Below are 72,089 nucleotides of genomic sequence, written 5' to 3' on the forward strand. Positions count from 1 at the left end.
GACTTGCGAGGCCTCTAGATACCCCGTGCGCACGTGCCCTTTGACCCTGTGCACATGGGACCCCATGCCCATGGTACACCTCAGTGCGCACGGGCTAAGCCGCCAGCTCTCTGGATACCCCGTGCGCATGGCCTCCACTTATCCCGTGCACACGGGGCTGCCTGCGTGCAGCTGCTGGACTTTGCCCATGTATTACCATTTCGCCCCCACTTACCCCCTCATGCCTTGGACCTATATATACCCTCCTTCCTCCTCCATTTAGGGATAGCTAAGATTAGATCAAGATACTAGAGCTTAGCTCATGTATCTCCCATTGTGAGATTCCTCTTGAGAGAGAAGACTCCATTGGAGCGCAAGACCTCCACTTGCGGAGAAGGAATCCCCAAGTGAATCATCAAGACACATCTCCCCTAGAGATTTGGATGAACTATCCTTGTATCTTTATTTCCCTTATTATTCTTGAATCTTGACGCATCCCATGTATTGCTTGTGATTTGAGGAGTACTTGGTGTGGATCTTGTCCATTAGAGTGTTCTTCTTGTGTTTTCCCCTTGTGTTCTTGGTGTTCTTCCTCAAATCCACCTCCAATTCGTGAACATCGGGCCACCTAGGGTTTTACCCTACATCACATGTACTCTTGGCATTGGCAATTTCTTCTCTTGGTAGAACATGTCTATATGTCTTACGTTTTAGTTTGGATTGGCCTGATAGAGACATTGAGTGGACACTAATACACCGACATTGTTGGAAGAAAAGCAACCAGAACCCTCGATTGGATCTGTCTAACCATCTCTTGCAATTTGAGACTACAAGAGTACAAGATTCTGCAATAGGAGAGCTCCTCATGCCTTCCAAGCTTATCATATCAAATCCACTAGAATGCCCTCCATGAAGATTTCATCTCTCAGATTGCATCACTTATGAATCCTTTTCCGCTCTTTTATGAATCAAAGTTTTCTCTGTGCTCTTATGAACCAAGATAGACCGAGATATCAAATGCCTCCCATGAAGATGTTGTACTAGTTGGTACCGTGCCGAATGGCACGTATAGTCTATTTCATCTCAGGACTTACCACCTCATTCATATGCACATCTCCATATTAAATTCAATTGAAGTTATAAATCTTTGAGCAATTATTCAATTCAGTTCTAATGTCTTGAGTTTGGACACGAAAGTAGGAGAATGATGGTCAGTGACTTTGCATACCGTTGAAGCAGGTTATCGAGAGCTTGAAATGTAGGATCAAACTAAGCGAGTATTTCTGAGTATCTCTACGAATTAAGTAAATAATTGCCATAACTTTTGTACAAAGGATACTACATTGTTAACGGATCTCTAGGTTCACTAGTCCAAACTTGTAGTGGTGTTCATGTTTTTTGGGCATCCTGGAAGCCATCCAGTAAGAGTACGTGACCCAAATCGAAGTGCCATAATTCAGCCCCCTTGTGAAATTTAGTACGTATCCTGGATGTTGCCCTATTGGCCATGAGGTGGTCATCATCAGGTAACATAACAAGCTTTCACCAGGATCCAAAGTATTAGACAGACTCAAGAATATGTCTGAATGATTAGAAAGAATCAAATACTCCCTCCGCCTCAAAATAAGTATCTCAACCTTAATACAACTTTGTATTAAAACTAGTACAAAGTTAAGACACTTATTTTGAAACGGATGGAGTACAAGTTAGAAGATCAGCCGTTACTGTTGCTGAAGAGAGCGTGTTTTCCTGGGCCTCCTTTTAATTACGAACACTACTACTCTCTCTGTTCCTAAATATTTGTCTTTTAGAGATACAAATGGACTACCACATACAAATATATATAGACATATTTTAGAGTGTAGATTCACTCATTTTGCTCCGTATATAGTCACTTGTTGAAATCTCTAAAAAAGACAAATATTTAGGAACGGAGAAAGTAAGCAACAGCGGTGCATGCACCAAGACAGTCACACCAAGTTCCACAAGTATAGCTGGCTTTCCGTGTGAAACGCGCAGACAAAGCTGGTGGATATGATGCACTTGGTTAATTACCTCAACTCCACGGCAGTTTCAGCTACAACCTGAGCCTCAGCTGAATTTTTCAGCGCGAAATGGTAAGCTAAGATCTTACCATCTCGTGGACAGACTGTATTACGACAAAGCTACCAGAGTACCTTTCATTGACTACTCGTCTCTTACCTAGCAATGTTGGCGCTGAGAGTGGATTTAAGATTTCTTGTATCGAACTATAGACTATGTGGTGATGTGCTACTCTTCTGATGGCTTTATTTATAAAATCAGACTCTACAATTTTCTTTTTAAAAAAAAGAAAGAATGGATTTAAGGTGCTTGTCCGCCAAAACAACTTTCCACCCTGGTGCTCCCTTGTGTCACATGCCCTTTCCTAGAGCATCTACAGTCGGATATATCAAATCCAACACCCGATACGTCTGCACACGTGCCATGGACAAGTCAATCCTCAAATCACTGCGTCTACAGTCACGTACCTCATATGTGGTACAACGTATATGATCAACGAAATTACGAAATATAGACAAACGGACATAGAACGAACAATATAAACATGAAGTTAACCCGGACCAAAAGACAATGTTTAAACATCATAGCTCAACCGACCAACGGACATAGATCTAGACTAAAATTACTAGGGGGGGGGAGGGGGGGTCATTGGAGCTGTTGGACAAGGAGTCGATGTAGCTGGCCCTACTTCAGATGGCGCGGTTATGTGGCTTCGCCAGCTTGCCAGCTTCTGCTGCCACTTCACACTTCGATTGCTCGATACTGAGCGGGAGCGCCTTGGCGTTCTTCCCACGAAGCCGGCGGGCATCCGTCTCTGCCTCATGAGCAGGAAGCGAAGAATAGCCGCGAGGAGCTGCTCCTCCGCATCGGGCTTAGGCAATCAGCGTCAGCGGCAGGAGGAAGATGTGGCCGTTTTTGACGCCGCCACCCTCTCCCTAGCATGTTGCCTCTCACGGCGCGTGGCTCCAATTCCAGCATTCGCGGCACCGGCACGAGCGCCCACATATCGGCGGTGCGGGCATGAGCGTCCACATATGATCACGAAGAGCAGCCACCGGAATCAATTGATGTCATACTAGGGATTGGGGGGGCGCCTCCTGAGAGGAACTTGGTGCGGTGCTAGGTGGTTGGCGCCACTTCCACTCTCCTATTTATAGTAAAACAATCATAAGTTACCACACAACAATGTAATCTGACTTCCTCCTCTGTGTGATTGGGCGTACTAATCTTGCTGTATTATTTGTTAACGTCTGTGTGCAGTCCAAATGAGCGCCAGTTGCTAAAAAAGGAATACACTTAACAGAACTGCAGTAGCAAAGTGTTCAGCCATAAAACATAGCTAGCAGAGCAAGCTAGCGGGTCTATATTAACAGAAGTACATGAGTCGTCCAGCGGTTGAAATCAAAAATGAACATCTTCCAAAAGGTGGGTGATCTCCAAAAGAGAGGCAGAGTCTGTCGGAACGCAGGCATATCAAGTCTTACAGAGAGACTAAACACGACACATGGATCATATGTATAGTCGGCAGCTGCGGCCGACGGTGGTGCGTCTAGAGACAATGCACAGTGAGAGAGGCGGCTTGCACTTGAAATGAAGGCGCATGTGTCACCTAACAAAGTACCTGTGAGGGTAAGCTTACATCAACATTTATGAAGCAACAAAACTTTGAAGTGTATTTTTCACTTCTGATTTAGAAAAAAAAAACTAATCCCATGATGCTTTGTTTATAATATTTGCAAGAGATCGAAGCTTGGAACTGGATCATATGATCCTAACAGGATAGGTCCATTCTATTTCATCGTTTTCCCAATATTTGCTCGCTTACTGACAACAAAATATTTAGATAAGAAACTGTATGTGCTAGCAAGTGTTGCTTCCTGTCAGTTGAGGTGCAGTTCTAGTTACACAACACATAATGAATTTGAGTTATTAATGGCAAAGAACCTACAAATAACCTACACGAAGTCAATGGTTATCCCCAGATCAATTACAGAGGCTAAAACTTTCAACCGAGAGCCATTGTAATTAAAATGAACTTGTTTTTCTTTTGTCTACAGAACTTGAAGAAACTGACCACACAATAGAGGAGAAGGCATCTGCAAGGAATGGCTCTATCTACAAGTGAATCAAGTAGTGAGCTACACGCAGAAATAACAGTGTCATCTAGCATCAATTTTTGGGGCTGGAGTGTATTAACTATGACAGACCACTTCAGAAATAATTCTCCACTCCTATCTATATGACCTACTCAGTTTAAGGAAAAGAGCATTGAGATTGGATCAATATTAGTTCTATGTAAATATAAAAATCTAGCAAAGTCCTTGGTGGTTTGTACATGTTATTAAATGGTACCATGGCATGTGGGTTCAAGGTACACATAATTTATAAATGGTTATAACAAGATTCTAACCTTGACTCTAATTTGTAAATGTTTGTACATGGTAGCACAACAGATTAGGATCAGGCCTCTTATTATTGAAGGTAGGTGTGAGACAGATCTGATTTTCTCCTTATATTACACCATTCCTTGCAGTTTGAGGGAATTGCATGTCTCCAGTAAAGCAAATTAAGCATATACTACTAAGAAACTAAAGAGTCCATGGTGGCATTCAGAATAATAAGAAAAATATAATGAAGAACAAAACTTACTAACCCGAAAGCAGCCACATATGGTAAAACTGTTCCATATCGAATGCTCAAAAAATAAATAATCATCTTATTAGCTATGGAGTTCAACAATTGTAAATATAGTTCATTTTAGTAATGTAATGCCCAGAAAAAAGAAACACCAGCACTGTCCAAACCCATCATTTCATCTTCTCATTTTCAATGTAAAAGCATGGACTGCACAAACTGTTGTCTAAATCCAGCACTCATTGCACAAGAAAATTAAGAACATGGAGAGATAGGAGAAGATGTAACCAGTGCATGGTCCATCTCAACCCTCGATGAAGAACCATCAAGCATACTTGAACAACCAAGAAACAACCGAAGCCGTGTTCAATGGAAGCTCGAGGTAGGAATCATTTAAGATCTGCACCATATGTGATATTAAATGTGTATATCCACAAGGATATAAGCACCGGCAACAAAAGAGGAATGAATTGAGAGTACTTGCTTTCAAGATTTTCTGTTTTAACACCACTCGTCGATTGAGCCATGAAACATTGACCAAAACTTGCTCAACTGCGCCTACAAGCACAACACGCACAGCACACAACACAACATAGTATGCTCTACCTAGTTTATAGAGTATATAACCACAATTACTAAAACCCATCCAAATAGTATTGTGTCAAGTTGATCTGAGAAGGTGGTTAAATAGACTAACATGTCTGTGTACCATTTTTTCATTTCTAATTTTAGCACAAGTCAATTCGTCATGATACAATGGATACACACACACACATAGTATGCTCTACCTAGTTTCAGTCATCCAAAACTGAACCAAAACGTGACGCACACACACAGTTTGCTCTAGTTTCAGCCATGGCATCTAAGACAGGAGTTTAACCAAAACGAGATGTGTACAAACTGAAATAGAGTATAACCAAAACGTACAAACTGCACTTGATGTTCAGATCTAGGGGTAGATGGGGGAGAGGAGAAACTCACCACATTGGTGTTGGGTGGAAGGTAAAGAGGGATGTTGGCCTGCTCCTCTGGCCACTCTACCTGCAGAGACGAGAGAGGCGGGGTCAGTGAGAGAAGAGATGGCAGATGAGAGGAGATAAGATCATTTCAACAAACAGATCAAATACACGGCCGCCTGGATCCAGATCCGCCCTCTTCCTCTGTCCACCGCCTCATCCCCACGACATCTCTCCTTCCTCGATCTAAATCCAAATCCAACACACACACAAAGAGAAAATGGATTTCATTGTGGGCGCGGGAGGAACGTCCATGAGGCGGAGCCACACGTGGGCGGGACGAGCCACCGCAGGCCGCCAGAGCCTCGCCGGCGACGAAGGGGACGCCGCGCCCGAAACCCTAGCCATGGCTGAGGGTCGGCAGCGAGCGCGGGAGGCCGGATCTGGAGGGATGGGAGGAAGGAGCAGAGCAAGGGGAGGTCGTCAGTCTGCCACCTGCCATCGGGACTCGCCGGAATCGGCCGGCGTGAGTGGCGGTGGGGGCGAGGAGTCGCGGGGCAAGAGAGGGCTCGCGAGAGAGATGGAGTGACAATTTTGATCTCGGGACGAAACCATTTCTGAAATGGGTGCGAAACTATTTCACTCCCCTGACCCTTTTGTGTAGCGCCCGTCACGCCGGCGCCACACCCTACTGTGCAGCGCCTAGCGCGGCGGCGTTACACTCCTGTCCACCATGGCAGCCGCTGGGCCCGCACCCAGCAGTGCAGCGCCTCCGAGCTAGGCGCCACACATGGAATGTGCAGCGCCTAGCCGCCAGGCGCCACACACATGTGTGGCGCCTAGTACATGTGTGGCGCCTAGCACTGTGACTTATCCAGCCACTTGGCTGGCCCCCCTCCCCCACCCCCCCCCCCCACACACACACCACACACTCTCCCACTCTCTCCCCGAGCTTTGCCCCCTCTCCCACTCTCTCCCCCTCTCAAATCCTCTCCCAAATCTTGCAAATTTGAAGAATTTGTCCGTGGATTTCGAAGTCAAACCCTCCCTCAAGGTAATATTCTCCGATCCCCTTGTTTTGATCCAAGCAAAGTTCTCCCATTGCTCATTTGTTGCTAGTTTGGGGAAACCCTAGTTTTGTTTGGATCTAGAGATTTGCATGGAGATGTGAGATGTTTGTTTGCCAATTTCTATGATTAGGCTTTGTTAGTATGCTAGGGTTATTCTTATGGGTGTTCTTATGTTGGTGCTAAGGTTAGGTTTAGGGCTAGGGTTATGGTTATGGTTATGGTTATGGTTAGGGTTAGGGTTAAGGTTAGGGTTAGGGTTGTTGTTTGATATATATATTAGGGTTTGTATTCCGTATTAATCCTTGGATTAGTACTCATGGAAGCAATGTTACCTTGTGTTCTTTGAATGCTTATAGGGATGGGAAGAACATGTGTGTTTGTTCATCATGGGGACAATGACGCCTTTTTGAAAGGCAATATAGAACCGGACCCGGATGAGCTTGACATGGTGTTTGATAGTAGTCCTAACTATGCGGAGCTCTTGCAACAAGTTAGGAAAGATTTGAATTGGATGGACCCTAGTGATATCATTGAGTTGGAGGGAAGGCATAATGTTGGTTTTGGAATGCACATCCGTTGGAAGACAATGCGTGTCAACTCGGAGCAACGTTGGGTTGCATAAAAGGAGACGGTGGCCGAATCACTAGACAAGGCTCTTGAGTTATTTGCAACGAAGAAGGTTGATTCAAGTTTGCATTTGGACTTGAACCGGGACCCCTCCCCTTTGGTTGCTAGTAGCCCCCACCCTTGAAGCGAGATGAAATTGTTGAACCTCTTTTGACCCAAGAAGTGAGGCCAACATTGAGCCCGTTTACAAACAACCAAGATGAAGCTTTGCAAGAGGACAATGATGAGTATGCGGACGATGATAATGAAGTTGATCTCCATGACAATAATGTGGGTGATCTCGACAAATATCATTTGCAAGAGACAATGGACCATTCCATCCCTTTTTCCCGTGCATATGCATCGGACTCGGATGACGATGGTCCCGATGAACAAGTTGATGCGGAGGGGTTCACGGTGAAGGAGGCCGAAGCTTTCGAGAAGGTATTTGGTCGGGATCATCGGACTACATTGTTCAAGGATGTTAGTCTCGCGGATGAAGCCGTGGTAGATGGTGGCCAATGTGTACCTCTTGGGGTTAGGCCAAGCTCTCACCGTGATTTGGTAGACGACAAGAACCGGATTGCTAAAGGTTCTAAGTTCGACACCTTGTTGGAATTGAAGATGTGGCTCGACAACTACTCGGTTACGCATTATCGTCCACACAAGGTGGTGAACTCGGACGTCAATGTGCGCTACACGGTTGCATGTGCATGTGAAGATGAAATATGTCCATAGATTGTGCGCGCAAGACCATGGAAAGGAGGTCCAACTTGGCATGTAGTGAGTTGTGTGCCAACTCACATGTGCCAAGGCAAAAGGGTGGATGGCAAGATTGTGTCCCAAGACCACAAACAACTCACGTCCGAGTTCATCGCGTACAGGCTCTCCAACTCAATATCCACACTTCCAACAATGAGCGTCCAACATGTCATTGATCTTGTGAAAGCCATCTTTCATTACAAGGTGAAATATGGCAAGGCATGGAAGGCGAAGCAAGCCGCATTTAAGATGTTGTATGGTACATGGGAGGAAGCATACAATCGAATCCCTAGGTTGTTGTTAGCCATGGCCGCGACAAACCCGGGCATGGTTTATGTGGTCGAGCCTCATGGGCACCAAACAACGGTTCATGAAGGAAGGAAAGTCAGAGTATTTGGCCGTGCTTTTTGGGCGTTCGAGCAATGTGTGAGGGCTTTCGAACATTGTAGGCCGGTCATCGCAATTGATGGCACGTTCTTGACCGGACAATACAAGGGCACCTTGTTGGTTGTGATATCAAGTGATGCCAATAACCGGGTGTTGCCATTGGCATTTGCTTTGGTTGAGGTGGAAAACAATGACAACTGGGAGTGGTTTCTGCATCTTTTGAGGACGAAGGTGTTACCCGCTCAAAGGGAAATTTGTGTCATATCGGATCGGAATCAAGGAATTCTTAACGCGGTGGAGATTGACATTCCCGGGCATGCTCCGTTGCACCATCGATGGTGCATGAGGCACTTTTGTTCGAACTTCTATAGGGCATGTGGCCTTAAGGAGTTGGCCGATGATCTTCAAGATTGTTGTCTCACTTTCTCCGATAAGCGCTTCGCCACTTTGTACAACAAATTGCTCGCACACAAAATACTTGATCCCGGGGGTCAAGACTTTCTCAATAGGCACATTCAATACCGGAACAAGTGGGAACGTGCTTTTGATGAAGATGGCCGGAGATACGGTCAAATGACAAGAAATATGGCCGAATGCTTCAATAGGGTACTCAAAGGTGCACGTGGATTACCCGTGACGGCAATAGTTCAATACACATTTGACAAGGTGAATGCGTACTTTGTAAAGTACTCGATGGAAACCGATGCACAGATAGCGGGTGAGAACCCACGGAAGTACAAGTACAAGTTCCCACCCAAAGTTGATGAATGGTTGGTATTTCAATCACGGAAGGCGGACTCAGAAGAAGCTATATTATATGACAATGAAGAGTGGAAGTACGAAGTGAAAGAGCCAGGAGGAACCACAAACGATGGCCGGCAACATGGAGGTCGGGCTTTCAAGGTGTTGTTAACACAATGTGATTGCACTTGCGGGAGGCCATTGTTGCTTCATCTCCCATGCTCACACTTGTATACCGCCGGTCGCGTTAGGAATGTGGACATCAATCACCCACGCACCGTGAGGGAGTCGGAGTTCTCAATCATGACGGTCAAGAAAACATGGGCTCCCCGCTTTCACCCATACTTTGACCAATCACAATGGCCGGAGTATCATGGAGTTCAACTATGGCCGGATCCGGAGTTGAAGGTTGTTAAACGGGGTAGACGTAAGACAAAGCGTCTTAGAGGCGACATGGACGGATGGGGCCATGGTGGCCGCCGCGAAGGGGGCAACGACCAATTCCAAGAGCCTCGTGAGAGCTCCCGTTGTGGGGAGTGCAAAGGTCATGGCCACAACAAAAGAAAATGTACGAAACCAAGGAAAAGGTCCAAGAAAAATGATGCAAGCACAAGCCAACAAAGAGCTACACAAGGGAGCCAACCAAGTGGTAGCCAACCTAGTGGTAGCCAACAAGTGCCAAGCCAACCAAGTGGTAGCCAACCTAGTGGTAGCCAACAAGTGCCAAGGCAACCAAGTGGTAGCCAACAAGTGCCAAGCCAACCAAGTGTTAGCCAAAGAGGATCTAGGCAACAAAGAGGTCGGCAACTAGGACTTACAAGAGGCCGTGGTGGTGGTAGAGCTCATGGTGGTGGTCTAGGCCGTGGTGGTGGTAGAGCTCATCGTGGTGGTAATGGCCGTGGTGATGGTCTAGGCCTTGGTGATGGTCTTGGCCTTGGTGGTGGACTTGGCCGCGGTGATGGACAAGGGCAAGTTCGTTATAGAGGAATGTTTGGATACCTAGATGGACCGTTTCCGTATGTTCCTCACTAACTATAATGTATCATATGTTCTTGTTTTTCATATGTTCTTCTTTTTCATATGTGCTTCCATTTGTTCTTATTATCCTTACTAACCATTATGTTTCACTCATTGTAGGTATGGCGGCTTCCCAACCCAACAAACCAACGATGAAGGAGGATGGCGAAGATGAGATGGCGGGATGATGGGAGAAGGCTGCGAAGAAGCTTAGAGAGGAGGATGCAGCCAAGCTAAAGAAGAAGAAGGAAGAGGAGCTTGAGAAGGAGAGGAAGGCAAAAGAGAGAGCGTTAAATGCGATGCGCGCTAGGGAGCAAGCGTTGGTGAGGAAATGTGAGGAGGCACAGAAGAAGCGTCAAAAGGATTTTGAAGAAAGAACCATGAAGCTTTGGGCAATTGCAGCTGAAAAAGAAGAGAGGGATAATCAGATATTCATGGAGAGGATGGTTAAGGAGGCTCACCTCATAAGAAAAAGGGAGGAGGAAGAGGAAGAAGAGAGGAGGAAGAAGAAGGGAAAGGGGCCTTGCTCTACGCAATAGAGCTATGTCATCCTCTTCGATTTGGTTGTGAACTACTATGTCTCCTCCTCGATTTGGTTGTGAACTACTATGTGTCGTGAACTACTATGTCTCCTCCTCGATTTGGTTGTAAGAACTAATATGTGTCGTGAACTACTATGTCTCCTCCTCGATTTGGTTGTAAGAACTAATATGTGTCGTGAACTACTATGTCTCCTCCTCGATTTGGTTGTAAGAACTACTATGTGTCGTGAAGTACTATGTGTTATGAACTACTATGTGTCGTGAAGTACTTCGTGCATATGTTCTCTTCACAGTTGTTTGCTTGCTACGTATCAATCCTACTTCACATCATCTTACTATGTTTGCGTATGCCAAAAAATTCACTAAGTCCAAGTGCAGCGCCTACCACGAGGGCGTTGCACTGTACAGTTTGGCGCCTCCAAGCTAGGCGCTGCACAGGTCTGTAGCTATCCAGAGAGCAACCGAATGTATGACAAGTTACAGACATGTGCAGCGCCTAGCCTGGAGGCGCCACACTGTACAGTGCAGCGGCTACACACTAGGCGTTGCACTGTACAGTGTGGCGCCTCCTGGCTAGGCGCTGCACAAGTCTGTAGCTATCCAGAGAGCAACAGAAGGTAGGCCTCCAGTTTGGGCCAAAAATTTCGCTAAGTGTTTGTGCAGCGCCTAGCCAGGGGGCGCCACACTGTACAGTGCAACGCCCAGCAGCTAGGCGCTGCACTATAGAGTGTGGCGCCTCCGAGCTAGGCGCTGCACAAGTCTGTAGCTATCCAGAGAGCAACAGAAGGTAGGCATCCAGTTTGGGCCAAAAATTTCGCTAAGTGTTTGTGCAGCGCCTAGCCAGAGGGCGCCACACTGTACAGTGCAATGCCAAGCAGGTAGGCGCTGCACTGTAGAGTGTGGCGCCTCCAAGCTAGGCGCCGCACAAGTCTGTAGCTATCCAGAGAGCAACAGAAGGTAGGCCTCCAGTTTGGGCCAAAAATTTCGCTAAGTGTTTGTGCAGCGCCTAGCCAGTGGGCGCCGCACTGTGCAGTGCAACGCCTAGCAGCTAGGCGCCGCACTGTAGAGTGTGGCGCCTCCCAGCTAGGCGCTGCAAATGTCTGTAGCTATCCAGAGAGCAACAGAAGGTAGGCATCCAGTTTGGGTCAAAAATTTCGCTAAGTGTTTGTGCAGCGCCTAGCTAGGGGGCGCCACACTGTACAGTGCAACGCCAAGCAGGTAGGCGTTGCACTGTAGAGTGTGGCGCCTCCAAGCTAGGCGTTGCACAAGTCTGTAGCTATCCAGAGAGCAACAGAAGGTAGGCCTCCAGTTTGGGCCAAAAATTTCGCTAACTGTTTGTGCAGCGCCTAGCCAGTGGGCGCCACACTGTGCAGTGCAACGCCTAGCAGCTAGGCGCCGCACTGTAGAGTGTGGCGCCTCCCAGCTAGGCGCTGCAAATGTCTGTAGCTATCCAGAGAGCAACAGAAGGTAGGCCTCCAGTGAATGACAAAAAAACACTAACTGTTGGAGCAGCACCTAGCCTGGGGGCACCACACTGTACAGTGCAACGCCCAGAAGCTAGGCGCTGCACAGTAGAGTGTGACGCCTCCTTGCAAGGCGCCGCACAAACACTTAGTGTTTTTTTGTCATTCAGACTGGGTCATTTTCAGCCACGGTTCAACATTTCGTATAATAAACATTAAGGTTCAAAAAGTGTTCAACAAAGACATCATTTCTTAGAAAGGACCATCACAATAAGTTCAAGTTTAACATAGAGCTACCACCACTCCAAGTTCAACGACATAACAAATTCCACATTACTAAGAGCTACCACCACTCTAAGTTCAACATTATAAATAAAGGATGATGACTAGTGCTTTCCGCGCTTGCTGGCTCCTCCCCCCTCTTGACGCTTATCTTCTTCACCTTCCTAGGAAGAGGAACCCGCTCCGGCTCCGGCTCCGGTTCCTCCACGTAATCTACATCGTCATCCAAATAGTCATCCAAAGCCGCCATCCGCGAGGTGCCGACCGTCCTTTTGCCTCTTTGGCCTCTTTGGGTGAAGTCTTCAGGTGTGTACTTGTTGATTCCCTTCCTAGGCTTCAACTCGTATGCAGACCGAGCCTGGTACGTCCCCACGGTCATATCATCAGCAACCTATGCATCAACAGAAGATATGGAAAGACTATGTGTGAGGATATAGTTAGCAATGCATCAACAAATGGATATACATCGTCATGCCATACCTCTTGGGTGACCACACCCACATCCTCATCCTCCAAAGGTTCACCATGGCCCTGCCCCGAAGCGGGATCTAATGGTGTCGCCGACCTAGACCGTTCTGGTGATACATACTCGGGGTCACGACAACCGAAAAGGTTTGATAGCCGCCTTAACTTTTGGCCCTGGTGCTGCAACATGTACAAGTGATCACTGAGTTCATCATTGGAGCTGAAGGGATCACCGAGTTGCCTTTCCTGACTAATGCGTTGTACTGGTGCTGGGCTACCTCATCAAAAACGGTGGGTTCTTTCAGAATCTCCTCAGCATACGCCGACTTGCATACCTCCACGCGGGTACTTGCAAGAAACCATGTGAGATAGTTGTTGAACGCGATCGGGCAGTGCTCACGAAGCTGGGCTCGTTTTCCAGCCCTTGCTTGCTCCACACTAAAAGCGAACTGCACGACATACTTCCTGTGATGGTTGGCCCAATCCTTGATCTTCCGCTGCTTTTTCCTATCCAACCTGCAAGTTAGAAACAGAATATTAGCATCATCGAAACCGTCGAGAAGCTGATAAGTGCTCAAGGTTAATTATATCTTACGCGTGTAGCAACTTATCTGTGTCCTCCCACTCCGGCGGGTGTGGCTGGAACAAACCAAACTGGCGGAACACCCGATGTGGCAGGTGAAGCTCAACCGCCCAGTTGCATATCAGTGGGCACCGCATATGCCAGAGATCCCTATCCCTAGTGCACATCGGATTCAGCCTGAACTCCATAGGGTTACCAAAACTCTCTACTTTTCCATACAGCTCCCATTCCACCTGCAAAATGGGATTGAATGCAAAATTGATATCGAGTTACGCTACAAGCATGATAATCACTTAGGCAATGTCGGTTCACCTGCTCAGGCATGATCACGTCCAGCTCACTCTTGTACAACTTGTACCTGACCGAGGGATCATCCATCGTCTCATTTAACACATCCCACTTGTAAGCCCAAGTGGGGAGCCGTAGTGGGTCGTCTTTGTCGTCCCAATCCTCGTACTTCACGGTCTTCGATCGTCCAACCGGCAAACGCTCCCCGCTCCATATGGAAAGTGCGAGCTGACAACCACCAATACCTCCAGTGTGCCTACAACAGGCTTCGTCCGACTGCACATAAAAGAGAACATGATCAAATTTGCCGCAAGAGCGCATTGATAATGTATCAATGAAGTGAAAAGGAAACAACTTCATACCTGTCGATACAAGTAAGCCAGTGTCGCCGAACCCCAACTCCATTTGCCATCGAAGACGGTCAACGCCTTCAGCCACATCCATGGAGCATTCTTGCCTGTGCCATCAGCAAACATAGTCCTGGATATCACGTACCACATGTAGACACGAGCATATGTCTTCACCATGTCCTCATTAGCATCCTCAGGGCAAGTACTGAAGTTCGATGATATCCACGTGAAAGTAGCGCCGGCTGCGACTCTTTCCTTCTTCTTGTCTTCTGCTTCTGGTTCCCGAGGCTCCGGAGGAACCATACCAATAAGGGCATGCATCTGCGCGCGCCACCCATCAGAATCAGTGTTCATACATAAAGGATTCCCGTCGATAGGAAGACCGGTGATCATAGCAATATCCTGGAGCGTCACGGTCATCTCCCCGGTCCGAAGATGGAAAGTGTGTGTCTCCGGCCTCCAATGATCAATAAGCGCGGTGAGTGCTGCAGCATTGTTGGGTGGCGTCGACCGGCGGACCAATTGAATGAAAGGGAGAAGTCCTGCCTCCCTTACATATGGTGTGTACCGCTCATCATAGCGCATCCATCCAAGGGTGACCCCGTGAGACCGAAGCTTCAGAGGTGCAAGCTCCTACAAACAAACAAATCATAACATTACATATGGGGCATTTGTGTTTAAAAAATATGAAATTCATAACACCGGCCACTTTCAATATTACCCGCTGCTCCACTGACATAGCGTACGACCGGTGTTGTTTGTCCCAATGATCATCGAGAAGCCAAACCATCCTAACAATTTCAACAAAGCATTCTTGTCAACACGATTATCTTTTCAATTCAAAAAAACTAAAGTAGGCCTACTAGATGCAACCATATCAATCTATGTATCCAACCATATCAAATCAAACAAAACTAATAAACTAGGATTCCACAAATAACTAAGCCTACTTCATACAAATAACTTCATACAAATAACTTTTCCATAAACTAGGCCTACTTCATACAAATAACTTCATACAAATAACTTTTCCATAAACTAAACTAGGGTTCCACAAATCAAACAAACAAGGGTTGTAATACATGCAAAGTTCTAATACATGCAAGATTCAAATCTAATCAAATCAAACAAGGATTCCCCAAATCTTCAAAATATCATATTTTCTATGGATAAAAAGAAGGGGGTCGGAGGAGAGTACCTTCTAGGATCGATTGGTGAAGAAATGCATGGACCAAATCGTCGGATCTGAAGGATTTGGGAGAGGGGATTGAGAGGGGGAGTGGAGAGGGCCGCCGCCCTGTTCTGTTCTGTAACTAGCAATGGGGTGGGTGGGGGAGGAGAGGGCCGGCGCGGCTGGATCTAAGTCACAGTGCAGCGCCCGACGGCTAGGCGCTGCACATTCCATGTGTGGCGCCTAGCTCGGAGGCGCTGCACTGCTAGGTGCGGGCCCAGGGGCTGCCACGGTGGACAGGTGTGCAACGCCCCCGCGCTAGGCGCTGCACAGTAGGGTGTGGCGCCGGCGTGGCGGGCGCTACACAAAAGGGTCAGGGGAGTGAAATAGTTTCGCACCCAGTTCATTCTATGAATTGATTTCGTCCCGAGGTCAAAATTGTCAAATTTGCCTGTGGGGGGTGGGGGCTGGGAGCTGGCCAATCTCTTTCTCTGTTTCTTCTCAACAAAACGAACTTTTTTGTCTGATAGCTAGTCCGACGTGGACGTCGCGAGAGGGCGCATATTGCGCGATGTTAATGGGTTTTATTATGGTAAGCACATCTAAGTGATGGTCGGCACCAAAATATCATTACTAGCATAAACAATGTGCCTTTTCAATTATTCTCGGAGCAACTCCACCGTTGGTACCCATTTCGTCCGCCGCCGTCCGTTTGGGTCTGGGCAGACAAAAGTGGAGGCCCAACGCACCGACCCATTCGTAAAACGCGTCCGTGCGAATCCATTTGCGACAGAAATGCTTCGGCACGGACGCGAAGCGGACGCCCCCAACGCACGCTCGGACTAAAGAAGGCCGACCGTTGTCGCTGACGCGTGGGCCCACGATGGGCGATCGTCATTAATAAAGCTGATCGTGGTAGTTGGGCGACCGTCAGGTGGGGACGCGGCGGACACCGAGAGGCGCGCGAAGCGTCCGCTTCGCGGCCGCGCCGACGCATTTCTGCCACAAATTTGGGCCGCAAATGGATCCGTGCGGACACGAAGTGGACATGTTTTGCGAATGGGTCGGCGCATTGGGCCTCCACTTTTGTCCGTGCCGACCCAAACGGACGGCGGCGGACGAAATGGGTACCTGCGTTGGAGTTGCTCTAAAGTCCGCAAAGGGTAGCACCTTCAAATTTTAAATTGTGAAAAAGTATTTCAAGCTACAGTGGGTGCATGTGTCAAATGTGAAACGCTCTAAGCTAGCAAACGTTATTGCCTAATTAATTAACCAGAAGCTGGCCAATATCGCCGAACTGTAGTGCTTTTGTTTACTACTACTTCCTCCGTTCCCAAATACAAATCTTTTTAGATATTTTAATAAAGGACTACATAGAGAGCAAACTGAGTAAATCTATACTTTAAAATATGTTTATATACATCCACATGTCGCAGTCCATTTGAAACCTCTAAAAAGACTTATATTTAGCAACGGAGGGAGTATATCATTGATGGCACGCGTTGCCGTGCCGTCTCTATAAAATATTTGGGAATAACGTAAATATAACGAGACATTTAAATTGTAAGTTAAAATGACATGAATTTATAAGGCATCATGGCTTGCTTTATTGAACATCATTCCTTCTATTTATCCCTAGAATCATTTTCTTGTTACATTGTCCACTAGTTTAGCCAACAACAAAAATTAAGGGGTTCATAGACACGGTTACAAAAATTGTTATGATCAATATCAAAGCACAACCTAGCTAAACTCTTTGGACAATGGCCAAACTCCGCTCCACCTTTTCCTTGTTGAAGTGATTTGTTAGTCATTTAAGAGTTGAGCACCTTCTTTTGGTGTTTTTCCGGTTTTGATCTCAAAACTAGATGGTTATTAGAGGAACAATTTTTTAACTCCTTTAAGCTCAATATGGTTGCCTTGTGACCATGAGGTCACGGGTTCAAGTCCTGCAAACAGCCTCTTGCAGAAATGTAGGGAAAGGCTGCATACTATAGACCCAAAGTGGTCGGGCCCTTCCTCGGACCCTGCGCAAGCGGGAGCTATGTGCACCGGGCTGCCCTTCTTGCCTTCGTGATGAATGAGGTCACAAGGGATATACAAGGAGATATCCCATGGTGTATGCTCTTTGCGGATGATGTGGTGCTAGTTGACGATCGTCGGACGGGGATAAATAGGAAGTTAGAGTTATGAATACAAACCTTGGAATCGAAAGGGTTTAAGCTTAGTAGAACTAAAACCGAGTACATGATGTGCGATTTCAGTACTACTAGGTGTGAGTAGGAGGAGGTTAGCCTTGATGGGCAGGTGGTGCCTCAGAAGGACACCTTTCGATATTTGGAGTCAATTCTGCAGGAGGATGGGGGTATTGATGAAGATGTCACCCATTGAATCAAAGCCGGATGGATGAAGTGGCGCCAAGCTTCTGGCATTCTGTGACAAGAGAGTGCCACAAAAGCTAAAAGGCATGTTCTACGGGACTGCGGTTTGACCCACAATGTTGTATGGTGCAGAGTATAGGCCGACTAAAAGGCGACATGTTCAACAGTTAGGTGTGAAGGAGATGCATATGTTGAGGTGGATGTGTGGCCACACGAGAAAGGAACGAGTCCGGAATGATGATATACGAGATAGAGTTGAGGTAGCACTTATTGAAGAGAAGCTTGTCCAACATAAGCTCCAGTGCATAGTGTCAAAAGAGGTCGGGGTAGACCGAATTTGACATGGGAGGAGTCCGTTAAGAGGGACCTAAAGAATTGGAGTATCACCAAAGAGCTACATATGGACAAGGGTGCGTGGAAGCTTGCTATCCATATGCCAGAGCCATGAGTTGGTTGCGAGATCTTATGGGTTTCACCTCTAGGCTACCCCAACTTGTTTGGGACTAAAAGCTTTGTTGTTGTTGTTAAGCTCAATATGGTGGCAGTGGTGTATACAGAGAAAACAGAAGTGCGGCATGAATCTATTAGAAGGGTATAGATATGGTAAAATTATGCACAAAGAGCAATAAAGATCTTACATATGGAAAGAGGAGAAATATATTGTACTTCTGGTAAAAGAAAAACTGATGTTGTGTTTTATCAGTAGATAAAACTATATACATGGAAAGTAACTGGTAGAATTGATTGTGCAACAGTAGGGCCTATAATTTGCCAAAGGCCATAGAGAAGTTACCAGGGTTTTTAAGGAGCAAACATCATATTTTATTATGAACCATATGCAAAATGAACATTAGCCATGTTCAAAAAACTTATGGAAATATGAATCACACATACTTCTACGAAGGCACAACAGTGAACAGGTCATATAATAAATATTTTTCTGTGTGCTGCTTTTATGAACAGTGGGCAAACAGGTAGGAATGTCCCTTTGAAACGAGATGGCAAAACAATGCAGGTTTAGATAATCATCGTATAAATATTACTATCTTAGGACTTAATTAGGAATATGACGTATATATGGTCTAGTACATAGATATTTTTTAAGATGTATACACAGCTGGAGTTGTACATATTTAAGGATAGCTTCCTTGAACTTTGGATCTACTGAAGCCATCAGTTTATTTGCAGATATATTTTCAAGCTGATAGTTGGACAGTGAGCATTACATATGATATATATTTTAAATGGGAAAATATGCTAGTAATGGTAATTATTTAGCATGGCGCAGATAATATTTTATCTTCATAGGGTAGGGGCCAGTCAAGTATAGTAATTGTTCTCTCCGGTCAGTATGAGACCAAGAAACAAATATACAATCGGTACATATCAGAACTATTAAGAGTAGAAAAGACAAAAGCTAGGAATGTGTAGTATTTCTGTTCCATCAGTAGGAAAGAAACTAAATGAGAACAGAATAGTGCTCTTCTCTTATCAGACAAATGGAGATCATGACTGATTAATTATAGATCATGAATCATACAGCATACAATGGTCATATACAGATGCACACTGCAACACATTTCAATTACAGGAAACTCACAGCAAAGGTTATTATGAGTTAGTGCAGAATTCAAGTAGCACCACCTTTGCACACTAAAGTTTGGAGTATAAGCTTACGTGAATGCATTACTGTAGCATGTGTTTATGCCTGGAAAGTGCTTGTTATTACATGTACACAAACATAATAGCAGCCTTATCAAGTGATAAATTCTAATCAACGTATTATTTAGTAAGACTGAAAAGTGAATTAAGAATAATAAGTGAAATTTACTCAAGTGCTTAGAAACCATCTTGCAGAAACTGAAGAATTGGGCTCAAGCTCTAGAAATATACCAGGGAGTTGCATGCAGGTTGGTGACTTCACTTCTGAAGCGATCATGTGGTGATGTCCGAACTATTAACTGCTCAATAAGTTACTCTTTTAAGACGGAGTTAGTCACAGCACACATAAATAAAAGTTAGTCACATCAATGCCATGCTAAATCTCAACCAAAGGGCAAAGCAAACCTTCAAAGTCTCTAGGTTTCCCATCAAGTTTAGGCTCTCCTTCCTCAAAAAATGAGACCTCCAAAGAATATCAAATGACACTGTCAAATCAAACATCTAGCCAGTGTGGTAGAATGTGTCGCAATGCATACATGACACCATGATAAATAAATTATAAACTCAACGGATCTATTTAAAGGTCTCTTAACCACCTGTGACTTGTTAGTACTGTAGCATCATAGCAAGCCAATTCTAAACAGGCCCAGCTTTTCAGGTCTCAAATAACTTAAGGCAATTAGGTGATCACAACGAACTGATTTGTTTTGAAGTTCAGTTAACATCTTGATGGAAACACCATGATATAAATAGACAATGTTTGGATTATATTTGCATGAAGAGATGAGGTAAAACAGTCCCACGTCTGAACTAATTACCTGACAGCAGCCGTTACGGATTTGTCAAGTGAAGAACTCCCCACAAACAAAAATATGAGCACCAACCTCGAAGATTTGCTCGAATCAGTCAGTTGACCAAAAAAAGGATTTCACCACCTATAAGAGCTGAGATTTGAATAACATTAGAACACAAAATCGTTGGATGGAAGGGGGGATTGTAGGCTTAAAAAAATGATGATAGAGGGCAACATATCCGAGAAATGTAGCTACTCGAATTTCTGCTGCCAGAGTAAAAAGACTCAAGAGAATTAAGCGACGAAGCATACATATACAGGTGCATGAACTCAAGCAGCAGCAGGTTGGGAAAACAGTAACATATATACCTTCATTAATCCCCTCCGGTGAGTGGCACACATCAGCTTCTTCCAGGAACTAACAATTCATCAATTCCTTGGACCTAGGGGGATGAGCTTCAGTCCACTGTTTCATCAATTCAGTCGACTGTTTCATCAATTCCCTGCAAAGATCAAGTGTCGCCGCATGCATCAATGAGATCTGACCCCCTAGCCCGCGTGGCCTTGCTCCGCCACAGATCATTGGTGGCGCACGTTGCCACGCCCGACTATTTGGAATTTTATTAAATATAGAATACATGGCTCATGGACCTTAATTAAATTTGCATCTATGACCTACATATTTGTTAGTAATAGAAGAGATATGAAATCTAATTGATTTGCAAGGAATTATAGGGATAGTATGGCAGGACATGGTTTTTTCTTCGCTCTAATGGGCTTTAGTTGGTGTGAGGTTGGTGTGTGTGAGGACATTCGACAGATGAAAGGGTAGATAACTAAAATATTATGAGGAAAGTATGCTTCATATTTGGGACTGTAGATTATACATGATGGTTCAAAAATTACTGGAGGCATTGTTCCTAGCAGTAGAAGATAGTGCGGAAAATAATGGGACAACTTAGATGGGCCAACTATTAAAATTCATGGGTAGGGAATTTTCAGGTTCGGTTACTTTTCCTACATAGAAAGTGTTCTCGTTATGAGTAAAAGTTTATTGAACATTGCTTTTATTTATGCCACATAATACAGATTCATCTAGTAAATTTGTGTAATGGGGCAACTTAGATTATATAGTATGCTTTGTAATATCAACTTCCACATAGGCGACTATAAGATGGTATGGATCATTTGACATTATGCTGATTTCTTGTGCAGACAATAAGATTCCTAGAAGACGGCAGTAGAGCTTCCATCACACAAACACAATAAGATAAATCTACGAAGTATGTTAATTCTTTGGGCATACCTTTCATATGACAATATCAACTTGTAAGGAGCTAACCAAGGAAATCCTACAGGCATCAGCAGCTGGAGATGACTCTTCGTGATGTAGGTTTCCATCCATGGGTGGCACTGTACATTGAGTAACTTCAGTAAACATGCTGCAAAGTAGCAAATGATGTAATATTCTAAGATACGTGGGCAAAAGCTACATGTTCACGAGTGAATGCATGCAGGTAGTTTCATCAAATTTGCCACAAGTCGTGATTTCCTAAACACTCACAATATAGTTAGGGGGTCATAGCCCATATAGGTCTTGCACATACGTTGGTTCACAACAGAACAGGTTTGGACAACATGAGTTCGCGGCACCAAGTCCATGTCCCTAAATCAAACGATTCAAACCAACTTAGCCCAAAAGCTACATGAATTGCAACAACAGAAATTGATTGAATTGTAACCATTATTGATCAATAGAAACTGGCACTTCTCACGGCCTGGCCCTGACCGATACTACTAGGAAGCTTGCAATTGGAGATGGAACCTGCTGCATCCCATCTCCTGAGGCAAGAAGAGATTATATAATTCCTGATGATGCTATGCCAGGAGACTCCGGTTGGTCTGTTTTCGTCTCAAACGAGGTGCAGCAACAAAGAGAGGCACAGGACGTACGCCTGACCACCTTGTTTGAAACAAACACAGACCAACCAGAGACTCCAGGGCGCGGAGGGAGAGGAATAGGGAGTCGCCGCGACTGCTGTAGGTCACGGTGGACGACATGGGGGCCGGTGGGTTTGGACGGGATCGGCGGCGTTGATCCGGCGGTCTGGAAGTGGGGCATCTACGCAGCGGTAGGGGATCTTGGGCGCACGGATTTGCAGTGGGAGGGGAGAAGACGACGGCGAGCGGGGAGTCGGGGAGCATGGCGGCGGTGGCGGTGGCGGTGGCAGTGGCTGATGGATAAGTCTGTGTACTAGGGTGGTTGTGGGGCTGCAGCACATGGTGCTTGTGGCAGTTAGGATAGAGTTCCTCATCATAAAGGACTGGCAATTAGGATAGCATCTTAGACTGATATCTTAGCAGCATCTCAGCATATGCTTGGCTGGCTAGCAGCCTATAAGTATATATCCCCAACCCCTTAGGTTGGCATGACATTGTGTGAGAAATAAACCAACGAAAATTGTCCCAATTCTCCTAGTGTCATCCACAACTATCAATGCTCAGGTTCAAAGGTCTAACAAGTGGTATCAGAGCCTCGTTATCTTGTACCCTGAGCATTTCCTGTGAGCAGCCTAAGTCGGTAGCAGCAGCTGCTCCGTCTGCCTCTGGTTATCTTCCTTCCTCCGGACTGTCGAGCAACAGTTCGTCTTCAACAGCCTCCTCTTCACGCAACAGCCCCCTTGCAGCGAGCCATGTCTGCAGGTCGCTCTCAGCACACGGCTACCTCGAGCATACGGCGCCGGCAGGAGGCCGAGCGCGCCGTGGCAGAGGAGCGTGAGCGAGCAGCTGTAGCAACAGCTGCTGCGGCAGCAAGGGTGTCGAGGCTGGCTGCAGCGGAGCTGGCAGCGGCCAGAGCGGAGGTAGAAGCAGCCAGGGCGGAGGTAGAAGCAGCAGCAGCAGACGCATCACGTGAGGCTACGCCGGATGCCAAGGTACTCCGCGGCGGCTCCGGCAGCTCCAACAGCTCCGCGCCTGCGGACGACGGCGCTGACGCAGACCGCGCCAAAGTGGCGCAAGAGCGGACGACGCAGTGGGCAGCCGAGCACGCCCGCGCTCCAGGTGGAGGTGCGCACCGCGACGGCGGCTGCAACGACCAGGACCGCGGCCTCTACGAGGTTCGGACTGTGGTCAGGGATGTTGGTCCCAGTGCTGGGTGGCCTAACCTCACTAAAACCAACTACGTCGAGTGGTCCGGGATCATGAAGATCAGGCTCCAGGTGCGGCGCATGTGGGAGGCAGTCCAGGACAGCAACGTCGACCATCAAGAGGACCGACGGGCGCTGGACGCCCTCATCGCCGCAGTCCCGCCCGAGATGCAGTTCTCGCTTTCCAGCAAGCGGACTGCCAAGGAAGCTTGGGACGCCATCGCCGCGGCACGCATCGGCAGCGACCGTGCTCGCAAGTCCACTCTGCAGGCACTTCGTAAGGGGTGGGAGAGCCTGGGTTTCAAGCCAGGTGAGGACGTTGATGACTTTGCTCTCCGTCTCAACACTCTGCTGCATAAGTTGGTGAAGTTTGGCGATGCCACCTACACCGAGGAGAGAGCTGTCGAGAAGCTTTTTCGGTGCATCCCCGAGAAGTACAAGCAGATGGCTCGGTCGATCGAGTCTTTGCTGGACCTCTCCACGATGACAATCGAGGAGGCGATAGGTCGCCTCAAGGTCGTCGACACTGACGAGCCACAGCCTTCCTCAGGGCCCATCACCACCGGCGTGAAGCTGCTCCTAACTCGGGAGCCGTGGGATGCCACCCTTGGTGACAGGAAGAAGGGGGAGCCTTCTTCCACGGCGGGCGGCCGCAAGCTTGGCAAGCAGCGTAAGACGCGAAGAGACTCCCCGGGCAGGGCACAAGGACGTGCCGAAGGTGACGCCTGGGGAGGCGCCAAGGACGGCGCCGCTGGCAAGCCCAAGCCGGCACAAGACAACAGTTGCCACAACTGTGGCCGGTTTGGCCATTGGGCCAATGAGTGTCGGCAACCACGACAAGGCCAGGCTCACGTCGCACAGGCGAAGGAGGAGGAGACGGCTCTATTCATGGCGCATGCAAGCATCGAGCTATCTTCAGCGACACCGGTCGCAAAAGCTCTCATCCACCTCGACGAGCCAAAAGCACACGCTCTTCTCGGCGATGGCTCCGGGAAGGACAAGACTACGGGGTGGTGCCTCGACACCGGCGCCACCCACCACATGACCGGTCGAAGGGAATTCTTCGCCGAGCTCGACTCCGATGCGCGAGGCTCCGTCAAGTTTGGGGATGCCTGCGCTGTGGAAATTAAGGGCGTCGGCTCCGTCATCTTCACCACCAAGACGGGAGAGCACCGGCTGCTCACCGGTGTCTACTACATCCCCGCGCTAAGGAACTCCATCATCAGCTTGGGACAGCTGGATGAGAACGGCTCACGCGTGCTGATTGAGCATGGGGTCCTACGCATCTGGGATCGCCAGGGTCGCCTTCTCGCCAAGGTACCGAGAGGTGAAAATCGACTTTACGTCCTTGATGTGCAGGTGGCACAACCGGTCTGTCTCGCTGTCCGTCCGGACGACGAGGCGTGGCAATGGCATGAGCGCTTTGGGCACCTTCATTTTGAGGCCCTGAAGCGTCTAAGTGCCAAGGAGATGGTACGAGGCCTGCCATGCCTCGACCATGTGGAGCAGTTCTGCGACATCTGCGTACTGACGAAGCAGAGACGACTCCCCTTTCCCCAACAGGCGAGTTTTCGGGCCAAGGAGAAGCTGGAGCTCGTGCACGGAGACTTGTGCGGCCCGGTGACGCCAGCCACACGAGGAGGTCGACGCTACTTCCTGCTGCTCGTCGACGATCTCTCTCGCTACATGTGGGCGATGATTCTCGGCAGCAAGGGAGAAGCGACGGACGCCATCAGGCGCGCGCAGGTTGGTGTGGAGGCGGAGAGCGGCCGCAAATTGCGCGTGTTGCGCACTGACAACGGTGGCTGAATTCGCGCCGTACTGCGCCGATGAGGGCATCCAGCGCCACTACTCCGCACCGTACAGCCCGCAGCAAAACGGAGTCGTCGAGCGGCGCAACCAGACGGTAGTGGGGATGGCTCGGGCTCTCCTCAAGCAGAGAGGGATGCCGGCTGTTTTCTGGGAAGAGGCGGTGCTGACGACCGTCTACATCCTCAACCGCTCGCCTACTAAGGCACTCGACAGCAGGACACCGTACGAGGCCTGGCATGGGCGGAAGCCGGCGGTCTCCCATTTGTGGGTCTTTGGCTGTTTTGCGTTCGTTAAGGAGCTCGGCCACATCGGCAAGCTCGATGACAGGAGCACTCCGGGAGTCTTCATCGGCTACGCGGAGGGCTCAAAGGCGTACCGCATCCTCGACCCAAAGACACAGCGTGTGCGCACGGCGCGAGACGTCGTGTTCAACGAAGGGCGAGGGTGGCAATGGGACAAGACGGTGGACGACGGCTCGACGCTGACGTATGACGACTTCATTGTCGAGTACGCCCACTTCAAGGAAGTCGGGGGAGCAAGCAGCTCCTCTTCGCCGGGCACGTCTACCCCGGTCCCCAAAACTACATCGACTCCGGTGCCTGCTACGCCGACGGCACCACAACTGGCGACGCCGCATACTCCAGCCCCGGCAGTCACCACTCCGGGTTCGTCTTCATCAGCACCAGCTCACGCAGAGCACAACCCGATGAAGTTCGCTTCCCCGCTCACTCACGACGAGGAGCGTGTCGACGCGTATTATGGAGGCGAACAGCTGCGGTATCGCACGATGGATGATCTACTCGGCGACCAGCCGGTGCCGGGACTGATGCCACGTGACCTGGAGGCGCAACTACAACTCGCGTGTGAGGACGGCGAACCACGGTCCTTTGCAGAGGCCGAGAGAGATGCCGCATGGCGCGCCGCGATGCAGTTGGAGATGGATGTGGTCGAGCAAAACCGCACCTGGGAGCTCGCTGACCTCCCTCGTGGTCACCACGCAATCACCCTTAAGTGGGTGTTCAAGCTGAAGAGGGATGGAGCCGGCGCCATCATCAAGCACAAGGCTCGCCTGGTGGCCCGAGGCTTCTTGCAGCAGGAAGGAGTCGACTTCGACGACGCCTTCGCTCCCGTGGCATGGATGGAGTCCGTGCGACTTCTCCTTGCGCTGGCTGCCCAGGAGGGTTGGCGTGTCCATCACATGGATGTCAAGTCGGCATTCCTCAACGGCGACTTGAAGGAGGAAGTCTACGTGCATCAGCCACAGGGATTTGCGATTCCCGGCCAGGAGGGCAAGGTACTCCGACTGCGCAAGGCACCTAGGGCGTGGAACGCCAAGCTGGACTCCACGCTAAAGAAGATGGGCTTCGAGCAAAGCCCGCATGAGGCTGCCGTCTACCGATGGGGCAGTGGAGGAAATGCCCTGCTGGTGGGCGTCTATGTTGACGACTTGGTGATCACCGGCACCAAAGATGCAGAGGTGGCGGCGTTCAAGGAAAACATGAAGGCCACCTTCCAGATGAGTGATCTGGGCTCCTCTCCTTCTATCTAGGGATTGAGGTGCACCAGGTGTTGGGGAACGTAGTAATTTCAAAAAAATTCCTACGCACACGCAAGATCATGGTGATGCATAGCAACGAGAGGGGAGAGTGTTTTCCACGTACCCTCGTAGACCGAAAGCGGAAGCGTTAGCACAACGCGGTTGATGTAGTCGTACGTCTTCACGATCCGACCGATCAAGTACCGAACGCACGGCACCTCCGAGTTCAGCACACGTTCAGCCCGATGACGTCCCTCGAACTCCGATCCAGCCGAGTGTTGAGGGAGAGTTTCGTCAGCACGACGGCGTGGTGACGATGATGATGTTCTACCGACGCAGGGCTTCGCCTAAGCACTGCTACATATTATCGAGGTGGACTATGGTGGAGGGGGGCACCGCACACGGCTAAAAGATCAAATCAATTGTTGTGTCTTTGGGGTGCACCCCTGCCCCCGTATATAAAGGAGCAAGGGGGGGGGGAGGTGCGGCCGGCCAGGAGGAGGCGCGCCAGGAGGAGTCCTACTCCCACCGGGAGTAGGACTCCCTCACTTCCTTGTTGGATTAGGAAAAGGGGGAAAAGAGGAGGGAGAGAGGAAGGAAAGGGGGGGCGCCGCCCCCCTCTCCTTGTCCTATTCGGACTAGAGGGGGAGGGGCGCGCGGCCCTGCCCTAGCCGCCTCTCCTCTTCTCCACTAAGGCCCACTATGGCCCATTAAGCCCCCGGGGGGGTCCGGTAACCCCTCGGTACTCCGGTAAAATCCCGATTTCACCCGGAACATTTCCGATATCCAAATATAGGCTTCCAATATATCAATCTTCAGGTCTCGACCATTTCGAGACTCCTCGTCATGTCCGTGATCACATCGGGGACTCCGAACAATCTTCGGTAAATCAAAACTCATAAACTCATAATATAACCATCATTGAAACTTTAAGCGTGCGGACCCTACGGGTTCGAGAACTATGTAGACATGACCGAGACACGTCTCCGGTCAATAACCAATAGCGGAACCTGGATGCTCATATTGGCTCCCACATATTCTACAAAGATCTTTATCGGTCAGACCGCATAACAACATACATTGTTCCCTTTGTCATCTGTCTGTTACTTGCCCGAGATTCGATCGTCGGTATCTCAATACCTAGTTCAATCTCGTTACCGGCAAGTCTCTTTACTCGTTCTGTAATACATCATCCCGCAACTAACTCATTAGTTGCAATGCTTGCAAGGCTTAAGTGATGTGCATTACCGAGTGGGCCCAGAGATACCTCTCCGACAATCGGAGTGACAAATCCTAATCTCGAAATACGCCAACCCAACAAGTACCTTTGGAGACACCTGTAGATCACCTTTATAATCACCTAGTTACGTTGTGACGTTTGGTAGCACACAAAGTGTTCCTCCGGTAAACGGGAGTTGCATAATCTCATAGTCATAGGAACATGTATAAGTCATGAAGAAAGCAATAGCAACATACTAAACGATCGAGTGCTAAGCTAACGGAATGGGTCAAGTTAATCACATCATTCTCCTAATGATGTGATCCCGTTAATCAAATGACAACCCATGTCTATGGCTAGGAAACATAACCATCTTTGATCAACGAGCTAGTCAAGTAGAGGCATACTAGTGACACTCTGTATGTCTATGTATTCACACAAGTATTATGTTTCCGGTTAATACAATTCTAGCATGAATAATAAACATTTACCATGATATAAGGAAATAAACAATAACTTTATTATTGCCTCTAGGGCATATTTCCTTCAATCTCCCACTTGCACTAGAGTCAATAATCTAGATTACACAGTAATGATTCTAACACCCATGGAGCCTTTGTGCTGATCATGTTTTGCTCGTGGAAGAGGCTTAGTCAACGGGTCTGCAACATTTAGATCCGTATGTATCTTGCAAATTTCTATGTCTCCCATCTAGACTAAATCCCGGATGGAATTGAAGCGTCTCTTGATGTGCTTGGTTCTCTTGTGAAATCTGGATTCCTTCGCCAAGGCAATTGCATCAGTATTGTCACAAAAGATTTTCATTGGACCCGATGCACTAGGTATGACACCTAGATCAGATATGAACTCCTTCATCCAGACTCCTTCATTTGTTGCTTCCGAAGCAGCTATGTACCCCGCTTCACACGTAGATCCCGCCACGACGCTTTGTTTAGAACTGCACCAACTGACAGCTCCACCGTTCAATGTAAACACGTATCCGGTTTGCGATTTAGAATCATCCGGATCAATGTCAAAGCTTGCATCAACGTAACCATTTACGACTAGCTCTTTGTCACCTCCATAAACGAGAAACATATCCTTAGTCCTTTTCAGGTATTTCAGGATGTTCTTGACCGCTGTCCAGTGATCCACTCCTGGATTACTTTGGTACCTCCCTGCCAAACTTATAGCAAGGCACACATCAGGTCTGGTACACAACATTACATGCATGATAGAGCCTATGGTTGAAGCCTAGGGAACATCTTTCATCTTCTCTCTATCTTCTACAGTGGTCAGGCATTGAGTCTTACTCAACTTCACACCTTGTAACACAGGCAAGAACCCTTTCTTTGCTTGATCCATCTTGAACTTCTTCAAAACTTTGTCAAGGTATGTGCTTTGTGAAAGTCCAATTAAGCGTCTTGATCTATCTCTATAGATCTTGATACCCAATATATAAGCAGCTTCACCGAGGTCTTTCATTGAAAAACTCTTATTCAAGTATCCCTTTATGCTATCCAGAAATTCTATATCATTTCCAATCAGCAATATGTCATCCACATATAATATCAGAAATGCTACAGAGCTCCCACTCACTTTCTTGTAAATACAGGCTTCTCCAAAAGTCTGTACAAAACCAAATGCTTTGATCACACTATCAAAGCGTTTATTCCAACTCCGAGAGGCTTGTACCAGTCCATAATGGATCGCTGGAGCTTGCACACTTTGTTAGCTCCCTTTGGATCGACAAAACCTTCTGGTTGCATCATATACAACTCTTCTTCCAGAAATCCATTCAGGAATGCAGTTTTGACATCCATTTGCCAAATTTCATAATCATAAAATGCGGCAATTGCTAACATGATTCGGACAGACTTAAGCATCGCTACGGGTGAGAAAGTCTCATCGTAGTCAATCCCTTGAACTTGTCGAAAACCTTTTGCAACAAGTCGAGCTTTATAGACAGTAACATTACTGTCAGCGTCAGTCTTCTTCTTGAAGATCCATTTATTCTCAATGGCTTGCCGATCATCGGGCAAGTCAACCAAAGTCCACACTTTGTTCTCATACATGGATCCCATCTCAGATTTCATGGCCTCAAGCCATTTTGCGGAATCTGGGCTCACCATCGCTTCTTCATAGTTCGTAGGTTCGTCATGGTCTAGTAACATAACCTCCAGAACAGGATTACCGTACCACTCTGGTGCGGATCTTACTCTGGTTGACCTACGAGGTTCAGTAACAACTTGATCCGAAGTTCCATGATCATCATCATTAACTTCCTCACTAATTGGTATAGACGTCACATGAACCGGTTTCTGTGATGAACTACTTTCCAATAAGGGAGCAGGTACGGTTACCTCATCAAGTTCTACCTTCCTCCCACTCACTTCTTTCGAGAGAAACTCCTTCTCTAGAAAGGATCCATTCTTAGCAACGAATGTCTTGCCTTCGGATCTGTGATAGAAGGAGTACCCAACAGTCTCCTTTGGGTATCCTATGAAGACACATTTCTCCGATTTGGGTTCGAGCTTATCAGGTTGAAGCTTTTTCACATAAGCATCGCAACCCCAAACTTTAAGAAACGACAACTTTGGTTTCTTGCCAAACCACAGCTCATAAGGCGTCGTCTCAAAGGATTTCGATGGTGCCCTATTTAACGTGAACGCGGCCGTCTCTAAAGCATAACCCCAAAATGATAGCGGTAAATCAGTAAGAGACATCATAGATCGCACCATATCTAGTAAAGTACGATTACGACGTTCGGACACACCGTTACGCTGTGGTGTTCCGGGTGCCGTGAGTTGCGAAACTATTCCGCATTGTTTCAAATGTAGACCAAACTCCTAACTCAAATATTCTCCTCCACGATCAGATCGTAGAAACTTTATTTTCTTGTTACGATGATTTTCAACTTCACTCTGAAATTCTTTGAACTTTTCAAATGTTTCAGACTTATGTTTCATTAAGTAGATATGCCCATATCTACTTAAATCATCTGTGAAGGTGAGAAAATAACGATACCCGCCGCGAGCCTCAACATTCATCGGACCACATACATCTGTATGTATGATTTCCAACAAATCCGTTGCTCGCTCCATAGTTCCGGAGAACGGCGTTTTAGTCATCTTGCCCATGTGGCATGGTTCGCAAGTACCAAGTGATTCATAATCAAGTGATTCCAAAAGTCCATCAGTATGGAGTTTCTTCATGCGCTTTACACCAATATGACCCAAACGACAGTGCCACAAATAAGTTGCACTATCATTATCAACTCTGCATCTTTTGGCTTCAATATTATGAATATGTGTATCACTACTATCGAGATTCATCAAAAATAGACCACTCTTCAAGGGTGCATGACCATAAAAGATATTACTCATATAAATAGAACAACCATTATTCTCTGATTTAAATGAATAACCGTCTCGCATCAAACAAGATCCAGATATAATGTTGATGCTCAACGCTGGCACCAAATAACAATTATTTAGGTCTAATACTAATCCCGAAGGTAGCTGTAGAGGTAGCGTGCTGACGGCGATCACATCGACTTTGGAACCGTTTCCCACGCGCATCGTCACCTCGTCCTTGTCCAGTGTTCGCTTAATCCGTAGTCCCTGTTTTGAGTTGCAAATATTAGCAACATAAATAGTATCAAATACCCAGGTGCTACTGCGAGCTCTGGTAAGGTACACATCAAATAACATGTATATCACATATACCTTTGTTCACCTTGCCATCCTTCTTATCCGCCAAATACTTGGGGCAGTTCCGCTTCCAGTGACCAGTCTGCTTGCAGTAGAAGCACTCAGTCTCAGGCTTAGGTCCAGACTTGGATTTCTTCTCTTGAGCAGCAACTTGCTTGCTGTTCTTCTTGAAGTTCCCCTTCTTCTTCCCTTTGCCCTTTTTCTTGAAACTGGTGGTCTTATTGACCATCAACACTTGATGCTCCTTCTTGATTTCTAGCTCCGCAGCCTTTAGCATTGCGAAGAGCTCGGGAATCGTCTTATCCATCCCTTGCATGTTATAGTTCATCACGAAGCTCTTGTAGCTTGGTGGCAGTGATTGAAGAATTCTGTCAATGACACTATCATCCGGAAGATTAACTCCCAGTTGAATCAAGTGATTGCAGTACCCAGACATCTTGAGTATATGCTCACCGACAGAACTGTTCTCCTCCATCTTGCAGCTGTAGAACTTATTGGAGACTTCATATCTCTCAATCCGGGCATTCTTTTGAAATATTAACTTCAACTCCTGGAACATCTCATATGCTCCATGACGTTCAAAACGTCGTTGAAGTCCCGGTTCTAAGTCGTAAAGCATGGCACACTGAACTATTGAGTAGTCATCAACACGTGACTGCCAGGCATTCACAATGTCTGCAGTTGCTGGCGCAGGTGGTACACCTAGCGGTGCTTCCAGGACATAACTCTTCTGTGCAGCAATGAGGATAATCCTCAAGTTATGGACCCAGTCCTTGTAATTGCTACCATCATCTTTCAACTTTGCTTTCTCAAGGAATGCATTAAAATTCAACGGAACAACAACACGGGCCATCTATCTACAATCAACATAGACAAGCAAGATACTATCAGGTACTAAGTTCATGATAAATTTAAGTTCAATTAATCATATTACTTAAGAACTCCCACTTAGATAGACATCCCTCTAATCCTCTAAGTGATCACGTGATCCATATCAACTAAACCATAACCGATCATCACGTGAAATGGAGTAGCTTTCAATGGTGAACATCACTATGTTGATCATATCTACTATATGATTCACGCTCGACCTTTCGGTCTCAGTGTTCTGAGGCCATATCTGCATATGCTAGGCTCGTCAAGTTTAACCTGAGTATTCTGCGTGTGCAAAACTGGCTTACACCCGTTGTAGATGGACGTAGAGCTTATCACACCCGATCATCACGTGGTGTCTGGGCACGAGGAACTTTGGAAATGGTGCATACTCAGGGAGAACACTTTTATCTTGAAATTTAGTGAGAGATCATCTTATAATGCCACCGTCAATCAAAACAAGATAAGATGCATAAAAGATAAACATCACATGCAATCAATATAAGTGATATGATATGGCCATCATCATCTTGTGCTTGTGATCTCCATCTCCGAAGCACCGTCATGATCACCATCGTCACCGGCGCGACACCTTGATCTCCATCGTAGCATAGTTGTCGTCTCGCCAATCTTATGCTTCTATGACTATCGCTACCGCTTAGTGATAAAGTAAAGCATTACAGGGCGATTGCATTGCATACAATAAAGCGACAACCATATGACTCCTGCCAGTTGACGATAACTCGGTTACAAAACATGATCATCTCATACAATAAAATTTAGCATCATGTCTTGACCATATCACATCACAACATGCCCTGCAAAAACAAGTTAGACGTCCTCTACTTTGTTGTTGCAAATTTTACGTGGCTGCTACGGGCTTAGCAAGAATCGTTCTTACCTACGCATCAAAACCACAATGATAGTTTGTCAAGTTGGTGCTGTTTTAACCTTCGCAAGGACCGGGCGTAGCCACACTCGGTTCAACTAAAGTTGGAGAAACTGACACCCGCTAGCCACCTGTGTGCAAAGCATGTCGGTAGAACCAGTCTCGCGTAAGCGTACGCGTAATGTCGGTCCGGGCCGCTTCATCCAACAATACCGCCGAACCAAAGTATGACATGCTGGTAAGCAGTATGACTTATATCGCCCACAACTCATTTGTGTTCTACTCGTTCATATGTCATCTACGCATAAAACCAGGCTCGGATGCCACTGTTGGGGAACGTAGTAATTTCAAAAAATTTCCTACGCACACGCAAGATCATGGTGATGCATAGCAACGAGAGGGGAGAGTGTTGTTGTGACGCCCCCGATTTGACCGTACACTAATCATGCACGCAAACGTGTACGATCAAGATCAGGGACTCACGGGAAGATATCACAACACAACTCTAAAACATAAATAAGTCATACAAGCATCATAATACAAGCCAGGGGCCTCGAGGGCTCGAATACAATTGCTCGATCATAGACGAGTCAGCGGAAGCAAAAATATCTGAGTACATACATAAGTTAAACAAGTTTGCCTTAAGAAGGCTAGCACAAAAGTAGCAACGATCGAAAAGCCAAGGCCTCCTGCCTGGGACCTCCTAACTACTCCTCGAAGCCGAACTCCATGTAGTATCATCCTCGGGATCTCTAGCTCCTGGACTCCAGCATCTGGTTGCGACAACCAGGTATAGAAAGGTGAAAAGAGGGAGAAAAGCAACCGTGAGTACTCATCCAAAGTACTCGCAAGCAAGGAGCTACACTACATATGCATGGGTATATGTGTAAAGGACCATATCGGTGGACTGAACTGCAGAATGCCAGAATAAGAGGGGGATAGCTAATCCTGTCGAAGACTACGCTTCTGGCCACCTCCATCTTGCAGCATGTAGAAGAGAGTAGATGGTAAGTTCACCAAGTAGCATCACATAGCATAATCCTACTCGGCGATCCCCTCCTCGTCGCCCTGTTAGAGAGCGATCACCGGGTTATATCTGGCACTTGGAAGGGTGTGTTTTATTAAGTATCCGGTTCTAGTTGTCATAAGGTCAAGGTACAACTCCGGGTCGTCCTTTTACCGAGGGACACGACTATTCGAATAGATAAACTTCCCTGCAGGGGTGCACCACATAACCCAACACGCTCGATCCCATTTGGCCGGACACACTTTTTTGGGTCATGCCCGGCCGCGGAAGATCAACACGTCGCAGCCCCACCTAGGCTCAACAGAGAGGTCAACACGCCGGTCTAAATCCTATGCGTGCGGGGGTCTGGGCCCATCGCCCATTGCACACCTGCACGTTGCGTACGCGGCCGGAAGCAGACCTAGCCTAGCAGGCGTTCCAGTCCAATCCGGCGCGCGCCGCTCCGTCGCTGACGTCAAGAAGAGCTTCGGCTGATACCACGACGTCGAGTGCCCATAACTATTCCCGCGTAGTTGGTTAGTGCGTATAGACCAAATGGCCAGACTCAGATCAAATACCAAGATCTCGTTAAGCGTGTTAAGTATCCGCGAACGCCGACCAGGGCCAGGCCCACCTCTCTCCTAGGTGGTCTCAACCTGCCCTGTCGCTCCGCCACAAAGTAACAGTCGGGGGCCGTCAGGAACCCAGGCCCACCTCTACCGGGATGGAGCCACCTGTCCTTTCAGCCCCCTCACCAGAATCACTTGCGGGTACTCAACGAGCCGACCCGACTTTAGTCACCACATGTGTCATGTATATAAAGTATATAGTATATACCCGTGATCACCTCCCGAAGCGATCACGGCCCAGTAGTATAGCATGGCAGACGGGCAAGAGTGTAGGGGCACTGATGGAACACCAGTATCCTATACTAAGCAGTAGGATGGCAGGTAAAGGTAACAACAGTAGTAGCAAGGACAGGCTATGCATCAGGATAGGATTAACGGAAAGCAGTAACATGCTACACTACTCTAATGCAAGCAGTATAGAGAAGAATAGGCGATATCTGGTGATCAAGGGGGGGGGGCTTGCCTGGTTGCTCTGGCAAGTAGGAGGGGTCGTCTTCGATGTAGTCGAACACACGAACATCGGCAGCGGTCTCGAAGTCTACCAGAAAGAAATAACGGAGGGGGAACACAATAAATAACAGAGCAATCAAATGTAACACAAAGCAAGACGCGACGATACATTGTGCTAGGGGTGACCTAACGTAGGGATAGGTGATACCGGCGAAAGGGGAAACATCCGGGAAAATATCCCCGGTGTTTCGCGTTTTTGGACAGATGAACCGGAGGTGAAATGTTGCAGGTTCGTTATGCTAGGGATGCGTGGCTGGCAAACAGGTCGCGTATTCGGATTCGTCTCGTCGTTCTGAGCAACTTTCATGTACAAAGTATTTTCATCCGAGTTACGGATTATTTTATATGATTTTTATAAGTTTAAATAATTTTCTAAATTTCCAGGATTTATTTTAATTCAAAAATAAAAGAGAAATTGCTAAATGTACCCAGCCCTGTGTACACAGCAATTTACACAGGGGCTGACATGTGGGCCAGGGGGACCCAGTTGACCAGTCAATGTTTGACTGGTCAACAGGGGGTGGGGCCCCCGTGTCATTGACAGATTAGGCTAAACAGGGTTTAGTTAAGTTAACTAGTGATTAGGTTATTCTAATTATGATTAATTAAGTTAATTAATTCTTTAATTAATTAATTAATATTTTTATTATTGTTATTTTTTCAATTCTTTTTTTTATTAAAAATGTTCTGGGCAATGGGCCCCGTTTGTCATAGGCCCTAGGGGCTTAGCGGGTTTGGCCGCTAGCGGGTGCGGGCTGGCGGTACTGGAGAGGGTGCCCGAACGGGCACGAGCGCTCGACGCGGCCAGCGGGCGCGGGGGCTGCGGCCACGGCGAGGCCGCCGGCAAGGGCTAGCGGGGAGGGAGAGGCCGCAGGAGGCGGCAGTGGCCGGGCCATGGCGGGTCAGCGTCGGTGCGCAGGAGCAGAGGCAGGGGTGGACGGGCGGGGTCGTGGCGGAGTGGCATGACAGCGGGGAACGAGCACGGTCGCCGGAGGCAGCAACAGTCGGCCGCGGGCACGCGATGGAGGCAGCAGAGGAGGCTGCGGTGGTGCGGGCCACGGCAGGTGCGAGCGCTCCGGGGAGGAGCAGCACGGCGGGTGCGGCTTGGCGCGGCTGCGGGCGCATGCGACGGCACACCAGGCGGCCGCGGTGAGCACGGTCGGCGCGCGTACGGGGCGGTGGTCAAGGGCGTGCGCCCGTGCGGTGGTCGGATCGACGACGGAGTGCAGGGGGAGCAGGAGGCCGGTGGCCTCACCAGCGTTGAAGAGAAGCGGGGCGGCGAGGCGTGAGGAGGCCGGTCGTGGAGGAGGACGAAGACGAGCGGTCCGGCGATGCGGCGTCGGGGAGGCAGGGTGTCTTCGGGGCGAGATGGCGCCGGCGATTCGACGACGACGACGGTGCACAGCGGCGGGGAGGCGATGGCGTCGGTGAAGGAAGGGCATCGGGCTCGTTGCCCCTTCCCGATCCATATTGGGTCGGGGAAGAGGTGCGAGAGGGGAGGCGAGGCGGCGACGGAGGGGAGGAGATCCGGCGACGGGCCTTAACGCCGGCGACGGGGAGGACGGCGGGCAGCGGCGCAACGATGGGGGCGATCCCTCCGATCCATTCTGGGGCAAAGGAGGGGAGATGTGGATCGAGGGAGAGAGAGGCGTGGGAATCATGGGGAGGGGAGTGGGGCGACCGGTAGCTAGGGTTACGGGTGAGGGGGTTATGGAGGGGCGGCTGGGCCGGCCTGACTAGGCCAAGGCCCAGTTGGGCCGAGGGGGGGAAGGGTCCCCTTTTTCCCCCATTTATTTTTTTGTCTTTTGTTTTATTTCTTTTCTTTTCTTTTTAGTTTTATAAAAATTTCCACTAGTATCTAAATTTGTATTTATAAATAAACTACTGTCAGATTAATTCCTAGCCCATAATAAGATAGTTTTAATATGTTATAAAATTAGGCATTTATTTAATTGTTTTCACTACGGGTTCATAATTTTAGTGCACTTAAATATTTTATAAATATGTGGATTCTCCACCATAATTAACTATGCAATATTTGTCACCTCTAGAACATTTTAGTTTTTATGTTTGAAAACTTTTAATGTTTGCCTAAAATTCAAATTTGATTTTGAAACGTTTTGATCTAACGCGAGGTTAGCAAGAGTAACAGAGGTGATGTGGCATCATTAGCGTAGGTTTACTGTAGCATAATTATCTGGGCGTCACAATTCTCCTCTACTACAAGAAATCTCGTCCCGAGATTTAAGAGGGGAGTAAGGGGAAGATTAGGTTACGAAATTACAATGATTCTTCTCGGTCTTGGTTGCTCTTCTCGAAGAGATTGATCCATTACATTGATGTCTTCATTCCACTACTTCAGGTCATCATGATGAAGTCATCATCCTTTCTTCGGAAATTTCATCGTACTTACGAAAGGACAACGGAATTGCAAAAGCAACGGGCACAAAGTCTCAAAAGAATATCGGAGAGTAACTTCGAAATCTTCTGGTGCAGCCGGCGATCATCTGGACTGAAGGGGCTCTCTGAGAGAAAGTGTTTTCGAGAACCTAAAGTTAGATTTTTTAGAAATTCATTTAACCCGAATAGAAGAGAGATTAGAATCCCAGAGTGTAGACGAGGAATAAAAGATCCTAATACCACCCAATGGCGATGTGGGCCTGTAAGGCACACAACCATGTTAGTAAAAGTTTAGCAATGTCTAGACTCGACTTCGGCCAAGGAGTTTGGAAGGGGGATTCCTACAGGCAGTCGGCTCTGATACCAACTTGTGACGCCCCCGATTTGACCGTACACTAATCATGCACGCAAACGTGTACGATCAAGATCAGGGACTCACGGGAAGATATCACAACACAACTCTAAAACATAAATAAGTCATACAAGCATCATAATACAAGCCAGGGGCCTCGAGGGCTCGAATACAATTGCTCGATCATAGACGAGTCAGCGGAAGCAACAATATCTGAGTACAGACATAAGTTAAACAAGTTTGCCTTAAGAAGGCTAGCACAAAAGTAGGAACGATCGAACCGGAGGTGAAATGTTGCAGGTTCGCTATGCTAGGGACGCGTGGCTGGCGAACAGGTTGCGTATTCGGATTCGTCTCATCGTTCTGAGCAACTTTCATGTACAAAGTATTTTCATCCGAGTTACGGATTATTTTATATGATTTTTATAAGTTTAAATGATTTTCTAAATTTCCAGGATTTATTTTAATTCGAAAATAAAAGAGAAATTGCTAAATGTACCCAGCCCTATGTACACAACAGTTTACACAGGGGCTGACATGTGGGCCAGGGGGACCCAGTTAACCAGTCAATGTTTGACTGGTCAACAGGGGGTGGGGCCCCGTGTCATTGACAGATTAGGCTAAACAGGGTTTAATTAAGTTAACTAGTGATTAGGTTATTCTAATTATGATTAATTAAGTTAACTAATTCTTTAATTAATTAATTAATTAATATTTTTATTATTATATTTTTTCAATTCTTTTTTTTTTATAAAAATGTTCTGGGCAGTGGGCCTCGTTTGTCATAGGCCCTAGGGGCTTAGCGGGTTTGGCCGCTAGCGGGTGCGGGCTGGCGGTACTGGAGAGGGCGCCCGAACGGGCACGAGCGCTCGACGCGTCCAGCGGGCGCGGGGGCTGCGGCCACGGCGAGGCCGCCGGCAGGGGCTAGCGGGGAGGGAGAGGCCGCAGGAGGCGGCAGTGGCTGGGCCACGGCGGGTCAGCGTCGGTGCGCAGGAGCAGAGGCAGGGGTGGACGGGCGGGGTCGCGGCGGAGTGGCACGACAGCGGGGAACGAGCACGGTCGCCGGAGGCAGCAACAGTCGGCCGCAGGCACGCGATGGAGGCAGCAGAGGAGGCTGCGGTGGTGCGGGCCACGGCAGGTGCGAGCGCTCCGGGGAGGAGCAGCACGGCGGGTGCGGCTCGGCGCGTCTGCGGGCGCACGCGACGGCACACCGGGCGGGGCGAGGCCGCGGTGAGCATGGTCGGCGCGCGTACGGGGCGGTGGTCAAGGGCGTGCGCCCATGCGGTGGTCGGATCGACGACGGAGTGCAGGGGGAGCAGGAGGCTGGTGGCCTCACCAGCGTTGAAGAGAAGCGGGGCGGCGAGGCGTGAGGAGGTCGGTCGTGGAGGAGGACGAAGACGAGCGGTCCGGCGATGCGGCGTCGGGGAGGCGGGGTGTCTTCGGGGCGAGGTGGCACCGGCGATTCAACGACGACGACGGTGCACAGTGGTGGGGAGGCGATGGCGTCGATGAAGGAAGGGCGTCGGGCTCGTTGCCCCTTCCCGATCCATATTGGGTCGGGGAAGAGGTGCGAGAGGGGAGGCGAGGTGGCGACGGAGGGGAGGAGATCCGGCGACGGGCCTTAACGCCGGCGACGGGGAGGACGGCGGGCAGCGGCGCAACGATGGGGGCGATCCCTCCGATCCATTCGGGGGCAGAGGAGGGGAGATGTGGATCGAGGGAGAGAGAGGCGTGGGAATCGTGGGGAGGGGAGTGGGGCGACCGGTAGCTAGTGTTACGGGTGAGGGGGTTATGGAGGGGCGGCTGGGCCAGCCTGACTAGGCCAAGGCCCAGTTGGGCCGAGGGGGGGAAGGGTCCCCTTTTTCCCCCATTTATTTTTTTGTCTTTTGTTTTATTTGTTTTCTTTTATTTTTAGTTTTATAAAAATTTCCACTAGTATCTAAATTTGTATTTATAAATAAACTACTGTCAGATTAATTCCTAGCCCATAATAAAATAGTTTTAATATGTTATAAAATTAGGCATTTATTTAATTGTTTTCACTACGGGTTAAATCATTTTAGTGCACTTAAATATTTTATAAATATGTGGATTCTCCACCATAATTAACTATGCAATATTTGTCACCTCTAGAACATTTTAGTTTTTATATTTGAAAACTTTTAATGTTTGCCTAAAATTCAAATTTGATTTTGAAACGTTTTGATCTAACGCGAGGTTAGCAACAGTAATAGAGGTGACGTGGCATCATTAGCGTAGGTTTACTGTAGCATAATTATCCGGGCGTCACAGTTGTGCACGTACCCTCGTAGACCGAAAGCGGAAGCGTTAGCACAACGCGGTTGATGTAGTCGCACGTCTTCACGATCCGACCGATCAAGTACCGAACGCACGGCACCTCCGAGTTCAGCACACGTTCAGCCCGATGACGTCCCTCAAACTCCGATCCAGCCGAGTGTTGAGGGAGAGTTTAGTCAGCACGACGGCGTGGTGACGATGATGATGTTCTACCGACGCAGGGCTTCGCCTAAGCACCGCTACAGTATTATCGAGGTGGACTATGGTGGAGGGGGGCACCGCACACGGCTAAAAGATCAAATCAATTGTTGTGTCTTTGGGGTGCCCCCTGACCCCGTATATAAAGGAGAAAGGGGGGAGGTGCGGCCGGCCAGGAGGAGACGCGCCAGGAGGAGTCCTACTCCCACCGGGAGTAGGACTCCCTTCATTCCTTGTTGGATTAGGAAAAGGGGGGAAAGAGGACGGAGAGAGGAAGGAAAGGGGGGGCGCCGCCTCCCTCTCCTTGTCCTATTCGGACTAGAGGGGGAGGGGCGCGCGGCCCTGCCCTAGCTGCCTCTCCTCTTCTCCACTAAGGCCCACTATGGCCCATTAAGCCCCCGAGGGGTTCCGGTAACCCCTCGGTACTCCGGTAAAATCCCGATTTTGCCCGGAACATTTCCGATATCCAAATATAGGCTTCCAATATATCAATCTTCATGTATCGACCATTTCGAGACTGCTCGTCATGTCCGTGATCACATCCGGGACTCTGAACAACCTTCGGTACATCAAAACTCATAATATAACCGTCATCGAAACTTTAAGCGTGCGGACCCTACGGGTTCGAGAACTATGTAGACATGACCGAGACAAGTCTCCGGTCAATAACCAATAGCAGAACCTGGATGCTCATATTGGCTCGCACATATTCTACGAAGATCTTTATCGGTCAGACCGCATAACAACATACGTTGTTTCCTTTGTCATCGGTATGTTACTTGCCCGAGATTCGATCGTCGGTATCTCAATACCTAGTTCAATCTCGTTACCGGCAAGTCTCTTTACTCGTTCTGTAATACATCATCCCGCAACTAACTCATTAGTTGCAATGCTTGCAAGGCTTAAGTGATGTGCATTACCGAGTGGGCCCAGCGATACCTCTCCGACAATCAGAGTGACAAATCCTAATCTCGAAATACGCCAACCCAACAAGTACCTTTGGAGACACCTGTAGAGCACCTTTATAATCACCTAGTTACGTTGTGACGTTTGGTAGCACACAAAGTGTTCCTCCGGTAAACGAGAGTTGCATAATCTCATAGTCATAGGAACATGTATAAGTCATGAAGAAAGCAATAGCAACATACTAAAGGATCGAGTGCTAAGCTAACAGAATGGGTCAAGTCAATCACATCATTCTCCTAATGATGTGATCCCATTAATCAAATGACAACCCATGTCTATGGCTAGGAAACATAACCATCTTTGATCAACGAGCTAGTCAAGTAGAGGCATACTAGTGACACTCTGTATGTCTATGTATTCACACAAGTATTATGTTTCCGGTTAATACAATTCTAGCATGAATAATAAACATTTACCATGATATAAGGAAATAAATAATAACTTTATCATTGCCTCTAGGGCATATTTCCTTCACCAGGACCACTCCGGGATCGCGCTTCGACAGTCCGCCTACGCCAAGCGCATCGTTGAGCTAGCTGGGCTCACCGACTGCCACCTAGCTCTCACTCCGATGGAGGAGAGGCTGAAACTGAGCCGCGACAGCACGACGGAGGAAGTGGATGCTACGCAGTACCGACGCCTTGTGGGGAGCCTTCGCTACCTCACCCACACATGACCGGACTTGACATTCTCCGTCGGCTATGTCAGTCGGTTCATGGAGGGACCGACGTCGGAACACCAGCAGGCAGTGAAGAGGATCGTCCGCTACGTAGCAGGGACCCTCGACCACGGCCTCCACTACCCTAGGTGTCCGGGGGCGGCACACTTCGTCGGGTACAGCGATAGCGACCACGCCGGCGACATCGACACCAGCAAGAGCACGAGCGGCATCATCTTCTTCCTCGGCAAGTGTCTCGTGAGCTGGCAATCAGTCAAGCAGCAGGTGGTGGCCCTGTCCAGCTGTGAGGCTGAGTACATAGCGGCCTTCACCGCCTGCACTCAGGCGCTCTGGCTCGCTCGACTGCTTGGTGATCTTCTCGTTCAAGACGCCAGAAGGGTGCAGCTCCTGGTGGACAGCAAGTCCGCCCTAGCCCTGGCAAAGAACCCCGTGTTCCACGAACGAAGCAAGCACATCCGACTGAGGTATCACTTCATCCGCAGCTGTGTGGAAGAAGGGAGCATCGAGGCGAGCTACATCAACACCACGGACCAGCTCGCAGACCTGCTCACCAAGCCTCTTGGGAGGGTCAAGTTCCTCGAACTTTGCTCCAGGATCAGGATGATTCAACTCTCCCACAAGACGACGTACAAGACTTAGGGGGAGAATGATGGATAAGTCTGTGTACTAGGGTCGTTGTGGGGCTGCAGCACATGGTCCTTGTGGCAGTTAGGATAGAGTTCCTGACCATCAAGGACTGGCAGTTAGGATAGCATCTTAGACTGGCATCTTAGACTAGCATCTTAGACTGGCATCTTAGCAGCATCTCAGCATATGCTTGGCTGGCTAGCAGCCTATAAGTATGTATCCCCAACGCCTCAGGTTGGCATGGCATTGTGTGAGAAATAAACCAACGAAAATTGTCCCAACCTTCTAGTGTCATCCACAACTATCAATGCTCAGGTTCAAAGGTCTAACAGTGGCATCTAGGGTTGGCTAGGTAGCGGCGGCGGCATCTTAGGGTTGGCTCAGGTAGCGGCGGCGGCAATCTGGGCTCCCTCGAGCGCATCCTCTCCCGAGTCTCCACCAAATTTTTATAATACCTAAATATCCCCACTAACAACATGCAGCCTATCCACATCAGCAACAACATGCAGCCATCCACCTCATCTAATCTGCTACATCATCAAGTGCTTTCTTTTAGTATTTTTCTAATCCTCCCAGCCATTAAATGTTTTTTCTATAGAGGATTCCACACCGGTCACACGCTTGCCTGAGAGATTCCGCGTCACACGCTTCCCCTTCCCATGCCCGTGGCCTCTTTTTTCAATTCAGCGCAACCTGCTACCTCTATCTTAAATAATTTTCCTTGAGAGTCTACGATGAACTTTCGTGGTTATGCTCTCAACTGCTACTTTCCCTGTCTATAGAAGTAAGAACATACCCTCCTTTAGTTATCCTTATACAAATTGTTATTCTTTGATTCCTACAGAATTGCTTCCGTTCTACAACTTTAATTTAATTATGTTCAGCTTTGCAGAATCAGTAAGATTTACTTGACCATTCTCTCTTCATTAATTGTTATATTTGTTCAGTTTACGTACATGCTGTTGTTTTGGAACAGGTTATCGTGACTTCCCAAACCATGACTATTAGACTTAGCCAGTTTTGCATTGATCAATCTCATGAAATGGTTTTATTTTAGCCAAGAAACGGTATGGTTAACAAGTATATCCAAATTATTTATATTTAATTTGTCTTAACATATCCTTTTTCTTGCTACAATTCCCGCAACAACATGCGGGGGTATCATCTAGTTTCAGATATAGAGAGCAGCAGCGAGCTAGCGACAGGTTGGAATCGGACTTCGGTCCATTAAATAGGCTGCCCAAGTGGCCCAATTAATCAGAGACATCGGTTTTTTCTTCCACAGCAGCAACCGATATCAACTAATTAACGAGCGTTCTTTCGAAGCCTCACAACGATCAGCGCCACTTGGCGCGCTCTCAGCCACCCGCCATATGTCGTGCTCTGGACGCTCCCTCCGGATTTTTTTTAATTTTTTCGCACGCCTTTTCGGCTTTTTAAACGTTTTTTCGCTTTTTTCCGACGTTTCGGTTTTCCACCGGTCTTCCTTACCATTTAAAAAAAAATCAAAAACAAATTTTTTACGCGAAAAACGCGTTTTTTTTTGCTTCCGCGAGAGGCACGGTTTTGCTTTCGCGAGAGTCACGGCCGTGCCTCTCGGAAACGGAAAAAAATGCGGTTTCTGTTTTTTTTCTTCCGCGAGAGGCACAGTTTTGCTTCCGCGAGAGGCGTGGTTGTGCTTTCACGAGAGTCACGGCCATGACTCTCGAAAACGAAAAAACGTGTTTTATGTTTTTTTCATCCGTGAGAGGCACGGTTGTGTTTTCGCGGAAACGAAAAAAATGTGTTTTTTTTTCTTCCTTGAGAGGCACGGTTTTGCTTCCGCTAGAGGTATGGTTGTGCTTTCGCGAGAGGCACAGCCGTGCCTCCTCGGAAAAGGAAAAAACGCGTTTTCACTTCTTGTTTTTTCTTCCGCGAGAGTCACGGTTTTGTTTCCGCGAGATGCATGGTTGTGATTTCGCGAGAGGCACGGGCGTGCCTCTTTCGAAAAGGGAAAAATCCGTGCATCTGGTCGGTTTTTTCGTCCGTTTTTTTTCGTGAAAAAAAAGTTCGTCAAAACCTATCAATATGGGATCTAATTTTGAAGATCTTGATGCGAGGAATTCTACTATGAAAACGGTTCGAGATTTGAACGCATGGTTTAAGAGATAAAATGTTTTGAATAAACGGATCTACGAAAAAAGGGAAAACTCCCAGGTTGCGACAAGTGGAGCACATGCAGCACGCCACTTGTCACAACCTGGAAAGGTGGGAGTTATCTTTAGAATAAGTACTCCTAAATTAATGATTTCGGCAGCAACCCCTTAGGCTGCAGGACACTACATGAGTTGGGCCAGAGGACGCTAATGAAACAGATCTAACGAACAGGAATGATTATAAATCAGTAAAACGGACAACCACAAAGCCTAATGACGTGTGAGAGCTCGGTTTAGGTGCAGTTTTACTGTCCTAAAAATAAATAAATAGGGTTGAGTGCGGATGTACTAGTTGATCCCGTGCAACTATTCGACACCTGCAGTGCAATTCAATGTGGAACTTACCACAACAACAACAAACATCGAAAAGGAGGAGTACCCCCAACCTCTGCATCGAGGGTCACATCGTACCCCAAACGAAAATGTACATGTTATGTTCTACGTCAATTATTCAATTCACCTTCCAAATTTCTACACGAAAGTAGGAGGGCAGATGGCACATGCCATTGGATATTATTAAGTCTAACTATGAATTGAGAAAAAGTTGGGATCAAACCAGTCATCAAAGTCCGAGTCTCTCGTAAATGAGACTACATATATACCGTGGGGTTCACTAGTTTAACCCAGGAGTTAATGGTCGTGCTTTGGGGTACCTTGGTCGGCATCTCACAGTATTTTTATTCTACTACCAGTATTCATTGTGTGTGTGTGGATTTTATGTTTTTTTTGTAGTTTTTTGGGTGCTTATCAATATTCACACAAATTCATTTACAAGGATGTGTTTTGACCTATATAGACTCTTAAATGATAATCATAAGAAAATTTAGGTGTACAAAAAAAATCAGGGAGAACATTTTGGTTTGTTGGAAGACAACAGATTTTATTGCAAAACTTATACATATATAAATCACTTGAGAACCTGTTTGGATGACCAGGAAAAAATACATCAATTTCCAAATTATTTGGAAGTAGGATAACATATTATGCAGCTATAACCTTTTTTGAAATATGAAAAGAAAAATCCAGTCTCACACCCAAAACAATATATTCCCAATTGTGAGATTCAAGGCAACATTTGATTATGATTTTCAAGGATGAAGACCACCCAGGTTCCATTTCACTGAAACGAAACCGTAAAGAATAAAGAACGAGGTCCAGTGAACCAAAATATTCAAGAAAATCACTAAAGTTACACTAAACTAAATATTTGGCCTTGTCGTTTGTTCCCTTCATCTCCATGGATTATCTTCATTCACCATCATGTTGCCTTGGATCAATCTCAAAGATGCAAAGGTCGTTGTGATACTTTCATGCCCAAAGTGGTGCTTCACGACTAGGATCGAAGGATTGCAGAAAGGTGAATGAGAAGGTAACAAAGTTGGGGATGTGGAACAAAGAAAGGAAGAGAATTCTTCAGAGTCTATTAAATTTCACAGATAATCTCCAGCATATTTGTTACATTGGTGTTTATACCTAGCTCACACTTGGTAGGTACATCTCATGCTCTCACACGCAACGGCCACACATGACAGTCTAGCCAAACCAGATGAGCTTGGCACACAACCCATCTATCTTATCCGCCCTCTCTACGTCCGTCACAACCATTGCGACGTACTTCTTTTGGCAAACGCCTCCAGCCGGATTCCATTACCAATGATAATGGAACAAAATTCTCAACATCCAAATGTGCCGGTTACCAATGAAGATGAGGGTGAGGGCACGATAGGTACGTGCACAGTGTTCAAGAAGACTTCTACCAGAGAATTCAAAAAGTCAAAACAACAAAATAAAAATAGGCAAGCTCAAAATTGCAATACAAGAGCTCCTGCTGCCTTCCAAGCCCACCACAACAATGGCAATGGACTTCCCTCCATGAATTGTCCATCTCTCTCAGCTTGGAGAATTTATGGATCCTTCATATGCTCTTTGATGGACTTATATAGATCTTAGTATCGAGTGAGGATGTCCTACCGTTCTCATGCAATTATTAAGCACATGTTTCAAATTTAATGTGGAACTTACCAACACCATGACATGCATGTTTATACCATTCAATTGCAGCCATAAATGTTCTAGTTGATTCCTTAGTTCAGCTCAGAAAACACAGGGTAGGAGTTGGATGGCAAATGTCATTAGATATTATTGTATTTTTAGTTAAACGGTAGGTTCATTTGTTCAAATCTGGCTAGATCATCATGTTTTTGGGCACCTCAGAAACCATAAAAAGTCGCTAATTTTAGTTCCATTCTAAGGAATCCCTTTTGGCCCCTTTGCAACCTAATGCACACAAGTTCTATGGTTAAATTTGGACAAAATTATATCTTTGACATGCACACCATAAGTTTCGGCTTCGGTGATCGACATCTTCGTCACCCTCACTACTAACTCGGTTCATATATGCCTTGTGGTAATGGTCCGTGTTCAAGTGTAGTTAAATTAAATGTGACGAGATCATTTTCAAGGAAAGTGCAATTTTTGTGAATCATGTTGATGTCTCTTATTTGGACTACTATTTGAAATGCTGGTGTGTTAATTAATATGTTACACTCCTGATGTTGATGGCCATGGACCCCCTCCTCACCGATGATGGATATTGGCTTCTAGAGATCACCATGTTAAGATAAGCATCTAAAATTAGGCTTCACATTTGTCATCGCCTTATGTACTACTACCAGTTTGTCACGTCATGAGGTCTATGAAGTTCAGAATTTACTAGACCTTAATGTTGGAAGAACTTCATTGTTAAGGATTTCCGCCTATTATCAATTAACGAAAGTTCTTAAAAGGTTAACCGTCACAAAAGTTAGGTATACGAAGACATCAGAGAAAAACCACAAGTTTTGGTTTATCCGAAAATATTGAAATTATATTACAAACGTATATAAAAAGTGCTTAACAATCCATTTGGATGATTACCACAAGATACATGACCTTTCAAAATCTTTTGGAGTAGGAAAATCTCCCATCAAGTCATATCCATCGGTCTCGCACATAGTGCTGAGATAGAAGGCGATACTTCATTTAAATTCTCAGTGAGAAAGAAATCCCCATGTCCTATTACATCAAAACGAAACCATCAATCCATTAAATGTTGCACAGCTTAAGCTCGGTATAAACTGGCCAGTCCAATGATCGAGAATATTTATGAGCAGAACTAAAGCTACACTTAACTGAAGATCTAGCTTGGTGTATGTTTCCTATGTCTGCCCAAATTAGTTTATGTGGTCTTGTCATTGGTCAAAGATGAAACAGTCATTACAATATGTCCATAGTGCTTAAAACAACTTTCATCAGAAATTTCAAAAGTTTAAATATAAAAAAATGTTCAAAATCTACTTGCTGCACCATAAGAGCTACTGATGCCTTCCAAGCCTACCGTACCAAAGGCACCGGGGTGCCCTCCATGAACTGTTCATTTCTCAGCTTGCATCTCTTTTGAATGCTTCACCTGCTCTTTTATGGGGTGAGGATGTACTCTTTGATCACATGCAATTATTTTTCACATCAGTCCAATTCAATGTGAAACTTACCACAAAATGACCATGTATATATCCATTGAATTGAAGTCGTAAATGTTCTAGTCATCTATTCAACTCAGCTTCGAAATTTCCACACTAAAGTAGGAGGTAAATGGCAGATCCCTTTGGGTATAACTTGGACTTTAACTATGAAGTGAGCGAAAGTTGGAATCAAATCAGTCGAAGAATTCTGGGCCTCTCTGCAAATTAATAAAAATTGCCACCACTCATGTACAAACGACATTGCATATAGGTTCACTAGTTCAAACCAGGAGCTAATGGTAGTGCTTTTAGGTAGCTTGGGATTCATCCCACAAATACTTTGTTACACATTGTGTGTGCGCGATTAACCCCGTGGAATTTAGACATCCGTATAATAAATTTTCACATTGTTCTTTTGTCATGATCAGAGTTCACCAAATTTTATTGAATAATAATACCGAATGCGTGCAGACTCCTAGACCCTATATACATTGAATCTAAAATGTCTTGGAATGATCTAAGAAAGTCAACTACAATTACAAGAAGCTCCATTCTTATTTGGGCTGAAGAGAGCACGTATTCCTTGAGCTCCACCTCAAGTTTGTACTCCCGACAATGCAAGATTTGGCATCACGTTCAGATAACTAGGCATCACTGTTAGTTTTAGTTGGTTTGAAAAGAGTGGGCATCCTTGGAGCAAGATTAGAACTTTATATGAATCATCGAGATGGGCATTTAAAAGTATGCAACACATTTTTCCTCGTATTATGTACACATGGCAATTCAACAGAAAGTACCGAATTCTTTGGACCCTTAATATGAGAAAGTAGAGCGGCACCAAGTCCAAATGCATATGGATTATGTAGTAGATGTGTCTTGTGCGCGTGCAGTCCCTCATGAAAACTATATGCCTTTAATTGCATCTTATTTTTGTGCCAACCAATGTCCACAATACTTCATTGCTACTTAAATATTTCTTGGAACACTACTAAGAAATGTTCACCTTTATGTATCTCGAGGGCAGTGCATGCACCGAAACTGTGAAAAATGCACCATGATAGTAACCTTAAGTTCCACAAGTATAGCTGGCTTTCAGTGCGAAACGCGTAGACAAATCTGTAGGATTTGACGTGCATGCACTATAGGAATCAGCTTCTTTGCCGTCTGCCATGGCAGACGGCAAAGGTACCAAAAGAGGACGGCAAACCTCTTTGCCGTCTGCCACCGACGGCAAAGCTGCCCGGCAAAGAAAGCCACGGTAAACAGGTTCTTTGCCGTCTGCCCGCCACCATCAGCATGGCCACTCGGCCCCTCAGGCGTGTTGTAGGGTGGAACCCTAGATGGAGATCTTTCACGAATTGGAGGGGAAATCCCCAAGAACAAGAAGAACATAAAGGGGGAAAACAAGAGGAACACTCAAATATACTTGATTCAATCACACATGTGCTAGATCCAATCACACAAAGAGAGATACAAAGGTCCAAATCCAACACAAGAAGATACAAGAGGTAACTAGTTCATCCCAATCCTATGAGGAAAGAGGTCTTGATGATCCTATGATGGGGATCCTTCTCCAAGAGGAGGGCTTGATCTCCAAGAGGAGGCCTTGATCTCCAAAAGGAGCTTCTCCAAGAGGAGGTCTAGATCTCCAAGAGGAGGAAGATAAGCAAAGCTCTCTCTTTGTCTATCAAATACTTTGCTATCCTCAAGAAAGAGCTAGGGGAGGAGTTTATATAGGCTAGGGATGAAATTGGGGAAAGAGAGGGGTACAAGGGTCGAAACCCATAGTGCATGCAGGCACTCTCGGAGGGGTCCGGGCACCCGGGGTAAAGGGGTCCGGGCACCCGGACCGGTCAGAGGCAGGCGCCGGGGAGGGGGCCGGGCACCGGGGGTTGGCGGCCCGGGCACCCGGACGGGTCAGAGGGCCAGCGCCCTTAGCGGCTGGCAGGGCCGGGCACCCGGGGATGGCGACCCGGGCACCCGGTGGGGCAGCTCCAGCGCCCAGGCTGGGAAGGGTCGGGCACCTGGGGGTAGCGGCCCGGGCACCCGGGGTGGCGGTGTGATGTCTACTACGCGACTATATTATTGTAGACTCGTGTTGGGCCTCCAAGCGCATAGTTTTGTAGGACAGTAGCAATTTTTCCTCAAGTGGATGACCTAAGGTTTATCAATCCGTGGGAGGTGTAGGATGAAGATGGTCTCTCTCAAACAACCCTGCAACCAAATACAAGAAATCTCTTGTGTCCCCAACACACCCAATACAATGGCAAATTGTATAGATGCACTAGTTCAACGAAGAGATGGTGATAAAAGTGTAATGTGGATGGTAGAAATATATTTTTATAATCTGAATAAATAAAAACAGCAAGGTAGCAATTGATAAAACGGAGCACAAACGGTATTGCAATGCTTGAAAATGAGGCCTAGGGTCCATACTTTCGCTAGTGCAATCTCTCAACAATGCTAATATAATTGGATCATATAACCATCCCTCAAAGTGCAACGAATAATCACTCCAAAGTTCTTATCTAGCGGAGAACATAAGAAGAAATTGTTTGTAGGGTATGAAACCACCTCAAAGCTATTATTTCGTTCGATCTATTCAAGAGTTTGTACTAAAATAACACCAAATAATTTCAGATTCATAATACTCAATCCAATACAAAGAACCTCAAAGAGTGCCCCAAGATTTCTACTGGAGAAACAAAGACAAGAACATGCATCAACCCCTATGCATAGATTACCCCAATGTCACCTCGGGAATCCACGAGTTGAGTGCCAAAACATACATCAAGTGAATCAATATGATACCCCATTGTCACCATGAGTATTCATATGCAAGACATATATCAAGTGCTCTCAAATCCATAAAAGTATTCAATCCGACAAAACGAAATCTCAAAGGGAAAACTCAGTTCATCACAACAAGATAGAGATGGGAAAACACCATATGATCCGACTATATTAACAAAGCCCCCGCGATACATCAAGATCATGACATCTCAAGAACACGAGAGAGAGAGAGATTAAACACATAACTACTGGCACAAACCCTCAGCCCCGAGGGTGGACTACTCCCTCCTCATCATGGTGGCCGCCGGGATGATGAAGATGGCCACCGGTGATGATTCCCCCCTCCGGCAGAGTGCCGGAACGGGGTCTAGATTGGTTTTCGGTGGCTATAGAGGCCTGCGGCGGCGGAACTTCTGATCTAGGGTTACCCCGAGGGTTTTTGGAATATTTGGGCATTTATAGGGTGAAGAGGGGGTACGGGAGGACACCGAGGTGGGCACAACCCAGGTGCTGCTCTGGCCCTTTGGATGTCTTCTGGTCCATAAAAAATCCGTTTGATATTGATTTCCTACGATGTAAAAAACAAGCAAAAAACAGCAACTGGCACTGGGCACTAAGTCAATAGGTTAGTCCCAAAAAATGATATAAAGTTGCTATAAAATGATTGTAAAACATCCAAGAATGATAATATAATAGCATGAATACTTCATAAATTATAGATACGTTGGAGACATATCATCATCCCCAAGCTTAATTCCTACTCGTCCTCGAGTAGGTAAATGATAAAAGAAATAATTTATGAAGTGTGAATGCTAGCAAAGTGCACAAGTTTGATCAATGACAATTTCAATCACTTTTCCTAGCATCATAACAACAATTCTTTCTCATAAAACTTTTCATGTTAAAGTAGCAACCAATTCACATGTTAAGGTTCAAACAATGAATTCTCTTGAAACTCAACAACCTATGTTCTCGGTCACCAAGCAATTGTAATTCAACTTATTCAACAGAGTTTAAGTAAGAGCTCCACATACTCAACCATCGTATAGTCTTCTATGATTGCTAACACTCACCGCATACACATGAGAAAAACATTTCAACCGGACACATAGAAAGATAGGGGCTTATAATTTCGCCTCCAACGTATTCACCTCAAGGGTGATGTCAACAATAATAACTCATGCTACCCATATTCAACTGGACATATGTGCCTAGATCTTTATGAAGGAAATATGCCCTAGAGGCAATAATAAAGTTATTATGTATTTCCTTATATCATGAAAAATGTTTATTATTCATGCTAGAATTGTATTAACCAGAAACATAATACTTGTGTGAATACATAGACAAACAGAGTGTCACTAGTATGCCTCTACTTGACTAGCTCGTTGATCAAAGATGGTTATGTTTCCTAGCCATAGACATGAGTTGTCATTTGATTAGCGGGATCACATCATTAGGAGAATGATGTGATTGACTTGACCCATTCATCATGACTTATACATGTTCGTTTAGTATTTTGCTATTGCTTTCATCATGACTTATACATGTTCCTATGACTATGAGATTATGCAACTCCCGTTTACCGGAGGAACACTTTGTGTGCTACCAAACGTCACAATGTAACTGGGTGATTATAAAGGTGCTCTACAGGTGTCTCCGAAGGTACTTGTTGGGTTGGCGTATTTCGAGATTAGGATTTGTCACTCCGATTGTCGGAGAGGTATCTCTGGGCCCACTCGGTAAATGCACATCACTTAAGCCTTGCAAGCTTGCAACTAATGAGTTAGTTGCGGGATGATGTATTATGGAACGAGTAAAGAGACTTGCCGGTAACGAGATTGAACTAGGTATTGAGATACCGACGATCGAATCTCGGGCAAGTAACATACCGATGACAAAGGGAACAACGTATGTTGTTATGCGGTTTGACCGATAAAGATCTTCGTAGAATATGTGGGAGCCAATATGAGCATCCAGGTTCCGCTATTGGTTATTGACCGGAGACGTGTCTCGGTCATGTCTACATAGTTCACGAACCATAGGGTTCGCACGCTTAAAGTTTCGATGACGGTTATATTATGAGTTTATGAGTTTTGATGTACCGAAGGTTGTTCGGAGTCCCGGATGTGATCACGGACATGACGAGGAGTCTTGAAATGGACGAGACATGAAGATTGATATATTGGAAGCCTATATTTGGATATCGGAAGTGTTTCGGGTGAAATCGGGATTTTACCGGAGTACCAGAGGGGTTACCGGAACCCCCCGGGGGTGTAATGGGCCATAGTGGGCCTTAGTGGAGAAGAGGAGGGGCGGCCAGGGCAGGCCGCGCGCCCCTCCCCCTCTAGTCCGAATTGGACAAGGAGAGGGGGGCGCCCCCTTTCCTTCTTCTCCTCTTCCTCCTTCCCCCCTTCTCCTAATCCAACAAGGAAGGGAGGGAGTCCTACTCCCGGTGGGAGTAGGACTCCTCCTGGCGCGCCTCCTCCTGGCCGGCCGCACCTCCTCCCCTTGCTCCTTTATATACGGGGGCAGGAGGGCACCCCATAGACACAACAATTGATCAATTGATCTTTTAGCCGTGTGCGGTGCCCCCCCTCCACCATAGTCCACCTCGATAATACTATAGCGGTGCTTAGGCGAAGCCCTGCGTCGGTAGAACATCATCATCGTCACCACGCCGTGATACGTCTCCGTCGTATCTACTTTTCCAAACACTTTTGCCCTTGTTTTGGACTCTAACTTGCATGATTTGAATGGAACTAACCCGGACTGACGCTGTTTTCAGCAGACTTTCCATGATGTTATTATGTGCAGAAACAAAAGTTCTCGGAATGACCTGAAACTCCACGGAACATCTATTTGGAAAATAAGAAAAATACTGGAAGAAAAATCCACGCCAGGGGGCCCACACCCTGTCCACGAGGGTGGGGGCGCGCCTAACCCCCTAGGGCGCGCCCCCCTACCTCGTGGGCCCCCTGACGCTCCACCGACCTCAACTCCAACTCCATATATTCACTTTCGGGGAGAAAAAAATCAGAGAGAAGGATCATCAAGTTTTACGATACGGAGCCGCCGCGCCCTAAAACCTCTCGGGAGGGCTGATCTGGAGTCCGTTCGGGGCTCCGGAGAGGGGGATTCGTCGCCGTCGTCATCGTCAACCATCCTCCATCACCAATTTCATGATGCCCACCGCCGTGCGTGAGTAATTCCATCGTAGGCTTGCTGGACGGTGATGGGTTGGATGAGATCTATCATGTAATCGAGTTAGTTTTGTTAGGGTTTGATCCCTAGTATCCACTATGTTCTGAGATTGATGTTGCTATGACTTTGCTATGCTTAATGCTTGTCACTAGGGCCCGAGTGCCATGATTTCAGATCTGAACCTATTATGTTTTCATGAATATATGTGAGTTCTAGATCCTATCTTGCAAGTCTATAGTCACCTACTATGTGTTATGATCCGACAACCCCGAAGTGACAATAATCGGGACCAGTCCCGGTGATGACCATAGTTTGAGGAGTTCATGTATTCACTATGTGCTAATGCTTTGTTCCGGTACTCTATTAAAAGGAGGCCTTAATATCCCTTAGTTTCCATTAGGACCCCGCTGCCACGGGAGGGTAGGACAAAAGATGTCATGCAAGTTCTTTTCCATAAGCACGTATGACTATATTCGGAATACATGCCTACATTACATTGATGAATTGGAGCTAGTTCTGTGTCACCCTATGTTATGATTGTTACATGATGAACCGCATCCGGCATAATTCTCCATCACTGATCCAATGCCTATGAGCTTTTCGCATATTGTTTTTCGGTTATTTACTTTTCCGTTGCTACTGTTACAATCACTACAAAACACCAAAAATATTACTTTTGCTACCGTTACTTTTGTTACCGTTACCACTACTATCATATTACTTTGCTACTAAATACTTTGCTGCAGATACTAAGTTATCCAGGTGTGGTTGAATTGACAACTCAACTGCTAATACTTGAGAATATTCTTTGGCTCCCCTTGTGTCGAATCAATAAATTTGGGTTGAATACTCTACCCTCAAAAACTGTTGCGATCCCCTATACTTGTGGGTTATCAAGACTATTTTCTGGCGCCGTTGCCGGGGATCATAGCTCTATTCTTTGAGTCACTTGGGATTTATATCTGCTGGTCACTATGAAGAACTTGAAAGACGCTAAGACAACAATTTATCCCTCAAGTACGAGGGGAGGTAAAGAACTGCCATCTAGCTCTGCACTTGATTCACCTTCTGTTTTGAGTAAGCTTGCGACACCTAAACCTGCTTCTGCTATTCGTTCTGATATGTCGCATGTTATTGATGATGCCACTTCTGCTATGCATGATACTTATGATGAAACTACTTCCATGCTTGATACTACCGTGCCACTTAGTGAATTTCTCGATGAACAAATTGCTAGGGTTAGAGAGAAAGAAATTATTGAAACTGATTATATTGATGAAAGTGATGATGAAGACTCGCCTGTTATTCCTGAGGGTTATATTTTTGAAAAAGAAGCTGCTTTAGCTATTTTAGCTTGCAAAGATAGATATGAGCTCAAGAGGTTATTAGCTAAATGGAGGCAGCAATCTCTTAATGCTAGAATGAAACCTGACCCTGCTTTTGCTACTTCACCTATCTGTGTTACTGATAAGGATTATGAATTCTCTGTTGATCCTGATATAATTACTTTGGTTGAATCTGATCCTTTTCATGGCTATGAATCTAAAACTGTTGTGGCACATCTTACTAAATTAAATGATATAGCCACCCTGTTCACTAATGATGAGAAATCTCGCTACCTTTATATCCTTAAAATATTTCCGTTCTCATTAAAGGGTGATGCTAAGATATGGTTTAATTCTCTTGATCCTGGTTGTGTGCGTAGTCCCCAGGATATGATTTATTACTTCTCTACTAAATATTTCCCTGCTCATAAGAAACAAGCTGCTTTGAGGGAAATATACAATTTTGTGCAAATTGAAGAAGAGAGTCTCCCACAAGCTTGGGGGAGGCTTCTCAAGTTACTTAATGCTTTGCCTGATCATCCTCTTAAGAAAAATGAAATACTTGATACTTTTATAATGGACTAACCGATCCTTCCAGAGATTACCTGGATAGTTGTGCTGGTTCTGTTTTCAGGAAAGAACACCGGATGAAGCTGAAATTCTATTGAATAATATGTTGACAAATGAAAATAATTGGACACTTCCTGAGCCAGCTCCAGAGCCTATTCCTAAACCAACTCCGAAGAAGAGAGGTGTTCTATTTCTCAGTCCCGAAGATATGCAAGAGGCAAAGAAATCTATGAAAGAAAAAGGTATAAAAGCTGAAGATGTTAAGAATTTACCTCCTATTGAAGAAATATATGGTCTTAATTTACCACCCGTTGAAGAAACATATGATCTTAATCCTTCACCTATTGAAGAAACTCATGGTCTTGATAACCCGACACATGTAGTAAAGGTAAATTCTCTCTATAGATATGATAAAGCTGAAATCCCTCCTACTAAAATTGCTAGCCAATGTTTGGATGAGTTTGATAACTTTACGGTTAAGCAAGAAGATTTTAATGCTTATGTTGGTAGACAATTAAAACAAAATGCTTATATGATTGAACACTTGGGTGATTATATGACTAATGTTAAAGGTGAACTTAAACTCATTAGTAAACATGCTTCTATGGTTACCACTCAAGTAGAACAAGTACTTAAAGCTCAAAATGATTTGCTCAATGAAATGAATAGTAAGAAAAATGATTATGCTGTTAGAGTGGCTACTAGAACTGGTAAAATGACTCAGGAACCTTTGTATCCTGAAGGCCACCCTAAGAGAATTGAGCAAGATTCTCAGAGAAATAATATTGATGCACCTAGTCCTTCTAAAAAGAAGAAAAAGAAAAATGATAGGACTTTGCATGCTTCTAGTGAACCTATGCTGAAACACCTGAGAATCCAAATGTAACGCCCCGGTAGTTAAGCTACAGTAACCACACACTAATGGTGGCATGTCATCGCAATTAAATTTCTCAACCTCACTTGATCCAAACCGAATTCAAATTCAAATTGAAAAGAAAGTCAAATTATTATTTCTGCAAACGGTAAAACAAAAACGTTCGCTGGGTTGCAATAATTCACTAACTAATTTTCATAAATAATCCAATATTATCTGGAATATTAAGTTGCCCCTAACCTATTTAAAGCAGTGCCCAAAACAACCTTTTTAATCCATTTGTATTTAAGCAAAATTCAAATGAGTCTAGTTAAGCTCCAAACTTTTTGTGGCTTTCACAAATATTACGTAGTAATTGTATGGCAAGTTTCATATATAACAAAAATCATTTGATGGCCCAACCTAATACAAAATAGGATATGAAAATGCAAAGAAAAGAAAGCGAAACGGGCCTAAACTAAGGTGCCACTGGGCCATAAGTGGCCAGACGGCCCAGCCCACCAAAACCTTCCCCTAGCTCCCGCTACAGGAACAGAGGATGTGCGTGGCGCACATCCACGACGGCCATGGCCGTGGATTCCCTCCACGTCGCCTCCCTGGGCTTATAACTATGTCGACCGAAACCCTAGCCCCCACCTCGTCCAGCCCCTCCTGGATCCCCCTTCGCCCCACTCTTCATCTGCTCGTTTTCGAGCTCGAAAGCTCTGCGGTCACCATTGTCTCGCCCTTGTTACCGCGGCTACCGTCCTCGCCGTCCCTCAGGAGCACGTCCAGGAGGTCCCCCAAGGTCGCCTTCGTCCGTTCCGGGCATCGATTCGAGCCGAGGCGCTGCGTAGCCGTCTTCATCTTCATCTTCTCCGCACGGCCGCCACCACCTCGTCGTCGTTGCCACTGCTCCGAGACTCCCCCAACCTCCTAACCTCGTCCACAAGAACCGGCGTGAGCTCCTCCCTCGGATCCCTTTTTTCCCGTTCGATTTGGACGCCGTAGGCCGCCTTCACCGTAGTTCCCGATCTCGGGCGTACACGTACGTATGTGCGTGTGTGCTATGCGCTGCTGCTCTACCTTGCACTGCTACTACTACCTCTAGCCGCTGCTACTGCTACCTCTAGCCGCTGCTACTGCCGTTTCTTGTTGCCGCTAGCTGCTACCCACTACTGCTACTCTACGGCTCCTGCTAATGGCCGTTGTCGTTGCTCTAGGCTGCTGCTGCCGCACGAGCTGTTCTTGACCGCACGCCCGCCTGCGCCTCTGACCGCGCGTCGCTGAACCCCCTGCTGCTAGAGCGCGCGCCCGCGCCGTTTCGTGGCCCCCGCGCCACCGCGCCTCCCCCCCGCCTACCGCTGCTCGCCTGCCGGTGTTCTCCGCCGCCGTCGCCCCCAACCGCCCCGCCTCCATCACCGAGCCGCCGCGGCCGCCTCTGCTTTGCCTCCGCCGCTCTGCGACCGGCTCCCCCGGGGCTCGGCCTCTGCTCCACGGTGCCGCGCCTCGCACCTGGCCATGCCCGCAGCCGCCTGGCTCGCCGCCGTCCTGCGCCCCGCCGGGGACCGCCCTCGCCCCGCGGCCATCCCCTGTGCCCGGGCAGGCTTCGCCCCGCACACGCCCGCTACACTGCCGCCTGTTTTGGCCCCCTGGGCCACTGACCTAGGGGCCCCACGCCCCTTTTTCTAAAAAAATAAAATAAATGAATAATAATATAAAATTAATTAATAAGTTAATTAATTAATTAACTTAATTAAAATAGTTTAACTAAACTAATTACTTAGTTAGCCTAACTAATCTATAATTAGTTAGATGTCTCAATGACAGGGGGGCCCACCACCTGTTGACCAGTCAAACCTTGACTGGTCAACTGGGTCCCCCTTGGCCCATCTGTCATCCCCTGGGTACACTTCTGTGTACCCTGTGCTGGGTGCGCATAGCATTTTTCCAATTAATTTTGAATTAATAATAATATCAAAATATTGCTAAAACTTTAGAAAATCATATAAAATAAACCGTAACTCGGATTAAAATAATTTATACATGAAAGTTGCTCAGAACGACGAGACGAATACGGATATGCAGCCCGTTCGTCCGCCACACATCCCTAGCATAGCAAACACGCAACTTTCCCCCTCCGGTTCATCTGTCCGAAAATGCGAAACACCGGGGATACTTTACCGGATGTTTCCCCCCTTCACCGGTATCACCTATCCCTTCGTTAGGTCACCCCTAGCATAACATAATGCCGCGTCTTGCTTTGTAATGCTTTGATTGCTCTGTTATTTATTGCGTTCCCCCTCCGTTACTTCTTTCCGGTAGACCCCGAGGCTGCCGGTGACCCCCAGTAGGACTACGGTGTTGACGACCCGTCCTTCTTGCCAGAGCAACCAGGCAAGCCCCCCCCTTGATCACCAGATATCGCCTATTCTTCTCTATACTGCTTGCATTAGAGTAGTGTAGCATGTTACTGCTTTCGGTTAATCCTATTCGGCTGCATAGCCTGTCATTGTTACTACAGTTGTTACCCTTACCTGCTATCCTACTGCTTAGTATAGGATGCTAGTGTTCCATCAGTGGCCCTACACTCTTGTCCGTCTGCCATGCTATACTATTGGGCCGTGATCACTTCGGGAGGTGATCACGGGTATATACTATATACTTTATATACATGACACATGTGGTGACTAAAGTCGGGTCAGCTCGTTGAGTACCCGCAAGTGATTCTGATGAGGGGGCTGAAAGGACAGGTGGCTCCATCCCGGTAGAGGTGGGCCTGGGTTCCTGACGGCCCCCGACTGTTACTTTGTGGCGGAGCGATAGGGCAGGTTGAGACCACCTAGGAGAGAGGTGGGCCTGGCCCTGGTCGGCGTCCGCGGATACTTAAAATAACACGCTTAACGAGTTCTTGGTATTTGATCTGAGTCTGGCCATTTGGTCTATACGCACTAACCAACTACGCGGGAATAGTTATGGGCACTCGACGTCGTGGTATCAGCTGAAGCCTTCGTGACGTCAGCGACGGAGCGGCGCGCGCCGGATTGGACTGGAACGCCTGCTAGGCTAGGTCTGATTCCGGCCGCCCTCGCAACGTGCAGGTGTGCAATGGGCGATGGGCCCAGACCTCTGCGCCATAGGATTTAGACCGGCGTGCTTACCTCTCTGTTGTGCCTAGGTGGGGCTGCGACGTGTTGATCTTACGAGGCCGGGCATGACCCAGGAAAGTGTGTCCGGCCAAATGGGATCGAGTGTGTTGGGTTATGTGGTGCACCCCTGTAGGGAAGTTTATCTATTCGAATAGCCGTGTCCCTCGGTAAAAGGACGACCCGAAGTTGTACCTTGACCTTATGACAACTAGAACTGGATACTTAATAAAACACACCTTTCCAAGTGCCAGATATAACCCGGTGATCGCTCTCTAACAGGGCGACGAGGAGGGGATCGCCGGGTAGGATTATGCTATACGATGCTACTTGGTGAACTTACCATCTACTCTCTCCTACATGCTGCAAGATGGAGGTGGCCAGAAGCGTAGTCTTCGACAGGATTAGCTATCCCCCTCTTATTCTGGCATTCTGCAGTTCAGTCCACCGATATGGCCCTTTACACATATACCCATGCATATGTAGTGTAGCTCCTTGCTTGCGAGTACTTTGGATGAGTACTCACGGTTGCTTTTCTCCCTCTTTTCCCCCTTTCCTTTCTACCTGGTTGTCGCAACCAGATGCTGGAGCCCAGGAGCCAGACGCCACCGCCGATGACGACTCCTACTACACCGGAGGTGCCTACTACTACGTGCAGTCCGCTGACGACGACCAGGAGTAGTTTAGGAGGATCCCAGGTAGGAGGCTTGCGCCTCTTTCGATCTGTATCCCAATTTGTGCTAGCCTTCTTAAGGCAAACTTGTTTAACTTATGTCTGTACTCAGATATTGTTGCTTCCACTGACTCATCTATGATCGAGCACTTGTATTCGAGCCCTCGAGGCCCCTGGCTTGTATTATGATGCTTGTATGACTTATTTATGTTTTAGAGTTGTGTTGTGATATCTTCCCGTGAGTCCCTGATCTTGATCGTACACGTTTGCGTGCATGATTAGTGTACGATTGAATCGGGGGCGTCACACCAAATGATATTTCTATTTCTGATGCTGAAACACAATCTAGTAATGAACATGAATCTAATGAAAATGCTAATGATGATGTTCATGATGATGCTCAACCTAGTAATGATAATGATGTAGAAATTGAACCTGCTGTTGATCTTGATAACCCACAATCAAAGAATCAACGTTATGATAAGAGAGACTTTGTTGCTAGGAAACATGGTAAAGAAAGGGAACCATGGGTTCAGAAACCCATGCCTTTTCCTCCCAAACCATCCAAGAAAAAGGATGATGAGGATTTTGAGCGCTTTGCTGAAATGATTAGACCTATTTTTTTGCGTATGCGATTAACTGATATGCTCAAAATGAATCCTTATGCTAAGTACATGAAAGATATTGTTACTAATAAAAGAAAGATACCGGAAGCTGAGATTTCCACCATGCTTGCTAATTACACTTTTAAGGGTGGAATACCAAAGAAACTTGGAGATCCAGGAATACCTACTATACCATGCTCCATTAAAAGAAACTATGTTAAAACTGCTTTATGTGATCTTGGAGCCGGTGTTAGTGTTATGCCTCTCTCTTTACATCGTAGACTTGACTTGAATAAGTTAACACCTACTGAAATATCTTTGCAAATGGCTGATAAATCAACTGCTATACCTGTCGGTATTTGTGAGGATGTGCCTGTTGTGGTTGCAAACGTTACTATTTTAACGGACTTTGTTATCCTTGATATTCCCGAGGACGATAGTATGTCTATTATTCTTGGAAGACCTTTTTTGAATACTGCAGGAGCTGTTATTGAGTGCAACAAAGGCAATGTCACTTTTCATGTTAATGGTAATGAGCATACGGTACACTTTCCAAGGAAACAACCTCAGGTCCACAGTATCAATTCTATTGGAAAAATTCCATCGATTATATTTGGAGGTTTTGAATTTCCTCTTCCTACTGTCAAGAAGAAATATGATATTCTTATTGTTGGGGATGTGCATATCCCCGTTGAGGTAACATAGTGTTATTCAAAATTTCTCCGGTTCCATGTTATTCGGAATGAGTTTGTTAACAAGACTTGATCAACCTTGTTAGTGGATTCTTTTTAATGAGCATGAGATGGATGAAACTAGAAGGCACAACCTTCTGTACCCTCTTTCTACTTTCTGTTATTTAGTTGAAATAAAGTAAAAATAGTATTTTTCTGTCTATTTTCTGATTTATCCGTGCAATATAAAAATACCCCGAAAATAAAAGTTCTCCAAATGCCTTGAAAATGGAATATGATTTTTTCTGGAATATTTGAGAATATCTGGCACTGAGAACACAGCAGGAGGGGCAAGCACCTGGCCACGAGGGTGGAGGGCGCGCCCTACCCCCTGGGCGCGTCCCCCTGCCTCGTGGGCCCACGGTGTCCCCACTCCACTTATTCCTGCACCCACACACTCCTTCTTCCTCCCACAAACACCAATATCCAGTTCAAGCACGAGTTCTAGCTCTTTTTGCTGCGATTTTCGATCTCCTTGCTCAAAGCACCTCTCACAAAACTGTTGGAAATATGCCCTAGAGGCAATAATAAATGGTTATTATTATATTTCTTTGTTCATGATAATTGTCTATTGTTCATGCTATAATTGTGTTATCCAGAAATCGTAATACATGTGTGAATACATAGACCACAACGTGTCCCTAGTAAGCCTCTAGTTGACTAGCTCGTTGATCAACAGATAGTCATGGTTTCCTGACTATGGACATTGGATGTCATTGATAACGGGATCACATCATTAGGAGAATGATGTGATGGACAAGACCCAATCCTAAGCATAGCTCAAAGATCGTGTAGTTCGTTTGCTAGAGCTTTTCCAATGTCAAGTATCTTTTCCTTAGACCATGAGATCGTGCAACTCCCGGATACCGTAGGAGTGCTTTGGGTGTGCCAAACGTCACAACGTAACTGGTTGACTATAAAGGTACACTACGGGTATCTCCGAAAGTGTCTGTTGGGTTGGCACGGATCGAGACTGGGATTTGTCACTCCGTATGACGGAGAGGTATCTCTGGGCCCACTCGGTAATGCATCATCATAATGAGCTCAATGTGACTAAGGAGTTAGCCACGGGATCATGCATTACGGTACGAGTAAAGAGACTTGCCGGTAACGAGATTGAACAAGGTATTGGGATACCGACGATCAAATCTCGGGCAAGTAACATACCGATTGACAAAGGGAATTGCATACGGGATTGATTGAATCCTCGACATCGTGGTTCATCCGATGAGATCATCGTGGAACATGTGGGATCCAACATGGGTATCCAGATCCCGCTGTTGGTTATTGACCGGAGAGGCGTCTCGGTCATGTCTGCATGTCTCCCGAACCCATAGGGTCTACACACTTAAGGTTCGGTGACGCTAGGGTTGTAGAGATATGAGTATGCGGAAACCCGAAAGTTGTTCGGAGTCCCGGATGAGATCCCGGACGTCACGAGGATTTCCGGAATGGTCCGGAGGTGAAGAATTATATATAGGAAGTCCAGTTTCGGCCACCGGGAAAGTTTCGGGGGTTATCGGTATTGTACCGGGACCACCGGAAGGGTCCCGGGGGTCCAGCGGGTGGGGCCACCTATCCCGGAGGGCCCCATGGGCTGAAGTGGGAAGGGAACCAGCCCTTAGTGGGCTGGGGCGCCCCCCCTTTGGGCCTCCCCCTGCGCCTAGGGTTGGAAACCCTAGGGGTGGGGGGCGCCCCACTTGTCATGGGGGGGGGAAGCCACCCCCTTCCCCCTTGGCCGCCCCCCCATGTAGATGGGTTCCAGGGCCGGCGCCCCCCTCCAGGGGTCCTATAAATAGTGGGGGGGGGGGAGGGAGGGCAGCAGCACCACAGCCCCTGGCGCCTCCCTCTCCCCCTGCAACACCTCTCCCTCTCGCGGAAGCTTGGCGAAGCCCTGCGGAGATCCCGCTACATCCACCACCACGCCGTCGTGCTGCTGGATCTCCATCAACCTGTCCTTCCCCCTTGCTGGATCAAGAAGGAGGAGACGTCGCTGCTCCGTACGTGTGTTGAACGCGGAGGTGCCGTCCGTTCGGCACTCGGTCATCGGTGATTTGGATCACGGCGAGTACGACTCCATCAACCTCGTTCATTGGAACGCTTCCGCTCGTGATCTACAAGGGTATGTAGATGCACTCCTTTTCCCTCGTTGCTAGTATACTCCATAGATGGATCTTGGTGATGCGTAGGAAAATTTTAAATTCTGCTACGATCCCCAACAGTGGCATCATGAGCCAGGCCTATGCATAGTTACTATGCACGAGTAGAACACAAAGCAGTTGTGGGCGTAGATGTTGCCAATTCTTCTTGCCGCTACTAGTCTTATCTTGTTTCGGCAGTATTGTGGGATGAAGCGTTCCGGACCGACCGTACACATACGCTTACGTGAGACAGGTTCTACCGACTGACATGCACTAGTTGCATAAGGTGGCTAGCGGGTGTCTGTCTCTCCCACTTTAGTCGGAACGGATTCGATGAAAAGGGTCCTTATGAAGGGTAAATAGAAATTGGCATATCACGTTGTGGTTTTACGTAGGTAACAAACTTTCTTGCTAGAAACCTATACAAGCCACGTAAAAACTTGCAACAACAATTAGAGGACGCCTAACTTGTTTTTGCACATTGTGCCTTGTGATGTGATATGGCCAGAAGATGTGGTGAATGATATATGTGATGTATGAGATTGATCATATTCTTGTAATAGGAATCACGACTTGCATGTCGATGAGTATGACAACTGGCAGGAGCCATAGGAGTTGTCTTTATTTTTTGTATGACCTGCGTGTCATTGAATAACGCCATGTAAATTACTTTACTTTATTGCTAAACGCGTTAGCCATAGAAGTAGAAGTAATCGTTGGCGTGACAACTTCATGAAGACACAATGACGGAGATCATGGTGTCATGCCGGTGACGAAGATGATCATGGTGCCCCGAAGATGGAGATCAAAGGAGCAAAATGATATTGTCCATATCATGTCACTATTTGATTGCATGTGATGTTTATCATGTTTTGCATCTTATTTGCTTAGAACGACGGTAGTAAGTAAGATGATCCCTTATAATAATTTCAAGAAAGTGTTCCCCCTAACTGTGCACCGTTGCGAAGGTTCGTTGTTTCGAAGCACCACGTGATGATCGGGTGTGATAGATTCTAACATTCGCATACAACTGGTGTTGACGAGCCTAGCATGTACAGACATGGCATCGGAACACACACAATACACTTAGGTTGACTTGACGAGCCTAGCATGTACAGACATGGCCTCGGAACACGGAGGACCGAAAGGTCGAGCATGAGTCGTATAGAAGATACGATCGACATGGAGATGTTCACCGATCTTGACTAGTCCGTCTCACGTGATGATCGGACACGGCCTAGTTAACTCGGATCATGTTTCACTTAGATGACTAGAGGGATGTCTATCTGAGTGGGAGTTCATTGAATAATTTGATTATATGAACTTAATTATCATGAACTTAGTCTAAAATCTTTACAATATGTCTTGTAGATCAAATGGCCCACGTTGTCCTCAACTTCAACGCGTTCCTAGAGAAAACCAAGCTGAAAGATGATGGCAGCAATTATACGGACTGGGTCCGGAACCTGAGGATCATCCTCATAGCTGCCAAGAAAGATTATGTCCTAGAAGCACCGCTAGGTGAAGCACCAATCCCAGAGAACCAAGACGTTATGAACGCTTGGCAATCACGTGCTGATGATTACTCCCTCGTTCAGTGCGGCATGCTTTACAGCTTAGAACCGGGGCTCCAAAAGCGTTTTGAGAAGCATGGAGCATATGAGATGTTCGAAGAGTTGAAAATGGTTTTCCAAGCTCATGCCCGGGTCGAGAGATATGAAGTCTCCGACAAGTTCTTCAGCTGTAAAATGGAGGAGAATAGTTCTGTTAGTGAGCACATACTCAGAATGTCTGGGTTGCACAACCGCTTGTCTCAGCTGGGAGTTAATCTCCCAGATGACGCGGTCATTGACAGAATCCTTCAGTCGCTTCCACCAAGCTACAAGAGCTTTGTGATGAACTTCAATATGCAGGGGATGGAAAAGACCATTCCCGAGGTATATTCAATGCTGAAATCAGCGGAGGTGGAGATCAAAAAGGAACATCAAGTGTTGATGGTGAATAAAACCACTAAGTTCAAGAAAGGCAAGGGTAAGAAGAACTTCAAGAAGGACGGCAAGGGAGTTGCCGCGCCCGGTAAGCCAGTTGCCGGGAAGAAGTCGAAGAATGGACCCAAGCTTGAGACTGAGTGCTTTTATTGCAAGGGAAGTGGTCACTGGAAGCGGAATTGCCCCAAATACTTAGCGGACAAGAAGGCCGGCAACACCGAAGGTATATGTGATATACATATAATTGATGTGTACCTTACCAGTACTCGTAGTAGCTCCTGGGTATTTGATACCGGTGTGGTTGCTCATATTTGTAACTCAAAACAGGAACTGCGGAATAAACGGAGACTGGCGAAGGACGAGGTGACGATGCGCGTCGGGAATGGTTCCAAGGTCGATGTGATCGCCGTCGGCACGCTACCTCTGCATCTACCTACGGGATTAGTTTTAAACCTCAATAATTGTTATTTAGTGCCAGCTTTGAGCATGAACATTGTATCTGGATCTCGTTTAATTCGAGATGGCTACTCATTTAAATCCGAGAATAATGGTTGTTCTATTTATATGAGAGATATGTTTTATGGTCATGCCCCGCAGGTCAATGGTTTATTCTTGATGAATCTCGAACGTGATGTTACACATATTCATAGTGTGAATACCAAAAGATGTAAAGTTGATAACGATAGTCCCACATACTTGTGGCACTGCCGCCTTGGTCACATTGGTGTCAAACGCATGAAGAAACTCCATGCAGATGGACTTTTGGAGTCTCTTGATTACGAATCATTTGACACATGCGAACCATGCCTCATGGGTAAGATGACCAAGACTCCGTTCTCCGGAACAATGGAGTGAGCAACCAACTTATTGGAAATCATACATACCGATGTGTGCGGTCCAATGAGTGTTGAGGCTCGCGGAGGATATCGTTATGTTCTCACTCTCACTGATGACTTAAGTAGATATGGGTATGTCTACCTAATGAAACACAAGTCTGAAACCTTTGAAAAGTTCAAGGAATTTAAGAGTGAGGTTGAGAATCAACGTGACAGGAAAATAAAATTCTTACGATCAGATCGTGGTGGAGAATATTTAAGTCACGAATTTGGTACACACTTAAGGAAATGTGGAATCGTTTCACAACTCACGCCGCCTGGAACACCTCAGCGAAACGGTGTGTCCGAACGTCGTAATCGCACTCTATTGGATATGGTGCGATCTATGATGTCTCTTACCGATTTACCGCTCTCATTTTGGGGCTATGCTTTAGAGACTGCCGCATTCACTTTAAATAGGGCTCCGTCGAAATCCGTTGAAACGACACCGTATGAATTATGGTTTGGGAAGAAACCTAAGCTGTCGTTTCTAAAAGTTTGGGGATGCGATGCTTATGTCAAGAAACTTCAACCTGAAAAGCTCAAACCCAAGTCGGAAAAATGCGTCTTCATAGGATACCCTAAGGAAACCATTGGGTATACCTTCTACCTCAGATCCGAAGGCAAGATCTTTGTTGCCAAGAACGGGTCCTTTCTGGAGAAAGAGTTTCTCTCGAAAGAATTGAGTGGGAGGAAAGTGGAACTTGATGAGGTGATAGTCACCCCTTCCGAACCGGAAAGTAGCGCAGCGCGGGAAGATGTTCCTGTGGTGCCTACACCGACTGGGGAGGAAGTTAATGATGATGATCATGAAGCTTGGATCAAGTTACTGCTGAACTTCGTAGGTCCACAAGGGCACGTTCTGCACCAGAGTGGTATGGCAACCCTGTCCTGGAAATCATGTTGTTAGACAACGGTGAACCTTCGAACTATGAAGAAGCGATGGCGGGCCCGGATTCCGACAAATGGCTAGAAGCCATGAAATCCGAGATAGGATCCATGTATGAAAACGAAGTATGGACTTTGACTGACTTGCCCGATGATCGGCGAGCCATAGAAAATAAATGGATCTTTAAGAAGAAGACAGACGCGGATGGTAATGTGACCATCTATAAGGCTCGACTTGTCGCTAAGGGTTATCGACAAGTTCAAGGGGTTGACTACAATGAGACTTTCTCACCCGTAGCGAAGCTGAAGTCCGTCCGAATCATGTTAGAAATTGCCGCATACTATGATTATGAGATATGGCAGATGGACGTCAAAACAGCATTCCTTAATGGCTTCCTTAAGGAAGAATTGTATATGATGCAGCCGGAGGGTTTTGTCGATCCTAAGAATGCTGACAAAGTATGCAAGCTCCAGCGCTCAATCTATGGGCTGGTGCAAGCATCTCGGAGTTGGAACATTCGCTTTGATGAGATGATCAAAGCATTTGGGTTTACACAGACTTATGGAGAAGCCTGTGTTTACAAGAAAGTGAGTGGGAGCTCTGTAGCATTTCTCTTATTATATGTGGATGACATATTATTGATGGGAAAATGATATAGAATTCTTGGAAAGTATAAAGGCCTATTTGAATAAGTGTTTTTCAATGAAGGACCTTGGAGAAGCTGCTTAGATATTAGGCATCAAGATCTATAGAGATAGATCGAGACGCCTCATTGGTCTTTCACAGAGTACGTACCTTGACAAGATATTGAAGAAGTTCAATATGGATCAGTCCAAGAAGGGGTTCTTGCCTGTATTGCAAGGTGTGCAATTGAGCACGGTTCAATGCCCGACCACGGCAGAAGATAGAGAAAAGATGAGTGTCATCCCCTATGCCTCGGCCATAGGGTCTATTATGTATGCCATGCTGTGTACCAGACCTGATGTAAACCTTGTCGTAAGTTTGGTAGGAAGGTACCAAAGTAACCTCAGCATGGAACACTGGACAGCGGTCAAGAATATCCTGAAGTACCTGAAGAGGACTAAGGATATGTTTCTCGTTTATGGAGGTGACGAAGAGCTCGTCGTAAAGGGTTACGTCGACGCTAGCTTCGACACAGATCTGGATGACTCGAAGTCACAAACCGGATACGTGTATATTTTGAATGGAGGGGCAGTAAGCTGGTGCAGTTGCAAGCAAAGCGTCATGGCAGGATCTACATGTGAAGCGGAGTACATGGCAGCCTCAGAGGCAGCGCAAGAAGCAATCTGGATTAAGGAGTTCATTACCGACCTAGGGGTGATTCCCAATGCGTCGGGCCCGATGACTCTCTTCTGTGACAACACTGGAGCTATTGCCCTTGCGAAGGAGCCCAGATTTCACAGGAAGACCAGGCATATCAAGCGTCGCTTCAACTCCATTCGTGAAAGTGTTCAAAATGGAGACATAGATATTTGTAAAGTACATACGGACCTGAATGTAGCAGATCCGTTGACTAAACCTCTCCCTAGAGCAAAACATGATCAACACCAGGACGCAATGGGTGTTCGATTCATCACAATGTAACTAGATTATTGACTCTAGTGCAAGTGGGAGACTGTTGGAAATATGCCCTAGAGGTAATAATAAATGGTTATTATTATATTTCTTTGTTCATGATAATTGTCTATTGTTCATGCTATAATTGTGTTATCCAGAAATCGTAATACATGTGTGAATACATAGACCACAACGTGTCCCTAGTAAGCCTCTAGTTGACTAGCTCGTTGATCAACAGATAGTCATGGTTTCCTGACTATGGACATTGGATGTCATTGATAACGGGATCACATCATTAGGAGAATGATGTGATGGACAAGACCCAATCCTAAGCATAGCTCAAAGATCGTGTAGTTCGTTTGCTAGAGCTTTTCCAATGTCAAGTATCTTTTCCTTAGACCATGAGATCGTGCAACTCCCGGATACCGTAGGAGTGCTTTGGGTGTGCCAAACGTCACAACGTAACTGGGTGACTATAAAGGTACACTACGGGTATCTCCGAAAGTGTCTGTTGGGTTGGCACGGATCGAGACTGGGATTTGTCACTCCGTATGACGGAGAGGTATCTCTGGGCCCACTCGGTAATGCATCATCATAATGAGCTCAATGTGACTAAGGAGTTAGCCACGGGATCATGCATTACGGTACGAGTAAAGAGACTTGCCGGTAACGAGATTGAACAAGGTATTGGGATACCGACGATCGAATCTCGGGCAAGTAACATACCGATTGACAAAGGGAATTGCATACGGGATTGATTGAATCCTCGACATCGTGGTTCATCCGATGAGATCATCGTGGAACATGTGGGCGCCAACATGGGTATCCAGATCCCGCTGTTGGTTATTGACCGGAGAGGCGTCTCGGTCATGTCTGCATGTCTCCCGAACCCGTAGGGTCTACACACTTAAGGTTCGGTGACGCTAGGGTTGTAGAGATATGAGTATGCGGAAACCCGAAAGTTGTTCGGAGTCCCGGATGAGATCCCGGACGTCATGAGGAGTTCCGGAATGGTCCGGAGGTGAAGAATTATATATAGGAAGTCCAATTTCGGCCACCGGGAAAGTTTCGGGGGTTATCGGTATTGTACCGGGACCACCGGAAGGGTCCCGGGGGTCCACCGGGTGGGGCCACCTCTCCCGGAGGGCCCCATGGGCTGAAGTGGGAAGGGAACCAGCCCTTAGTGGGCTGGGGCGCCCCCCCTAGGGCCTCCCCCTGCGCCTAGGGTTGGAAACCCTAGGGGTGGGGGGCGCCCCACTTGGCTTGGGGGGAAGCCACCCCCTTCCCCCTTGGCCGCCGCCCCCCATGTAGATGGGTTCCAGGGCCAGCGCCTCCCCTCCAGGGGTCCTATAAATAGTGGGGGGGGGGGAGGGAGGGCAGCAGCACCACAGCCCCTGGCGCCTCCCTCTCCCCCTGCAACACCTCTCCCTCTCGCAGAAGCTTGGCGAAGCCCTGCGGAGATCCCGCTACATCCACCACCACGCCGTCGTGCTGCTGGATCTCCATCAACCTCTCCTTCCCCCTTGATGGATCAAGAAGGAGGATACGTCGCTGCTCCGTACGTGTGTTGAACGCGGAGGTGCCATCCGTTCGGCACTCGGTCATCGGTGATTTGGATCACGGCGAGTACGACTCCATCAACCTCGTTCATTGGAACGCTTCCGCTCGCGATCTACAAGGGTATGTAGATGCACTCCTTTTCCCTCGTTGCTAGTATACTCCATTGATGGATCTTGGTGATGCGTAGGAAAATTTTAAATTCTGCTACGATCCCCAACAAAAACTGCTTGGGGAGATTGTTCCTTGGTATGTGACTCCTCCATTGGTGCAATTAGTTTTTGTTCTTGTGCTTTATTCATTGCAAATTTGTGCTGCCTAGGTGACCATGTTCTTGAGTTTGCATGTCAAATTTATATGGTTCCAAGTAGTTCTAATGCATGATATAGGCTCTAGGCACTTGTAGGAGTAGTTGCTATCAATTTTGTTGAGCTTGG

At 46.8% G+C, this 72,089-nt stretch overlaps 1 protein-coding gene and 3 long non-coding RNA genes across 5 annotated transcripts; 1 reads left to right on the forward strand and 3 right to left on the reverse strand.

The window, feature by feature from the left end:
- Positions 1-3,343: 3,343 nt before the first annotated feature.
- LOC120964364 (uncharacterized) lies at positions 3,344-6,240 on the reverse strand. Of its 2 annotated transcripts, none has more exons than XR_012184196.1 (3): positions 5,784-6,240; positions 5,638-5,697; positions 3,344-3,643 (listed from the first exon to the last, which is right to left on the reverse strand). It is a non-coding gene; the product is annotated as an uncharacterized lncRNA (long non-coding RNA). The 2 variants fall into 2 exon arrangements; XR_012184197.1 differs by having other exon boundaries at positions 5,773-6,225.
- Positions 6,241-12,399: 6,159 nt separating this feature from the next.
- LOC123493856 (uncharacterized) lies at positions 12,400-13,741 on the reverse strand. Its single transcript, XR_012183609.1, has 3 exons — positions 13,543-13,741; positions 12,963-13,463; positions 12,400-12,873 (listed from the first exon to the last, which is right to left on the reverse strand). It is a non-coding gene; the product is annotated as an uncharacterized lncRNA (long non-coding RNA).
- Positions 13,742-19,138: 5,397 nt separating this feature from the next.
- Positions 19,139-22,462, reverse strand: LOC120964365 (uncharacterized). The gene is made up of 4 exons (XR_005756342.3): positions 21,740-22,462; positions 21,482-21,588; positions 20,545-20,678; positions 19,139-20,326 (listed from the first exon to the last, which is right to left on the reverse strand). It is a non-coding gene; the product is annotated as an uncharacterized lncRNA (long non-coding RNA).
- Positions 22,463-22,868: 406 nt separating this feature from the next.
- LOC141022589 (uncharacterized) lies at positions 22,869-25,130 on the forward strand. The gene has a single exon (XM_073498852.1). It carries the CDS (start codon positions 22,869-22,871, stop codon positions 25,128-25,130), a length of 2,262 nt encoding a protein of 753 aa, XP_073354953.1.
- Positions 25,131-72,089: the final 46,959 nt, after the last annotated feature.

Source organism: Aegilops tauschii, chromosome 5 (genome assembly GCF_002575655.3).
Source record: "Aegilops tauschii subsp. strangulata cultivar AL8/78 chromosome 5, Aet v6.0, whole genome shotgun sequence".
NCBI lineage: Eukaryota > Viridiplantae > Streptophyta > Magnoliopsida > Poales > Poaceae > Aegilops > Aegilops tauschii.

Coding starts and splice junctions, on each gene's coding strand:
- LOC141022589 (XM_073498852.1), top strand. CDS start 22,869: ATGTCTGCAGGTCGCTCTCAGCACACGGCTACCTCGAGCATACGGCGC.